This window comes from Xenopus laevis, chromosome 5S (genome assembly GCF_017654675.1).
Source record: "Xenopus laevis strain J_2021 chromosome 5S, Xenopus_laevis_v10.1, whole genome shotgun sequence".
NCBI lineage: Eukaryota > Metazoa > Chordata > Amphibia > Anura > Pipidae > Xenopus > Xenopus laevis.
In genome coordinates, this window is record NC_054380.1 from 137,062,318 (window position 1) to 137,134,406 (window position 72,089).

The 72,089-nt window shown below is 40.0% G+C and overlaps 1 protein-coding gene across 2 annotated transcripts; it reads right to left on the reverse strand.

Moving 5' to 3' along the window:
• Nucleotides 1-4,942: 4,942 nt before the first annotated feature.
• gata4.S (GATA binding protein 4 S homeolog) lies at nucleotides 4,943-41,688 on the reverse strand. Of its 2 annotated transcripts, XM_018264312.2 has the most exons (7): nucleotides 40,972-41,688; nucleotides 37,699-38,456; nucleotides 14,895-15,061; nucleotides 9,492-9,617; nucleotides 8,243-8,330; nucleotides 7,262-7,389; nucleotides 5,127-5,464 (listed from the first exon to the last, which is right to left on the reverse strand). In XM_018264312.2, exons 2-7 carry the CDS (start codon nucleotides 38,213-38,215, stop codon nucleotides 5,312-5,314), a joined length of 1,179 nt encoding a protein of 392 aa, XP_018119801.1. In that variant the 5' UTR covers nucleotides 38,216-38,456; nucleotides 40,972-41,688; the 3' UTR covers nucleotides 5,127-5,311.
• Nucleotides 41,689-72,089: the final 30,401 nt, after the last annotated feature.

The following is a 72,089-nucleotide window of genomic DNA, read 5'->3' on the forward strand; positions in this document are numbered from 1 at the left end:
CCTTCTAAAGCAGCTATGGGGGGGGGTCGGCGACTCTTTAACTGATTAAATTGGTACATTTAGGGGCCGATTCGCTAACTTCGAGTGAAGGATTCGAAGTAAAAAAAACTTTGAATTTTTGTGCTTCTCGATTATCGAATTGGCGTAAATTCGCCTGAGTAGAATGATTCGAATAGATCGAGCGAAAAAACGCTGCGACTATTCGCCATTCGATAGTCGAAGTACTGGATCGAGCGCAAAAACGCTGCGACTATTCGCCCATTCGATAGTCGAAGTACTGTCTCTTTTAAAAATACTTCGACTGCCTACTTCGCCACCTAAAACCTACAGAATTGCTTTAAAAGCCTATGGGAAAGTCCCATAGGCTTGTTTTCCAAGTTTTTGATCGAATAAAAAGGCATTCGATCGAATGAAAATCCTTCGAGCGAATATTCGATCGAGCGCCTATTCGCCTGGCGAATAATCGCCAATTCGACTATTCGCCATCACGTAAATTCGCCCGAATTGCCTATTCGATTCTATTCCCCAGTCGAATTTCGAGGGATTTAACCCCTTGAAATTCGACCCTTGATGAATTTGCCCCTTAGTTGATACATTTGTAATATTTGTCCCTGCTGAGCAGAATCCCTGAGTTTCATTACAGGCAGCTGTTAGAATTGATACAATAGTTCCTCATACTCCAGAGATGCTGCTGAGACGTATCATCTAAGACTGTGAATTTTTTTTTAATTTGAATATACTCACAATTCGACTAATATGGTTACAACCTGAAAATTTTAATTGTATTCGATTCGTATTTAATTCATACGAATCAAGTTTTTCTCATGAAAAAAACCTTGAATGTCAGGAACGCTATTCTCCATCATCCATCATGCTCAATGGACCTCTGCCATTGACTTGTAAATGAACTCTGCTGGTTTTAGGAGGCAAATATTCGAATTAGGACTGTTTCCATGGTCGAGTTGTGATAAATCTCGCATTCAAATTAAAATTCGAATAGGGGGATTAAAATTCAAATGTGTGAATTTTAACACTCAAAAATTCTAATTCACATTCGAATTTACTATTCAACCCTTGATACACCTGCCCCTAAATCATCTATCAACTAAATGCAGCAAATTGTAACAGTTCAGATGCTCCTGGATCACTGAGCTGCCAGACTAAAATATTAGAGACACCGACATTAAATTTTAAACTTCAATTGTGGGAAAACTATAAAAAAATAAAAGATGTAAAGCAATTGAAAAAAATCTTTGTTTATGGAGAACAATCTGAAAACAACTGAACTGAAAAAAAGTGTTTGGAAGGTTAACAACCCTTTTAAGATGTAAGGTTGTGGATTTGTGTACCTGTGATTGGAGAAACCACACTAACATATAGAATACATGCTGGCACCCCAAGTGATTATATATACTTCCCTCACACACCGGGCCGGTGCTCCTATCAGGAGAAAACTGCACAGGTCCGGGGTTATACCAGCGAGCACCACGGAGCGATCGCCTTCTTCTTTCTTCAAATTTGCTGAAAGGAGATAAGTATATACAATCACTTGGGGATGCTTAACTTTTGGCACCCCCAAGTAGATACAGCCTTTCCTTCTCCTTTAATCAGAATTTTGTCTCTTCTAGTCTAGAGAACGCAATTGTGCTCTCTGTAACTGCTCCGGAGCATGGAAAGGGAAGAGCCAGGTGTGAGGGGGGCGGCATCCGAAAGGCCACCTCAGGCAGCAAAGACCCAGAAGCTCTCCTGTCAAAGAGGTTTAATTTATCCAAGTTTGGTCTTTACTTTGACCATCTCCGTTGTCCCTGTGTCTTTCAAGTAACAGATTTGTTGGTATATTATGTAACTGGCTACAGAACTGTAACAATCACTTCACCAGCAACAGTAGAGTCATACCTTGTGCATCCACATATGCATTTTGCACTCCAATAGGATTTAGTTATTAACATTTCCTGTTCTCAGTAATTTGTGCATTTTATAATGCAGACATTTTTAGTTTCTTGCATAAAAGATCAGCCCATCAAGTTTTACTATTTGCCATCGCTGCATTTATTTTGGCTTTGTTTCATTCTACTCTTGTTTTGAAGCTATTAGGAAAGCTCCAACATAGAGTCCTGCAGCGGGTTGGCTACCCTTGGGTCGGGTTGCGGGCCTCATCTAAATTTCTTATCTTATGTAATATTGTCTATACAGTATTTTACTCCTTTTAAAGTTTTACAAAAATTGTTTCTATCCCCGCCCACTTTTCACGACATCACTTCCGGTTTGCAGCACTATCACTTCCTGTTTGATGGAGGTTGGCGGATTGCGGGTCGAGTTACGGGTCCGGGTCGGGTAGCGGATTAAAGTGGGTAAATTTGTTGCAGGTCCGGGTCTTAGAAATTAGTCCCACTCAGGACTCTGCTCCTATGGGGACCTTCCCCAAAGGCTAACATTGGCCTCGGTAGGTTTTAGGTGGCGAACTAGGGGGTAGAAGTTTTTTTTAAAGAGACAGTACTTCTACTATCGAATGGTCGAATAGTCGAACGATTTTAAGTTTGAATCCTTCGATTCGAAGTCGAAGTAGCCAAAAAAAACATTCGAAATTCAAACTATTTTTCCTCTATTCCTTCACTCAAAATAAGTAAATGGGCCCCCTTGTATTTTATTAAATCCCAATGCTGCTAAGGGTCCGAATAAAAAAAAGTACTATATCTCAAACTTTCTTTTATTTTTGCTTTACAATTTCAAAACAAGTTGGGAATATCCCGAACTTACTTTAATCATGGAGTTTCTAGCTAGTTATCTTCTCTAAAGACATTTCCATAAATCATATACATCAATGGTTATTAACATTGCACTTTGGAGAAAAAAAACCAAAACAATAAACAAAATATATATATATATATATATATATATATATATATATATATATATATACATATTTTTTACAGATTGTCATTAGCTGACACCCTTTCAAGAGCTTTTGCTTGCACCCCTTTTTAAAAAAGGCATTTGAAAGACAACAAATTTCCATCCAACTAGTGAGCAAGTATCCCGGTTACTATCCAGTGAGAACATTGGTTTTTTTACAGTTAATTCCTCTCCATGGAGAGTACAGTATGAATGAACATGAAAGCAACCATTCTTGCCTGGGCTAAGACACTCACCCAATCTGCTGAAACATTGGTGCGCCTTAGACAGTAGAAATAAATTCAATTTACAGGCTGAGGAAAAGCAGAATCTTTATTATCGCAACTGAAAATGTACGGAAATACTTAGCCAATTAAAATCTATAAAAGACATTTTTAAACCTTTTAAATAAGAGTCTTGATAACTTGCTATTTTTTTCCCGGAGTGATACACAAGATTAAATAAACAAAGGTCTGAGTTCAGGAAAATGGAATAAAAAAAATCGACATCTTTACTTATTACATGAATATACATGAATGGGATCCGTTATCCGCAAACCCGTAATCTGGAAACCTGTTATCCACAAAGCTCAGAATTACGGAAAGGCTGTTTCCCATAGACTCCATTATAATTAAATAATCCAAATTTTAAAAAAATATTTCTTTTTACTCTTTAATAATAAAACAGTCGCTTGTACTTGATCCCAACTAATATATAATTAATCCTTATTGGAGGCAAAACCAGCCTATTGGGTTTATTTAATGTTTATATGATTTTCTAGTAGACTTAAGGTATGAAGATCCAAATTACAGAAAGATCCGTTATCCAGAAATCCCCAGATCCCGAGCATTCTGGATAACAGGTCCCATACCTGTAACATTAAGTCATCAACCCAATATTTTCAATACGGTGTACATCTAGGGATATCTATCTATAGATAACTAGATAAATATATCCCTATATATTTCAAATTGTAAAGTATTACGCATTTGTGTATCACTATTATCACACAGCAACAGATCTTTTATCATAAACTCAGCATGACATTATATACACAATTCTTATGTACCTCACCGGGTTTATATATATATATTTATGTTATCTATATATATATATATATATATATATATATATATATATATATATATATATATATATATATATATATATATATATATACACACATATATAATGCATTTGGGCTCTGAGAACAATACCATGATCAATAAAAGGAAGGCTCACCAGGATTATGGAAAATACCAAAAGTCATAGGGGGTTATTTATTAAAATCCAAATGCCAAAATTTGAAAAATTTGAGATTTTATTTACTGTAAAATTCGAATGTTTAGTGAAAAAAAAAAACCCAGAGGATGAAAAAATCTGGCATCTCAGACCTGCTGAGGTTGTATATGAAGTCAATGGGAGAGGTCCCTATCCTGTTTGGAAGTTTCTGTGGTCTGCTCTACAATTAATCCGACTATTTCTGACTTTTCGGGCAAAAAATCCCAAAAAATTTGGGCTTTTCAGGAAAAATAAATCTAGCAGAAATAAAACAAGCGAATCGGGAAAAAACGCTTAGTGTTTTTTGCTCGATTTTATCGAGTTTGTCCCTGATCCGATTAAATTGTGCTTTTTCTATAATAAATAAGTTCCAATTGTGGATTCTAGTTTGGTCAGACTTTTTTTATTGAAATACTCAGAAAAATGTGGATTTTGATAAGCCTGTAGTGTAAATACTTCAACTGATGAAGATGCGAAGATTCTATCCAGGATGAGATATGCCTGTAATTAGTGAGGTAATGATCTAGTTACTGCGGCATCTTGCTCTGTTGTGTGAGATCAGAAAAAAAAACGTGGCAAAAAAATCTGTTTCTGGAGATATTTTAGAAAGGCCCTGCAAATGGTGCCTAAACAATAGCTATTTCCAACTCCGTGCCGTAAAGACGAATAAAACAAAATGGCCAAATTACAAAGTAAAATATTTGAATTGTACAACTTTTCAGACAGCGACTAGCAAGGTTCCAGCCTGGGGGATTCAATCAATGACATAGTGAAAGAATGGGAGTTAATCAGCATAACGCCGCAACATCAGGACTTTTGTAGAGGGTTTATCCACTGACAAGTTGGGTTTCCAAAGTTGTGTGAAGGACGAAGCTTCATTGCGTTGCCAAATTTCTATCCCAGCTACACGTCTTTCCATCTCTTCCATAATGGATATAGTTTTATGTATTCTATTACAGCAAAATCTTAAATTACTTCTTTTTTTTTTTAAAAAAAGTCTTTTTTATTACTTTTTTTTTTAAACGTTCGAGTCTTTGGTTTCTTTAATTACACATGTTCAACGATGAGTTGTATCATTGTAACCAACCATAAGTAATCAGTACAGTGAATGTCCGGAGGTCGGTGGTTGGCATGTGCTTTAAGCTAAGACCAGGTTGTTCCAGGAGTCATGTTTGGAGTTGGCTTGTGGAGATGGGTTGAATGTAGAGTGGTGATTCTGTGGCGAGAGTTTTAAGCTTGGCATTGGGTAATATGATGATCCATGGCTTGTGATTGTAGATAATGCAGATGCCTAGAATAAACACATAAAAATGTTTAATATTTGGTCCCCATCACTCAAACAGGACATTATTGTATTAGAGAGGGTACAGAGAAGGGCAACTAAGCTGGTAAAGGGAGAATCTTAGCTATGAGGAAAGACTGGCCAAATTGGGGATGTTCACGCTGGAGAAGAGGCGCTTAAGGGGTGATATGATAACTATGTATAAATATATAAGGGGATCATATAATAATCTCTCTAATGATTTATTTACCAGTAGGTCTTTCCAGCTGACAAAAGGTCACCCATTCCGATTAGAAGAAAAGAGGTTCCAGCTAAATATTGGGAAGGGGTTTGTTACAGTGAGAGCTGTGAAGATGTGGAATTGTCTCCCTGAATCAGTGGTACAGGCTGATACATTAGATAGGTATAAGGAAGGGTCGGATGCTTTATTCACCAGTAGCTCCTCCCAGCAGACAGGAGGGAGCCAATGAGATTAGAGGAGGGAAAGGGGTGTTACAGGGAGAGCTGGGAAGTGAATCAGTGATACAGGCTGATACATTAGATAGGTACAAGGAAGGGTCGGATGCTTTATTCACCAGTAGCTCCTCCCAGCAGACAGGAGGGAGCCAATGAGATTAGAGGAGAGAAAGGGGTGTTACAGGGAGAGCTGGGAAGTGAATCAGTGGTACAGGCTGATATATTAGATAGGTACAAGGAAGTGTCGGATGCTTTATTCACCAGTAGCTCCTCCCAGCAGACAGGAGGGAGCCAATGAGATTAGAGGAGGGAAAGGGGTGTTACAGGGAGAGCTGGGAAGTGAATCAGTGATACAGGCTGATACATTAGATAGGTACAAGGAAGGGTCGAATGCTTTATTCACCAGTAGCTCCACCCAGCAGACAGGAGGGAGCCAATGAGATTAGAGGCGGGAAAGGGGTGTTACAGGGAGAGCTGGGAAGTGAATCAGTGGTACAGGCTGATACATTAGATAGGTACAAGGAAGGGTCGGATGCTTTATTCACCAGTAGCTCCTCCCAGCAGACAGGAGGGAGCCAATGAGATTAGAGGAGGGAAAGGGGTGTTACAGGGAGAGCTGGGAAGTGAATCAGTGGTACAGGCTGATACATTAGATAGGTACAAGGAAGGGTCGGATGCTTTATTCACCAGTAGCTCCTCCCAGCAGACAGGAGGGAGCCAATGAGATTAGAGGAGGGAAAGGGGTGTTACAGGGAGAGCTGGGAAGTGAATCAGGGGTACAGGCTGATACATTAGATAGGTATAAGAAGGGGTTGGATGGTGTTTAGCAAGTGAGGGAATACAGGGATATGGGAGATAGCTCATAGTACAAGTTGACCAGAGACTGGTTCCATTGCATTTTTGGAGTCCGGAAGGATTTTTTCCCCTCTGAGGCAAATTGGAGAGTCATCAATTGGGTTTTTCGCCTTCCTCTGGATCAACTAGCAGTTAGGCAGGTTAAAATAGGGTTAAATTATGAATATGTGTTTTTTCAACCTGACTTACTATGTTACTATGTATGTAAAGTACAGTGTAAGGACCACAAACATTTGCACTGGGATCAAGTAGGTTAATTCTCCTTCATATTGATAGCATTAACCTGTCCTGAGCAGAGAATGTCTGCAATCCTGGCTATGAGGCTATTTAATGCTCCCATAGTAGGAGGGTCACCCATTGTAATGCCAGTCACACAGTTGTGTTATTTTGTCCAGACTGGCTCAACAATGTTGGCTCCCAACAGCCCCCCTACAGATTGCATGATATTACATTCACGAATGAGAGAATTTTAGCGGCATATTCTGTTTATAGTACCTGAGATAGCGAATTTGAGTGGTCATATGGAGGGGACAGTCCTGGCTCAATCTTTATTGGACGCATTTCCTCTCCCATGGAGTTTGTGGAGCTGGTGGAAGGAGTGAGGCTGTCACTGCCACTTTGGCCTGGGGAATAAAAAATGAGCATTAAGGCAAGTATTAAATACACACATTTTTTTCCAATAGTTAAAGGATAAGTAAACCTTAAAAATAAGTGAATGTAAAATTGATGAGGGGGCTATTCTAAGCACTTCTGCAATGTACATTCATTATTTATTTTCTTTTAATTCCAAGATATTAAGGGATACATGTACTGTTAATATGAATGAATTTTGTTACAACAGCGCCGCCTGCTGGTCAGTTTCCCACCAGTCTGACCAGCAAGTAGTCAAGGAAGTTGTCAGGAGAAAGAAAGAGGCTGATGTTCTTCTGCTTAGGAATAAAAGTAGAAACCTTTCTCACATCTTTCCTAAGCAGAAGAACATCAGAGCAGCCTTTTTCTTTCTCCTGACAACTTCCATGACTACTTGCTGGTCAGACTGGTGAGAACATTTTTAAGGTTTACTTATCCTTTAAATACTACCCCCACCCTATTAGCTGCTATAAAAAGCATTGAGTGTCTCACTCAGTTTTATGGCACGGCATGCTCAAAAAGAGCACACGAGACATTTGGAAATAGCGGTTAGGGATGGGCGAATTTGATCCATTTGTTTTTGCCAAAAATTTGCCGCCGGCGAAATGTCGCCGATGCCCATAAAGTATATAGGCGTCAAAAAAATCTTGTCACGCGGCAAAATTTTTTTGACACGCGTCTTTTTATTTTGAGCACGATACCATACAAGTCTATGGGCGTAATTTTTTCTGCGAAACAAGGCGAAAAAATTTGCCCATCCCTAATAGAGGTCACAAATGTGCGAATAAATCGACGTAGAACAACTAGCACTTCAATATAGTTAATTGCTGTGTTCATTTGTGATACCTGTTAGTGTTTTAGACTTGCTGAGGTTCTTGGGTTTGCGCTTTCGTGTCTGGATCCCTTCCTTTTTCATTGCTAGTGGCCGAGGGACCTGTAAAAGGAATCAAAAGAAAAGGTCACATTTGTTTTAATCAGATTTCCACTCTTTGCAATGAAGTCAGACAGAAATACTTATGTTCATGGAAATATATTAGATTTTCTACTTTAAAATTAGGTTCAAGGAAATATATTACTTTCTACTTAAAGGAGAAGGAAAGGTGCTCTTTACTTGGGGGTGTAAATATTAAATATGCATTTCCTTGTCCTTTTAAAAATGTATTTTTGCAGTGGAATAAGAAGAGAACAGAGTCACCCAGTTCTAACATGCAGATTGCCAGATATCAAATCATAACAAACAAGTCAGGTGATCCCAGTGGTGGCCAATAAAAGGGCAGCCAAATTTGGGAGTTTTAATCTTGAAAGCAGCAAGTAAGTTGCAAGTAAAACTTAGACCCTGTAGAAATGTGTAATGAAGCAATAGAATTCTTAATGAATCAGATGAAAGTTAAGTGTAGGACTGGCCAGATATGGGATTTAATTGGCCAGCTTAAATATATTGCAATATATGGACAAAGAATGTGTTGTTTAAAGGGTAAGGTATTTTTAGTTGCTTAAAGGATAAGGAAGCCTTAAAAATAAGTGAATGTAAAATGGATGAGGGGCTATTCTAAGCACTTCTGCAATGTACATTCATTATTTATTTCTCTTAATTCCAAGATATTAAGGGATACATGTACTGTTAATATGAATGAATTGTGTTACAACAGCGCCACCTGCTGGTCAGTTTCCCACCAGTCTGACCAGCAAGTAGTCAAGGAAGTTGTCAGGAGAAAGAAAGAGGCTGATGTTCTTCTGCTTAGGAATAAAACAATTAAAAATCTTTCTCAGATCTTTCCTAAGCAGAAGAACATCAGAGCAGCCTCTTTCTTTCTCCTGACAACTTCCTTGACTACTTGCTGGTCAGACTGGTGGGAAAATGACCAGCAGGTGGCGCTGTTGTAACAAAATTCATTCATATTAACAGTACATGTATCCCTTAATATCTTGCAATTAAAAGAAAATAAACAATGAATGTACATTGCAGAAGTGCTTAGAATAGCCCCCTCGTCAGTTCCATATCAAATCATAATTAATAAACAATTAATCTTGTGATTTTATCAGGATAGATGAGCAAATTTATTTGGCCTCTAGGAAGATAGAAGAGGTATCATACCCCGTGTAGCTTCATGTAAAGGCCACACGCATTGCATACAGGTTCCCCCTCAGCATTACGACGCCAGAGTGTAGTAGTGGTTGTATGACAGTTGGCACAGGATAGACCCACCCGGCGAGACGCAGACTGAAAGAGACAAGATATAAAGTGGTTATTAGGGATTTCCTTAGCTACTGCAGGTGAAATCATACTCACTCAGATAAACACAATTATTATTGCATAACTTTACAACTGAAATAAAGCAGACAGGGAATCTCATCACCAAGAAAAATTGCTGAATTCATACTTATCCCTTACAAACATCTAAATGACGGTGCCATATAATGTTGCAATGTAAAAAATTAACGGTGTTCTCTGCAACTGCGATGTGTTAGTTCGTCACTAGGTGGCAGTATGTATGTTAGGTTTCTGTAATCCCAGTACAGCTTCATTTTGGGGGTTATTTATTAAGGTCTGAAAACCTTTTTTTTAATATAAAATCCGAATTTTTCCCTGGCAAAACAAAACTTTAATTTTTATGAATTTATTAAACCTTGAGGGTGTTAAAAGTCCAAAAAAAAGTACTCCAACTCAGAACTGCCAAGTAGTGATGGGTCGAATTTCTCCCGTTTCGCTTTGTCAAAAAATTCACGAAATTGCAAAAAATTTGCAAATCTCAAAAATTGACGCCCGCGTAAGTTTTGACGGCATTAAAGTCAATGGGATTCCGAATAGTGTTGACGCATGGCAGTTCTGAGAATTTATTCGCCGGTGGCGAAACGTGGAAATTCACAGTGAATTCGATGGGAGAAGTCATGAAGATATCCTGATCTGCTATGGGCTTCGAGTAATAATCCAAATAGTTTTGGCTAACAATCGTATTTTTCAGGTGCCACATCCGAAAAATTTGTACGATTCAAATTTTTTCACGATTTTATGAAATTTTTTCCTGCACAGGAAATTCTCAGGAAAATGCATTGATAAAGGGGAAAAAATCTGTGCAATCTGTGAGTATTTTTCAGAAAATTTTCAGAAGTTTTCACATTTTAATAACTAATCCCCTTTATGTCTACCAGAGTTTTTCTAACTCATATCTTACATGTTTATTATCATAGAACCCAAACCTCATCCATGTTCAACATGGTTACAACATAGTCAGGCTGAAAAAGAGATGCCCCATGAAACTGAGTAAGCCGTTTATTGACCTGTTCATGGGGCACTCGGAAGGTCCCGCCTGATCAATAGATGGCGGAAAATTAGGAAGGTTTAAAAATCCCATAGGGTGATTGATGAGGGAGCTATTTTAATCACTTCTGCAATGTACATTCATTATTTATTTTCTTTTAATTCCAAGATATTAAGGGATACATGTACTGTTAAATACACACATTTTTTATCATTAGTTAAAGGATAAGTAAACCTTAAAAATAAGTGAATGTAAAATTGATGAGGGGCTATTCTAAGCACTTCTGCAATGTACATTCATTATTTATTTTCTTTTAATTCCAAGATATTAAGGGATACCTGTACTGTTAATATGAATGAATTTTGTTACAACAGCGCCACCTGCTGGTCATTTTCCCACCAGTCTGACCACCAAGTAGTCAAGGAAGTTGTCAGGAGGAAGAAAGAGGCTGCTGGGATACAGTATCCCAGCGTGAGAGCCAGAGGTGGACGCCTGCCTTTCTTTCAGGGATGAGCCTAGCCGCCCATATCCGAATATTCCCCTCCGTCCACGGGGGAAGTTACTGCCTGAGGGAAGAGCCAAGTTACTGTATGTACAAGTCACAGTCCAGTAGTGGGTAAGATCTCGTGTTCCCTGCAACCCCTCTCCTACTACACATAGTTCTTTTTGTCATAGTCCCCGTTGTAGGTGGGCATGCGGGGCGCGGAGTACTTGACTGGAAGGTTGCTGATTCCATCTTTCATGTCGACCGAGGAGCACAGTAGGGAGCCCCCAAGTAGGAGCAGGGCAGTGGCCCCCCATCCTACATACAATGCAGCCCCCATATCTCGCACAGCCATATCCTCCGAGAGCCTGGCCACCACGGTACCGATCAAATGCTCCTTGTATTTTAAAATCATGCAGGTTCCGAGCAGACACAGGGACAGAACCAGAGCCATGACAAACGCCATTGAGGTGCAGCCGCTTCACATGCTGTTAGTACAACACGAGAGATAGCCAGGGAGGAGAAATCCAACGTGCACAATGGATGGTCGCCCTGTCGCCTTAATCCAGCGTGCGCAATGGATGGTCGCCCTGTCACCTTTTCTGAACAGGAGCGGAAGTGGAGTTTCGGTAAGTTATTTCTTAATAAAGGCTTCGCAAAGTTCTATTTGTCTTGGTGTTTATTTTTTGATTTATACTAATGAATTTTTTTTTTTTTTTAAATTTTTTGGTCCTTTAACAATACATGTATCCCTTAATATCTTGGAATTAAAAGAAAATAAATAATGTATGTACATTACAGAAGTGCTTAAAGTAGCACCCTCATCAGTTTTACATTCACTTATTTTTAAGGTTTGCTTTTAATATAAGCTTTACCATACTGAAATAAGAAACTTTCTAAACACAATCAATTAAATATTCTGTACTGTTTTTGAAATAATCAAGTTAATGTTCACTATCCCTCTCTCAGCATCTGATTCTCGTCATTCTTTCTTCATGCAGCAGTTGGGTGTCAGATATTCATTGACAGTTAGATCCGATCAGACCGGAACTAGGGGTAGACAGAGCAGGCACGTGCCTGCAAAGCTTGGGGGTAGCCCGGCATGTACCTTTAACTGATGCCTACCCCAGTCATGTCTGGAGTCTCCTTGAGCGCATGTGCACACGCACCTACTTGAGTGAAGGGTGATGTGCGCTTGGTGGAGGGGGGCGACACGGCCAGTCAGGTTGCCTCGGGCGCTCGGCTGGTCTGGCCCAGCCCTGGATCCAATATATTGTATGGGGGGGCTTCTTTTGCCTAGAAGATGTATTAGAGCTCACTCTATTAAACTCACCAGCCATCATGTCTCTCTACATGCAGGATTTGTGCAAAACTCAGTTATTTTGTTCGATTTTGTTTGTACTGGAATCAGTTATTTGAGTGAGTTCTAATTCATCTGCTAGGAAAGGAAGTCAGATGTAATAGAGCTCACTCAAATAACTGATTCCAGTACAAACAAAATCTAACAAAATAACTGCCATTTGCACAAACCCTGCATGTAGAGAGACATGATGTCCGGTGAGTTTAATAGAGTGAGCTCTAATACATCTTCTAGGCAAAAGGAGCCCCCTTATAAGATATATTGGATCTAACTGTCAATGAATATCTGACACCCAACTGCTGCATGAAGAGAGAATGAAGAGAAACAGATGCTGAGAGAGGAATAGTGAAGATAAACTTGATTATTTCAAAAACCAACAAGAATTTTTGTTTTTATATAGAAAGTTTCTTATTGTAGATGATGAAGCTTATATTAAATTTTCATTTTTGGGATAGTTCTCCTTTAAATTTATATACAGCGAAAAATCCACTTAACATTCAGGCCCATCCACCTCCACCTAAGCAATATTGCTGCCTCCTGAAGAAGTCACCTCTAGTTTGTTTATGATGCTGAAGTTATTAGATCAAAGTGCACTGGAATGAATCTTTTTCCATGATGTCTCTAATAGAGGACAGTGTATCTAAAGTCCTCTGGATCCACCCAAGGCTTTACATGGCAGCAGCAAAGGTCTAGAAAATGCTGGCGGGTGCACTTCTGTGCTCTTTTTCTGATATAGTATTTATAGAGTATTGTAAATGACATCACTGATCAGAGGCAACTCCCTATGCCGAGCACATCTTAACATGACATTTAATTTAATGTTATAGAAAGTGGGCTAAGGCGATATTCCTTTATAAAAGCAAATATCTGACTGGTTGCCGTGAGTTACTAGACTCGGAGCAAACTTTGCACCTGTTATTATATTGCCCTCTGACTCTGACTTCTGACTAAATATGGAAGTATTAGTGGACCTCATAAATTAAACATAATATTCTTTAATAGCACTTGTCAGGGAGCTCATTTAGCCAAGACCTTTGTTACCAAAAAAAACTAGGGCAGGGGGTAAAAGAGGCAATGCCAGATTTACTAATGCATATTTTAAACCAGTTTGACTAATATACCCAGGGACATTTATGATTTCAGGGAAGGATTTCCAAACAATGGCCAGCCTCCTTAAAGGGATACTGTCATGGGAAAAAAAATTTTTTTTCAAAATGAATCAGTTAATAGTGCTGCTCCAGCAGAATTCTGCACTGAAATCCATTTCTCAAAAGAGCAAACAGATTTTTTTATATTTAATTTTGAAATCTGACATGGGGCTAGACATATTGTCAATTTCCCAGCTGCCCCAAGTCATGTGACTTGTGCTCTGATAAACTTCAATCACTCTTTACTGCTGTACTGCAAGTTGGAGTGATATAACCACCTCCCTTTCCCCCCCAGCAGCCAAACAAAAGAACAATGGGAAGGTAACCAGATAGCAGCTCCCTAACACAAGATAACAGCTGCCTGGTAGATCTAAGAACAACACTCAATAGTAAAAACCCATGTCCCACTGAGACACATTCAGTTACATTGAGAAGGAAAAACAGCAGCCTGCCAGAAAGCATTTCTCTCCTAAAGTGCAGGCACAAATCACATGACCAGGGGCAGCTGGGAAATTGACAAAATGTCTAGCCCCATTTCAGATTTCAAAATTGAATATAAAAAAATCTGTTTGCTCTTTTGAGAAATGGATTTCAGTGCAGAATTCTGCTGGAGTAGCACTATTAACTGATGCGTTTTGAAAAAAACATGTTTTCTAATGACAGGATCCCTTTAAAGGAGAAGGAAAGGCAACTTACATTGTGATGCCAAAGACGGCACCCCCAAGTGAAATTTGCCTTTCATTCTCCTTTAAAGGAGAAGGAAAGGCTAAAACTAAATAAGCTTTATCAGAAAGGTCTATATAAATACACCAGTAACCCCTCAAAGCAATGCTGCTCTGAGTCCTCTGTCAAAAGAAACACCACATTTCTTTCCTTCTATTGTGTACTCATGGGCTTCTGTATCAGACTTCCTGTTTTCAGCTTAAACCTCCAGGGCTAGGGCCTGAGCATGCTCAGTTTGCTCCTCTCTCCCTCCTCCCCTCCCTTCTATAATCTGAGCCCAAAGCTATGAGTGAGCAGGAAGAGACTCAGACAGGAAGTGATGTCACACCAAGCTAATGTGGCAGCTGCAATCCTAAACAAATAGAGAACTTCTAGAGTTTCTGTAAAGCATTGTAATTGTACAGAATAAATACAGCGTTGTAGCTTGCACTATTGTGGCTAATCTATTGGCAATAAACTGCCTCAGTAGCTTTCCTTCTCCTTAAAAGTAATCATAAACATACAAATAAGCAAAAAAAACTACCAGTCGCCTTTGGGGCTTGATCAGAGGACGGTTGATCCCATTCATCTTATGGTACAATCCGCAAGCATTGCATAGATAGTGGCCTGTTCCATCCCGCCTCCAAAGTGGGGTTGACATTGCTCCACAGTTGACACATTCTCGGCCCTCGGAAAAATCGTCAAAAAACTCTGTGGATCAGAGACACAAAATTAAGAGGGGGGCTCTCCAAATGCCTGAAAATAAACCTGCATTAAAATGTAAATGTATGGGAGTAACGCTGCTCATTGTACACAAATATTATTATATTGCTGGGACCCAAGTCATTGGTAGGCTACAGTAAGACATTAGTAATCAAGAACTATTAAAGGGGTTGTTCGCCTTTCAATTAACTGTTAGTATGATGCAAAGAGTGATATTCTGAGACAATTTGCAATCGGTTTTCATTTTTTATTATTTGTGGTTTTTCAGTTATTTCGGTTTTTATTCAGCAGCTCTCCAGTTTGTAATCTGGTTGCTGAAATCCGCAATATGTACAGCGCTACGCAATATGTTGTTGTTCTACAAATACATGTTTCGGGCTTCCGACTGGACTCCCAGATCGATATCAGGCAAAAAAATCGTCCTGATATCGATCAGTCAGGTTTGATTTTTCCTGTCATCGAGGACGGCATCGGCTAGTTAATGTGGTCCTACGACCCGTCGCTAGGGTTGCCACCTCACCCCTTTAAAAGCGAATGCATACGGAATCCACAGCCTGCAGGGCAAATTGTCACCAGGGACTGATTCGCCCAACCTTGCACAACTTCGACAGGTGCAAATGCGCTACGAATACGCAAATTCACTAAAATGCAAAGTTTTGTCCCAGGCGTCGAACAATGGCGACTTTTCACTAGCGTTACTTCAGCAGTGCAAGCATTTCATAGCGAAGATGCTCCAGCGTTCATTTGTGCCTCCCGAAGATTCGCTAGTGATCTTGCGCTTAGGTCAATTTGCATACGGCGGGTAATTTAAAGTTGTATGGACGTCTTTATTATAAATGTTGGTGCAAATGCTTGAAGTTACCACTTTTTATTACACAAGTCCAGGAAACCTTAAGACAAGAGAGTTAATATAATTCCCTACACATGAGCCCACTAAAAAATGAATGTTCCATAAGTTATGAAATGTCTGGAGAAAACCGGTTACCCAAAAACAGTTCAAGTCAGGACTTTTGCAGGCAATTCTGCTTTAAAAAAGGAAAAGTCGCCAACGTTTTTGGAACTTTGATGTGTTTTTGACTCACAGGATATGATGTCAGTGACAGAAGATTGAGGAAGATCTCGCTGCTTTATAGCACTTCGCTTGGTCTGAGGTGGTGAAGTCAACTCTGGCGAAAGAGGTAACGTTCAGTAAAATCCGCACTTTAGTGAATTTTTGGAGTAACGTCCGTTCGCCAGAGCGAAAAGTTTCCCGGCAAGAGTGCGAATGACCACCAGCGACGGTCTGTTTTGCTAGCGAATTGGCTCCTGCTCCTGTTAGTAAATTAGCGATGTCCCTGGGGGAGCTCGAATTGTCGCTAGCCTTAGCCACTTCGCTCCTTAGTAAATATGCCTCCATGTGTTCACTTTTAAAGGGTTGAGGTGGCAACCCTACCCGTCGGCAGCCATTTCCTTCATTATAATCTGATTGTTTGGCCCTAGGGCGCAATGATTGGAATAACCGGATATCTCCCTGCCTTTGGTGGGCATATTGGGTTAAGATCCGTTTATCTGGCAACCTCGCCAAACGAGTGCATTTTATCATATATGGCCACCTTAAAGGAGAAGAAATACCATTTTCTACTTGGGGGTACCAACAGTTACGCACCCCCAAGTGACTACTTTTACTTACCTGACACCCTGGGGTTCTTCAAGTGAGCACCACTGCTCGATCCCCTTCCTGCTTCTTCGCTTTTTACATTTCCCAGGGCAGACGCGTGTGCAGTAAATCGAAATAGCGGCTATTCCGTTAAAGTTCGACTTTTCACTCTGGATCTATCCGTGGTGCTCGATGGAAGAACTCCCAGGCCTGTGGTTTTCTGCTGATAGGAGCACTGACCCGGGGCATAAAAAGTCACTCGGGTGTGCGTAACTTTTGGCACCCCCAAGTAGAAAATGGTATTCAGCAACAGCGTACAGTGATTTGTTATGGATTATTGAGTAGTGAGTAAAGATGGCCATGAGAAAACAAAGTCAGCAGCTTATTGCCCAGTGTATGGGGCCCTTCCATGATTGATATCTGGCCAAAAATCAGTCAGCTGTTAACTGGGAGGGCTTAAAATTCCCATGAGATCGAGGGCAACATTTGGTTAATACCCTCTTTCCAACCACCTGCATTACCAGCGCTGTGATCCAAATGTTGGACCCTAGAGCTCACGATCAGATCAGCTCGATATCGCCTGCCTTAAGTCGAGCATATCCCCAAACAAGCAGATCTTTCCATGTATAGACACCTTTACTGTCAGCTCTTTACAAGCTTCTTATAAATACATGTTAATAATAATAATAAATTCTTATAATGCACGATTTGGAAAGAGCAATATATAAATACATTTCTTTTTTATTTGTAAATCCAACAGATTACGCTGTACACCGTGATGCTTATTCTGTGATGTATTTTAGAGTTGGGCCACACGAGGCACTGTTTCAATCGTGTTATTATTCCTCCATTTACATTTCATTCCGGCCTTGCAAAATAATCAGCATGGCAGTTGTTGCTCATTGTTAATTAATGTAAATAAACTGATAAATGTCCAGTAGCCGGTGACCCATGCCCATATGTTTTATTAAACATTTACTCAAAGAAAATCTTGCTTATAAAGCCAGTGGATTGTTACTTTTATGATGGGAGAATTGTGATAAGCTTTTTAAGTGTAAGTAATGGGAAGACAAACAGGCAATAAGTCCCAGCACCCCCTGGTAGAAATAAAGGACACAAGGATTTTACTCTCTTAGCCAATATTTTCTTTGTTAAGGCCTGTGGTTTGAACTTGTAGCTCCTGGATTTCTTTATGGCAGTCGGCTACTTAATTTGGCTTTAAATCCTGCCATTATGGGCTTCTTGACACTTCTCTGCCCTCTCCTTTATATACAAACAGACAGGAAAAGAAAAAAGCTTTTATATAGTCTGCAAATTACTTGACAATCCCCCCACCAGCTTTCAGAACAATACAAAGCGCACTGCTTGGCCTCAACACGGACAATTTCCCTTTTGCTTATATGAGCACTCAGTTTGACAGATTGGGATAAGAACAGGAAAGAGCAAGTCCTCATATTAGCAAGCCTTTGGTTTTTATGTTATTAAAGCTTTGCTAATGAAGGCGAATTGCCCTTTAAGCTGCAAGTCACAGTTTCCCCAAGAGACCTGCTGATCTTAAATTGTTAAATTTTTTTCCCTTGCTTATCTTAAATTGTTACAATTGTTTCCTTGCTTATCTTAAATTGTTACAAGTATTTCTTTGCACATCTTAAATTGTTACAATTGTTTCCTTGCTTATCTTAAATTGTTACAATTGTTTCCTTGCTTATCTTAAATTGTTACAAGTATTTCTTTGCACATCTTAAATTGTTACAATTGTTTCCTTGCTTATCTTAAATTGTTACAAGTATTTCTTTGCACATCTTAAATTGTTACAATTGTTTCTTTGCTCATCTTAAATTGTTACAATTGTTTCCTTGCTTATCTTAAATTGTTACAAGTATTTCTTTGCACATCTTAAATTGTTACAATTGTTTCTTTGCTCATCTTAAATTGGTACAATTGCTTCCTTGCTTATCTTAAATTGTTACAAGTATTTCTTTGCACATCTTAAATTGTTACAATTGTTTCTTTGCTTATCTTAAATTGTAACAATTGTTTCCTTGCTTATCTTAAATTGTTACAATTATTTCTTTGCGCATCTTAAATTGTTACAATTGTTTCTTTGCTTATCTTAAATTGTTACAAAAGTATCTAAGTGCAGCTGCTATGTATGCCAGAAGCCAACTAAGTTAGAAACTTGGTATCTTTTTCTGGCTGTTCAGTGCAGGAGATCAAACAGAAAGTCGGGACATTTCAGTAACAAACCAGGACTGTGGGTTGAGCCATCAAAATCTGGACTGTAAAAACGGGACAATTGGATGGTATGCATTGGCATCAGATCTACAGAGATTTCCCCCAACGCTTGCTATAAAGCTGATTATGTAACTAGGGTGCAGCATTCTTATGAAAGCCTATGTGACTGTTCAGTCATGGGGATGGGGAGCTGCTGTTTTTTTTGCAGAGGCCCAAAACTTCCCTAAATTATTAGGCTCAAGTCAAACAATACACAATCTTCACTGGCGGCTGCTCCCCTTATATTTTGTAGGCAAAACTAGATGTTACTGGGCCCCACAGAAAATGCTGCATTTAAGGGCTCTCAACATATCCAGAGATTGCTGTGTTTTACCAGTAAATGTTGAAATTGCTCATTATTTGGGTCTCAGGGGGCCCCCTATGCCTCTTGAGCCCCCCTGCAGCTGCAGGGTCTGCTTCCTCAATAGCTACGCCCAAGGCCACCCCAGCCGGGCACTTCGCCCCCATTGGCTGCGCGTGCGTCCGGTACTGCACACGCTCAGCCGATTTTTCAAATCTTGAAGGGGGAATAGAGCTCGCACAGAGGTAGTAGTTTACTAAATAAGCCCCTAAAAATCCAACCTAAAATCCGACTTTACAAAATAACTAGTGACGGGCAATTTCTCCCGTTTCGCCAAAAAATGTGCGAATTTCCCATAAAATTTGCAAAACAGCGAAAAATTCACCAACAGCGACGCCTAGAATTGTCGCGTCAATTGCTTACTGGGCATAACAGAACATTATTTTTCTTGGCTGAATCATTTACATACAGGTATGGGATCCATTATCCAGAAACACATGATACACACAGCTCAGAATTACGGAAAGGCCATTGACTCCATTTTAGCCAAATAATCCATAATCCATATTTTTAAAAATGATTTCCTTTTTCTGTGTAATAATAAAACAATCGCTTGTACTTGATCCCAACTAAGATATAATTAATCCTTATTGGAGGCAAAACCAGCCTATTGGGTTTATTTAATGTTTATATGATTTTCTAGTAGACAAAAGTGTGAAGATCCAAATTACGGATAGACCCATTATCTGGAAAATCCCAGGTCCTGAGCATTCTGGATAATAGACCCCATAACTGTACTGAAATTTTATATAGTATATCTTCAGTTAGATCAGTGTCACTTTAATAGAACTGTACATAGCTTAGGTTAGTATTCCTTGGTTAAGCCAAACAACTATTCATCATTTTTGGTCAATAATAAAGGTTAATGTTATATATTTTCATCAGATCACACAGGACAGTTAAAGGGATCCTGTCATCGGAAAACATGTTTTTTTCAAAACACATCAGTTAATAGAGCTACTCCAGCAGAATTCTGCACTGGAATCCATTTCTCAAAAGAGCAAACAGATTTTTTTATATTCAATTTTGGGGAGCTGTCCCATTGTTCTTTTGTTTGGCTGCTGGGGGGGGAAGGGAGGGGGTGATATCACTCCAACTTGCAGTACAGCAGTAAAGAGTGATTGAAGTTTATGAGAGCACAAGTCACATGACCAGTGGCAGCTGGGAAATTGACAAAATGTCTAGCCCCATGTCAGATTTCAAAATTGAATATAAAAAAATCTGTTTGCTCTTTTGAGAAATGGATTTCAGTGCAGAATTCTGCTGGAGCAGCACTATTAACTGATTCATTTTGAAAAAATGTTTTTTTCCCATGACAGTATCCCTTTAACTACACCTTTTATAATCACTTCCCATAAAAAACAATTTGCCTAAGGCAACAACTGTACTTTGTACACGACTCTGTGTTTGAAACGTGTGTGTTTAACCCAGGACAAGAGAAGTCTCAATGTTTTCCTGATGTAAAGCCCTATAAATTCTGTATTTGTTTGTGTGCCCTCATTATCTCACACAGTGACAATCTCTAACTAATTAATGATAATGTATCCCAATCAAACTCGCAATTACTATCTGATAAATCCAATTCACTTGGATTAACTGTAACAGATTATTTGCAGAATGAGACATTGCCTGTGTCTTTGCTCTAAAGCTGGTCATGGATGTAAAGATTTTTAAAAGATCTTTTCGTTATCGTGAGACCACGATTATCTCGAAACAATCGTTTGTCCATCAACTAAAAAGACCATTTCAAGTGATATTGCCAGGAAAACTTTAGGGTAGGGACACACTGGGCGATTTGGGGAGATTTAGTCGCCTGGCGACTAATCGCCGCGACTTTCCACGACCAATCTTCCCCGAATGCCTCCCCTCACTCTGCGCCTGGATAAAATGAAAAATTGCCTGCGCTAATCACACGCGGCGATTTGTTTTCCGAAGTCGCCCGAAGTTTCCTCGTGAGGCAACTTCGGGCGATTTCGGAAAACGAATCGCCGTGTGTGATTAGCGCCGGCGACTTTTCATTTTATCCAGGCGCAGAGTGAGGGGAGGCATTCAGAGAGAAAAGTCGCTGCGATTAGTCGCCAGGCGACTAAATCTCCCCAAATCGCCCAGTGTGTCCCTACCCTTAGGGGAGCTGCCTGCTTGGCCCTGCAAACATAGATACATTGCACTGGGACCGATACATTTTTTTCTAACCTGGCCGATCAATTTTCTTTTTTTTTTTTATAATTTTTCAGGTTACAAATAAAAAAGAACAAAGATCACTATACACAGCCATTAAAAGAAAATAGGAAAAACCAATCTCAATTTTGTGACAGATGTCGGATGAAAAATCGTAAAATGTACGATCATTCGATTCCCACTAACTTCACGATAATTTGACGGATTGGTCGGATTTCGCTAAAATCGCTAAGATCTTTGCGTCTATGGGGACCTTAAGGGCTAGGCCACACGGGAAGATTTCAGGGAGATTAGTTGCCTGGCGACTAATCGCTGCGTCTAATCTCCCCCAATGGCTTGCTGGTATCTTGCATCCGCTAGCCCAAAAGTCGCCTGCGCCTATTCACATGCGGCGACACGTTTTTCAAAGTTGCTTGAAATTGCCACGTGAAGCAATTTCAAGCGACTTTAAAAACGTATCGCATAGGTGCAGGCGACTTTAGCGCTAGCGGTGCGAGATACCAGCAAGCCATTCAGGGAGATTAGTCGCCTCAAAGATGCGGCGATTAGTCGCCAGGCGACCAATCTCCCTGAATCTTCCCATGTGGCCCTAGCCTTAGGGTAATGCCACACTGTGAGATTCGGGAGATTTAGACCCCCAGCAACTAATCGCCTTTACTTTGGGGTGACTAATCTCCCCGAACAGCTTCCCCCTGTCTTCCGCCTGCTAGAATGAAAAAACGCCTGTGGCATGACACTAGCGGCGATTCATTTTCTGAAGTCACCCGAAGTTTCCTCGTGAGGCAACTTCGGAAAACGAAGTTTTTTTATTATTTATTTTTATTATACATTCGTAGTTGCACCAGGCGCAACTTCGCCGCACTTCGCCAGGCGTAGTTTTGCCTGCGCTCCGCAAATTCACTAAAATCCGAAGTTGCGCACAGGGGTAGCGTAAGGTTGCGAAGTTGCGCTAGAGTTGATTTGCTAAGTGAAGCGAAGTTACGCTAGCGAAGGTTAATTTGCATACGGTGCCAAATTCAAATTTCAATGGAGGAATTCGTAGAATCACTACAAATGCCTGGGAAACCTTCAAAACATCAAATAAAATGTTTTTGCCCTACACATGTGCCCACTGTATAGTTAAGTTGCCATGAGTTAGGAAATGTAGGGGGGAAGGAGGGGAGCCCCAAAAATTTTTTTCGATCTTTTTCAGCCTATCACCCATAATATAGAAAAAATGCCAGCGTTTTTTGGGACTTAGAAAAAATTTGAACTTTTTTGGAAGCAATCCCTATCTACTCTATTGCGCTTCGCCTGGTCTGAGGTGGCGAAGGAAGTCTAGCGTAAAAGGTAGCGTTCAGTACACTACGCGCGTTAGTGAATTTGCGTAGTTACGTCCGTAGCGAAAATTCGCCTGGCGTAAGGGTGCGAAGTAACACTAGCGAATCTATGCCAGCGTTCGTTAGTGAATATGCGAAGTAACGAAAATGCCCAACGCTAGCGAATTGACGCTAGCATTCAGCGCTTCGGCGCTTAGTGAATTTGCCCCTTAATATCTTGGAATTAAAAGAAAATAAATAATGAATGTACATTGCAGAGGTGTTTTCTTTTTTTTTTTTTTTTTTTCCACTTGGTGTTAAGAATAGCCCCCTCATCCATTTTACATTCACTTATTTTTTAAGGTTTACTTATCCCTTAAAGAAATCTCATGCATTGTCATACAGAGTGGCAGATTGTGTCTTTTGTGTTAGCAGTTAAAGTGTTACATATGGACCTGGTCGTAGCAAATAGACTCTCTGTGGCCTAACATTTGTCCCATTTGTGTCTTGGTTGTAAGATAACAGATTACAAAGACCTATTTACCTTATCAGTATACACAGAGTGATAAATATACACACTAACTCCAGCACACACACAACTCCCCCTGACTCCTTCTCTGAAGTCGGATCTGTTTGCCTCGACAGTAATTAATTACCCACATACATAAAAGCTTCTGTCACAATTATCCCAGGAACATTAGCAAACCTTTAACAGTTGCCATGACTTTATGGAATTTTATATGTTCTAAATTCTGCATAAAATTTCCAGGGAAAAGCAAGTTTTCCTTTACAGATTAATGACGGGTGCGCCATTTTAATTTACGTCCCATTATTTCATATTGTAAATAGGCTTGCCCCTTGGCCGGTAAAAATCATGGTTGATCCCAATGTTATTAGTAGGGAAAAAAGATATATATTTATATATATATATATAGGCCGGTATATAGACCGGTATTTTTTTCCAGAAAAGTTGGCAACCCTAACTGTAAATAATTGCTGTATACGTATAATGTAACCAAAATCGACTATATTTCGGCAGTTTAATAACATCTGCATCCTGACACGTTTGCCTATGACTATGGGGCAGATTTACTAAGGAGCGAAGTGGCTAACGTTAGCGACAATTCACTAGCGTGAGCACCCGCGGGGACATCGCCACTTCACTAGCAGGTGGCAATTCGCTATCGAAACAGACCGTCGCACTCTATCGCCAGGCGACTTTTCGCTCTGGCAAAAAGACGTTACTCCTCAAATTCACTTAAAGTGCGGATTTTACTGAACGTTATCTATAATTCGCCAGAATTGACTTCACCACCTCAGACCGGGCGAAGTGCTAAAAAGCAGCGAGATCTTCCTCAATCTTCTGTCACTTACATCATATCCTGTGAGCCGAAAATGCATTAAAGTTCCAAAAACGTTGGCGACTTTTCCTTTTTTTAAGTGAATTTGGCTGCAAAAGTCCTAACTTACTTTTTTGGGTAGGCGGTTTTCTCCGGACATTTTATAACATATGGAACATTGTGTAGGGCATTATATTAACTCTCTTGTCTTTATTAAGGTTCCCTGGACTTGTGTAATAAAAAGTGTTCACTTCAAGCGTTTGCAACAACATTTATAATAAAGACGTCCATACAACTTTAAATTACCCGCCGTATGCAAATTGACCTAAGCGCAAGATCACTAGCGAATCTTCGGGAGGCACAAATGAACGCTGGAGCATCTTCGCTATGAAATGCTTGCACTGCTGAAGTAACGCTAGTGAAAAGTCGCCATTGTTCGACGCCTGGGACAAAACTTTGCATTTAAGTGAATTTGCGTATTCGTAGCGCATTTGCACCTGTCGAAGTTGTGCAAGGTTGGGCGAATCAGTCCCTGGTGACAATTTGCCCTGCAGGCTGTGGATTCCGTATGCATTCGCTTTTAAAGGGGTGAGGTGGCAACCCTAGCGACGGGTCGTAGGACCACATTAACTAGCCGATGCCGTCCTCGATGACAGGAAAAATCACATAAACAAACGCTAGCGCATCTTCGCTATGAAATGCTCGCACTGCCGAAGTAGCTGAAAAGTCGCCATCGTTCGAGGCCCAGAACAAAACTTCAGATTTTAGTGAATTAGCGTATTTGCAGCGTATTTGCGCCTCGCAAAGTGGTGCCATGGGTACTAAGCTGACGTTGCAGAAAATTCGCCCGTTAGTGAATCTGCCACTATGGATCTTTGGATACGAAATGCGCCAGGATGTTTTAAACAGCTGAAATTAAGTAAATTTTTAATCGAGTGCCAATGTTTTTTCTTCATTGCACTTCACCTCCAGCAATGGGTTCCGGGAGATGCAACCGGGGCCACTCAAATTACTTGGTGAGTGCATTCCCTTTTAAGATTAAGATTAAGCCCCAGACACCCCTGTCTGACACTGGGGGATAGTGCACAGATTTTTATGAAAACAAAATGATTTCAAATCCCAGAAATTACCGCTTAAAAAAGAACTAAAACCTGAAAATGTATATAGCTAAAAATGTCCTATTTTATATAGTGAACTTATTGCACGAGGCTAAAGTTTCAGCTTGTCAATAGCAGCAATGATCCAGGACTTCAAACTTGTCACAGGGGGTCACCATCTTGGAAAGTGTCTGTGACACTCACATGCTCAGTGGGCTCTGATTGGCTGTTGAGAAGCTAAGCTTAGGGCTCGTCACTAATTATCCAGCAGAAAATGAGCTTCCCTGGCTGTAATATAAGCTGATGCTACAGGTTTGCTGATTATTCAATTCTGATGCTAATTGCACTGGTTTCTGTGCTGCCATGTAGTAATTATGTGTATTAATTACTAATCAGCCTTATATTGTGACATTTCTATTCTATTGGGCACATTTACTAAGGGTCGAATTTCGAAGTGCTAAAACTTCGAAATTCGACCATCGAATTGAAAAAATTCGATAGTCAAAGTTTTTTTTTTGAATTTAGCTGTTTTCAATCGAATTAAAATCGATCGTAGCAATCGTTCGACTCGAACAATTCGAATGATTTAATCTATCGATCGATTTTCAAAAAAAAAACTTAGACTTTTAAAAACGTAGCCAAGTATTGGCTATAGATTCTAGGAGGTCCCCATAGGCTAACATAGCAATTCGGCAGGTTTAAGGTGGCGAAGTGTCGAATTCGAAGTTTTTTTTAAAGAGACCGTACTTCGAATGGTCGAATATTCAAAGTTTTTTCAGTTTGAATCAAATTTTGGCCTATTCGATGGTCGAAGTACCCAAAAATTACTTTGAAATTCGAATTTTTGAATTTGAAAAATTCGCTTGAAATTCACTTCAACCCTTAGTAAATGTGCCCCTATGTGTACTGTATATTGTGAGTGGGTCCCTAAGCTCAGTAAGTGACAGCAGCACAGAGCATGTGCAGTGACTCAGCAGAAAAGAAGATGGTGAGCTACTGGGGCATCTTTGGAGACACAGATCTTTACTGCTAAAGGGCTGTGGTTGCCTTGGGCTGGTACAGAAGCACAAAACATCATGTACAACATTTCTACTTACTTTTTTAGTTAGGCTTTAGTTCTCCTTTAACCATGGCACAAGGAGAAGCAGGAGTATACAATGTACACAATGTAAGAACTATCAATCTGATCTACAATGTAACAAATAGAGATCTTGTATACAGTATACCAAGGGACCTGCTCATATCTGGACTGGGGTTTATGCCTTCCTAATGGTGATTGGTGGGAATAAACATTCTAAAATACACTTTGCTCTATTCTCATGCTCTGATGAATATGTGGTGAACTGTGCTGAACTCTGATAAATAATAGAGTCTGGTCAATCTTTCTCAGATCCAAAGTTATTTCATTGTACATTGAGTGATTCCTGGAGGAGCTTATCAGGGAGATTATTCTTGCAGGTACTTACACTGTGACAGTTATAAGAGGCGATACTTTTAGCTTTCCCGGAGTAATGGAATAAGATGACGCCACACAACATTGGGAAAAGAAAAGCAATAAGCTGAGACTTTGCTACTCAATTGGTTGAACTGTTTATCTCAAATGACATATATTATTAGATAGGCAAAGCTTCAGATAAGGGGAGAATTTGAAAGAGCAGGAGCAGCCTGTGGACTGGTTCAAACTCCCACCTGTTTTGGACAAATCAATGAAAGTTTCTTGGCTTTGCTCTCTTTTTTTTTTTTTTTTTTTTTGAAACGTTGCAGAACGTGGGTGAACTTTGAAACTTCCGAGTGTATTTAGTGATTATAATTAACCTACAACTCGTTACTATCGATCTGCCCGGAATGAATGTTACAAAAGTTCTGCAGCGACTGGTGTTACCATATCCATGGAGATGAATGTCGGCTTGATTGAATGGACAGTTTTTAAATAAACTTTTCATGTATTTATTATTTTAGTGCATGATGGTGGGAGGGTGCATGTGAGTTTTACAAACTGTAGAGCAGAACAAACAAATTTAAGAGTAACGAGAGGTAAAGTTGCCCTTTCCTTGGCCGGTAGGACATGAGTTAAACTCCCCATAGACGTAACGATTCTTCTTGCCGAACGACCGATTTTAGGGAAGTGTGACCGATCCTTCTAAACAGGGGTGTAACTATAGAGGAAGCAGACCCTGCGGCTGCAGGGGGGCCCAGGAGGTATAGGGGCCCCACGAGGCCCTAATTCATATACAATTTCAATAAATATTGGAGAAACAAGTCAACCTCTAAACATTTTGGGGGCCTGAAAAATAATTTGCTGTGGGGCCCAGTAATATCTAGTTACGCCACTGCTTCTAAATTATCGTGCGGTTAGTGGGATTCGAACGATCGTACATCTTACGTTTTTTCGGCCGACATCTGTCAGGAAATTGATTGGCCAGGTCAAAAAATCTTTGTCGGTCCCAGTGCAATGTATCTATGTCTGCAGGGCCAAGCAGGCAGCTCCCCTTTGTTTTCCTGGCAAATTGGTCTTTTTAGTTGATGGTCATTTCGTACGATCGTTCCGAGATAATCGTGGTCTCACGATCAGGATCTGATCTTTTAAAAATCTCAACATCTATGGCCGGCTTTACTACTTTGGCATGAAAGATATAAACAAGGCACCAATACTTTGTTATGATCTGGTACCTTGCTGCACATTACAATTATGGTCTGTGGCACATGAGTTAGAAATAAATCTGGATATAGATGCAAAGATTACGAAACAACGGTTTGTACGATTTTTGGATCCTGTGTGGATTATCCCAGCATTCGTTCTTTAAGGGTCTGGCCACATGGGCAAATTCGGGGAGATTAGTCGCCAGGCAACAAATCTCCTCCTCCTCTTTGTGGCGATTAATCTCCCCGATCTGCCTTCCGCCCAGTGGCATAACTAGATATTACTGGGCCCCACAGCAAATAATTTTTCAGGCCCCCAATATGTCTAGAAGTTGACTATTTATTGAAATTGTATATGAATTAGGGCCTCATGGGGCCCTATACCTACTGGGCCCCCCTGCAGTCGCAGGGTCTGCTTCCTCTATAGTTACGCCCCTGCTTCCGCCGGCTAAAATGTAAAATGCCTGGGGGCAGGCCCAAGGAACGCTTCGTTTTCCGAAGCCTCACGAGGAAACTTTGGGCAACTTCGGAAAACGAAGCACTCCATGTGCCTGCCCTCAGGCGATTCTTATTTTAGCCGATGGAAGTCAGATCAAATTCGGGCATCGCAGTTCACAGTCGCCATCTTCAGCCGATTCGGTAATCTTGGGAATGAGACCGGCGCTCCAACTGTACATACGCCGCCACTCCGGTCTCATTCCGAAGATTACCAAATCGGCTGAAGATGGCGACCGTGAACTCCGCTGGACAGAATCTGCCCGCCCTGCGCGTACCTTTCCGCGGCAGGAGAATGATATGGGAGATGTCCATTCCTTAATTCTGAGCTTTATGGATAACAGGTTTCCAGATAATGGATCCCATACCTGTACTGAGATATTTTTCAAAGAAGCCAATGAGGCAGTTCCTGCAATCAGCAGATAAGTGTGAAGCATTGTTGTAATGCTATTTGCCAAACTATTATGTTTAAATGTGTCTTTTCAATGATACAACCAAAATGTTAGGGTTGTGGCACATGGGAAGATTTGTTGCCCATGATTTTTGGCTGCGGGCGACAAATCTCCCGAAATTGCCTCTCCATTGTCTGTAATTGAAATCCAACTTATCTCTAAATCACCTGAAGTTTCCTCCGGAGGTCCCTATTTCACATGTGCCTATTAATTATTATCAATTCAGGAAAAGGACTAATCATATTTACTGCCTACCCTTAGCAAATTCCATTTTATTGTGATGACTTTATGGTTAAAGTGTTCATAAAGAATGTACTAAAGGAACAGTCCTTGGATTTATATGGACGTGGCAGTTTCTATATCACTGAGCTGTTTGTTACTACATTATGTGGGAAATGTAAAGCCATAAAGAACATTCAGTACATGTCAGTGTCACAGCCGCTTATCACATACGTCACATTGTTTTCCTAAGAACTGTGAACTAATTTGCACTAAAAGTAACATAGTAAGTCAGGTTGAAAAAAGACACACGTCCATCAAGTTCAACCTTAAAGGGATACTGTCATGGGAAAAAAACAAATTTTTCAAAACACATCAGTTAATAGTGCTGCTCCAGCAGAATTCTGCACTGAAACCCATTTCTCAAAAGAGCAAACAGATTTTTTATATTCAATTTTGAAATCTGACATGGGGCTAGACATTTTGTCAATTTCCCAGCTGCCCCTGGTCATGTGACTTGTACCTGCACTTTAGAAGAGAAATGCTTTCTGGCAGGCTGCTGTTTTTCCTTCTCAATGTAACTGAATGTGTCTCAGTGGGACCTGGATTTTACTATTGAGTGTTGTTCTTAGATCTATCAGGCAGCTGTTATCTTGTGTTAGGGAGCTGCTATCTGGTTACCTTCCCATTGTTCTGTTGTTAGGCTGCTGGGGGGGAGGGAGGGGGGTGATATCACTCCAACTTGCAGTACAGCAGTAAAGAGTGATTGAAGTTTATCAGAGCACAAGTCACATGACTTGGGGCAGCTGGGAAATTGACAATATGTCTAGCCCCATGTCAGATTTCAAAATTGAATATAAAAAAATCTGTTTGCTCTTTTGAGAAATGGATTTCAGCGCAGAATTCTGCTGAAGCAGCACTATTAACTGATTCATTTTGAAAAAAATGATTTTTCCCATGAAAGTATCCCTTTAAGTTCAACCTTAAGTCTATATATAACCTGCCTAACTGTCAGTTGATCCAGAGGAAGGCAAAAAACCCTTCTGAACCTTTTCCAATTTGCCTCAGAGGGGGAAATAATTCCTTCCTGACTCCAAAATGACAATCAGACCAGTCTCTGGATCAAATTTTTATACACATCTTGTTACTGAGAGGATGGGTTTTCTGCTGTTTCCAAATAATACCATGTTTTGTATCCCATCAGCCTGTGTGCAGCGGAGCTGAAGCGGAGGTCAGTTTTTGGGCTGTGTGTGGCCACATACAGGCTGATCAGATTCAAATCAATGGAGCAGATCTGCTTCTCTCCGCCTGCAGAAATACATAGGCTGACAACAGCCAGAGCCAACACCCTGTGTGCCCATAGGCTACTGACTGTACCACTGACTGTCAGAACTTACATATTTAACTGTATTTACATAAGTAGCCGTGTGCTGTTGTTACCTTAGGGTAGAAGTACATGGGCGATCTAGGTCCGATCCGACGAAGATGCGACGAAGATAAGGTTAGTTATAGAAATGTCAGATGTAGTTGCAGCGTGCATCCAATGGCCGTGCCGTGTCGGGTGCATGCTGCGCCTTCATCCGACATTTCTATTTCTTACCTTATTTCCGGCACTTCCGACTTGATCGGGGTCGGATCGGACCTAGATCGCCCATGTAGTTCTACCCTTATACATACAAATACACGTGTGGCTCTATGCAGTTCCTCTCACTGCAATAAATTATATTTTACAAGGAGATCCCGTCTATTTCACACTATGGGGCCGATTCACTAACTTCGAGTGAAGGATTCCAAGTAAAAAAACTTCGAATTTCGAAGGTTTTTTTGGGCTACTTCGACCATCGAATGGGCTACTTCAAACTTCGACTACGACTTCGAATCGAAGGATTCGAACTAAAAATCGTTCGACTATTCGACCATTCGATAGTCGAAGTACTGTCTCTTTAAAAAAAACTTAGACCCCCTAGTTCGCCATCTAAAAGCTACCGAAGTCAATGTTAGTCTATGGGGAAGGTCCCCATAGGCTTGCCTAACTTTTTTTGATCAAAGGATATTCCTTCGATCGTTGGATTAAAAATCCTTCGAATCGTTCAATTCGAAGGATTTAATCGTTCGATCGAAGGAATAATCCTTCGATCATACAATCGCAGTATTTGCGCTAAATCCTTCGACTTCGATATTCGAAGTTGAAGGATTTTAATTCCTAGTCGAATATCGAGGGTTAATTAACCCTCGATATTTGACCCATAGTGAATCAGCCCCTATCTGTCAGGTCCGGACTGAGAATGAAAATAGTCCCTGGCATTTCAGGTACACAGAGGCCCAAACAGCCCCCACCAGCCCACTAAATACTGACTTTCTATGGCCCCTTATAGCAGCCCCTCTGGCATTTGCCAGAACCCACAGATTGCCAGTCCGGGCCTCCTATCTGTTGGGTGTCAATTTCTTATCAAGTTAATCAAAAATATTTCTTTCCATCACCACCAGGTTGACAACTAATTCTGACTATTGCAATGCATTTGCTTTCTCTATTTTGTTGGGTATATTTAAATACTGTTTTCTTTCATTCAAAAATGTTGATTTGAACATTAACATACTCCCCCCCCCCCTGAAAAGTTCCTTTTTGGTGCAAATTAAGGACAATATAACATAATTAAATGCAACTGGCATTGTTTGTGGATTCGAAACAATACTCAACAATTATCCAAAACACTTTAAACACCTTTGCATTTATATATATGTGTGGGGGCCTGACTTTGCAGTAAAAGAAAGAGAATAAATGATGTCAAATTATATTTTGTTAGAAGATCTAATTGTCTTGTCCCTCCTATAGAACAATAGATGATGTGTGGAATCACTTTCTCAGGGTACTAGTATTAAATAATAACACGTCTGATACTTGTAATTAGTCTATTACACATGTACATGATGTTGTACAGTCTGGTTCCTTTAGGGCAGAGACGCACAGGGAGATTCAGGGACAAATCGCCTCTTCTTCGGGCGACTAATCTCCCCGAACTGCCTTCCCGTCGGCTAGAATTGAAATCACCAGCAGGATGGCACTTGCAGCACTTCGTTTTCCGAAGTCGCCCAAAGTTTCCTCGTGAGGTAAGTTCGGGCGATTTACATTCTAGCCGTCGGGAGGCAGTTCGGGGAGGTTAGTCGCCCCAAGAAGAGATGATTTGTTGCCAGGCAACTAATCTCCCAGAATCTCTCTGTGAGTCTCTGCCCTCATAACTTGATGTTAATATAGAAAAGATATGTCTCAAAGATTGTGAGTCTGATGGTAAAATGATCATCAATAAAACTGTATCATAGAGAGACATATGTGTATTACCTGTACAATATTATTTACATTTTCTGCTTGTCCTAAAAATCCAATAAGCTGGTACCCATATGACTTTGTTTGTTCTTCCCCTGACAAGGCATCAGTTCCAACATTAAACATTACTCAGTGGTGTAACTCTCTACATAGCGTTACTGTGTATAACCCATCCCTTTGCATGTGTGGGTTGCGACTGTATATCCAGTATTGCAACTTTGTCTCAGCAGCCTGTTAATTTGAAATGAGTCCACTGTAAGTGCTAGAATGGCAGCCCGTGGGTTAAAAAGCACCCGAAATGCCCCTCTATGCCAGCGGCCCCCAACCTTTTTTGCCCCAGGGACCTGTTGCAAGCATGGATTTTTTTTTCAATATTATAGAATAGAACACAAACTAGTCACAGTGCATATATAATTTAATTATTACATATATATCTTCTATATGTAAGTTATATATGTAATAATATATATTATTATTATTACATAATAATATATGTAATATATATTACATATATTATTGCAATATATAACACCGGAGACGGAGAGGTATCCAAGGGCGGTATAAAGCCACCCTGGTACCTTTTGAGAGTCTAATTTCCGGTTTTTAAACTGGAAATTCAGCTTTGCTATTGAGAGAGAGCGCAATTGCGCTCTTCGCTTTAGTGTTCCTCAGGCGGCGCTTCATTTAGAAATAATGAATAAGAAAACATTTATTTTTCTTGGTTTAAAGGCACATTAAATCCACCCACAACTAGGGTTGTCACCTTTTCTTGAAAAATAATACCGGCCTTCCTATATTGTTATGCATTTTTCCTATTAATAACATTGGGATCAAGCTTAATTATTAGCGGCCAGGCCAGTAAAATCCCGGGCAGGAGGCAACTCTACCCACAACTGGTTCACTGATGCCACAATGTTGAATAGTCAGATTGGAAATGTCTACAACTGATATGTGTGGCAAAAACTGAGAGACCTAGGGGCAAATTCACTAAGATGCGAAGTTGCGCCAGGCGCAACTTCGCCGCACTTCGCCGCACTTCGTCGCACTTCGCCAGGCGTAGTTTCGCCAGGGCTCCGCAAATTCACTAAAATCCGAAGTTGCGCACAGGGGTAGCGTAAGGTTGCGAAGTTGCGCTAGCGTTGATTCGCTATATAAAGCGAAGTTGAGCTAGCGTAGGCTAATTTGCATACGGCGCGAAATTCAAATTTCAATGGAGGAACACGTATCTGCACTACAAATGCCAAGAAAACCTTCAAATCAGCAAATAAAAATTTTATTTTGCCCTACACATGTGCCCACTGTCTAGGTAAGTTGCCATGAGTCAGGAAATGTAGGTGGGAGGAAGGGGAGCCCCAAAAAAATTTCCATCTTTTTCAGCCTATCAGCCATCATGTAGAAAACACGCCAGCGTTTTTTGGGACTTAGAAAAAAAATTGACTTTTTTTTAAACAATCCCTATCTACTCTATTGCGCTTCGCCAGGTCTGAGGTGGCGAAGGAAGTCTAGCGTAAAAGATAGCGTTCACTACACTGCGCAAGTTAGTGAATTTGCGTAGTTTCGTCGCTAGCGAAGATTCGCCTGGCATAAGGTTGCGAAGTAACACTAGCGAAACTACGCCAGCGTTCGTTAGTGAATTTGCGCAGTAGCGAAAATGCCAAACGCTAGCGAATTAACGCTAGCGTTCGGTGCTTTGCGCTTTAGTGAATTTGCCCCTTAGAGCATGGGGCAAACTGTGTCTCTACACTTGTGCCCTTGGTATTTAGTAAAATGGGGAAGGTTCTGTTTCTTTCTACCCTGAGAAAGTTTAGGTTGAGAGAACATAATTTCTTGCTCCTTTTCTGCCTATGCAGTAATTCTAGTGTAAGTTGTGTTAGTGGGGAGTTTGCACAATGTGCACATTATTTTGGAACAGGTTCAGTAATACAGCCAGGCACAAACCACACTGATCCTTTCACTTTGCAGTAAAACAAATCTCTTATCACTGGGCATGAGAACATCAGTGTTTAATTATGTGTCCTTGAGCGGTTAGAATGGCACAGACATCTCTAGCTGAGGAAAAGCATTTTTTGTTTGAGTGGTTGGACATGTAAAGAGGGAAATACTACATGTATTGTACATTGACTTATAACTATTACATTCAGTGGCTTTATTATGGACACAGAACCCCTCAGTGACTTCTAATATCCTTATCATTTACAGTAGGGGGTACATTATCCCTTATAATACATGAGTGATACAAAAGAGTTCCCTGTATAACTCAGCCTGCAGTCTTGTGCCTTTATATGGTCACAGAACAACCCCTCAGTGACTTCTAATATCCTTATCATTTACAGTAGGGGGTACATTATCCCTTATAATACATGAGTGATACTCAGAGTTCCCTGTATAACTCAGCCTGCAGCCTTGTGCCTTTATATGGTCACAGAACAACCCCTCAGTGACTTCTAATATCCTTATCATTTACAGTAGGGGGTACATTATCCCTTATAATACATGAGAGATACTCAGAGTTCCTGTATAACTCAGCCTGCAGCCTTGTGCCTTTATATGGTCACAGAACAACCCCTCAGTGACTTCTAATATCCTTATCATTTACAGTAGGGGGTACATTATCCCTTATAATACATGAGTGATACTCAGAGTTCCCTGTATAACTCAGCCTGCAGCCTTGTGTCTTTATATGGTCACAGAACAACCCCTCAGTGACTTCTAATATCCTTATCATTTACAGTAGGGGGTACATTCTCCCTTATAATACATGAGTGAAACTCAGAGTTCCCTGTATAACTCTTAAAAGTGAACCACCCCTGTAAGACTGCAGTATTATTACTAGACACTATCAGGATAACATTCTCATGGTGTTTGGTAGATGTCTCTTTACTTTGAAGTAAAAAAAATGAATCTGGACCTGCAGAAAATAGGGCACATTACAAATGTTTAATTTACCAGGAGGTGACTTGATACCAGTGCAATTGACTCTGTCACCTCCTATTTGTTTCTAACAGGAGGAAAGCAATAAAGTAAACTTGCAAGGGACATTCTGATGCACTGATTTCTCTTATGTAAAACATGAAACATTCCCTGGGCTTGGATCTACCTTCAAGTTAACTTTTAGTATTTTATAGACTGGCCAGTTCTAAGCAACTTTGCTGTTTGGTCTTCATTATTTTTTTTTTATAGTTTTTTTAATCTATTTGCCTTTCTCTTCTGACTCTTTCCAGCTTTCCAGTGGGGGTCACTGACCCCATCTAAATACAAATGCTCTGTAAAGATACATTTTTATTGTTATTGCTACTTTTAAGTAGTCCTCTTTCTATTTAGGCCTCTCCTATTCGTATTCCAGTCTCTTATTCAAATCAAAGCATTGTTGCTAGGGGAATTTGGACCCTAGCAACCAGATGGCTGAAATTACAAACTGGAGAACTACTGAATAAAAAGCTAAATAACTCAATAACCAAAAATAATAAAAAATGAAAACGAATTGCAAATTGTGTCACTCTCTACATAATATTTTATATCTATTTATATATTATATTAAAAGGTGAAAAACAAATTTAATGACTTTACAGAGTTGCACTGTATTTTCTCAATTTATTATAATCTCCCTACATTGTCTTGTAATGCCCTAATGCCCCTCTGCTTTATCATCTCAAACCAGAAATTTTTTTTAGCGTTTTGTAGCGTTGATTTCTTAATCTAACCTCTTTGCGATTTAAAAAAATTGTATTTAGTTTACTAAAATTAGGCAGTCACAATATTCAATCGTGTGATATAATTTCAGAACATGTTATATCTGTCCGACGCTAATTTGCATCTTTACAGTTGATTTAATATCTTATGGTATATACTGTTCCTTTTAACAATATATATTTTTTTTACTTGTATATACAAATTGGAATAAGAAAATGAGTTGAAGCAAACACCCTGTAAGTTCAACCCATTAGGCTTTCTGGCAGGGATATAAAGCCTTGCCTGCAGAGCTTGCAATCAAATGACTGGTGTTTGAAAAAAAGTTTTAAAACTGGTTGATGTAGAATTTAACCCGAGGCTTATTTTATTAGTAAGGCGTTCAGTTTTGTTTATACAGACACTGGTTGTTATTCATCATTATTGTGACTTTAGGTTAAATTTTAGCTAAATTCTGTCCTCTACATTAAATCCCACGAACTTTAAAAAAGTCCAATTTGCTCTATGCTCAGCTCGATCCGGATAATTTAGTTCGTTACAATTAAACTGTAACTTTTGTAACAAGCGCACAGGAAACAATAAGGTGGAAGAATTTGTATTTTTGCGCATTGAACTGTTTGCGCAGCGCGCGAATAACAAAAAAAAGGTAAACGGAGAAACTTTTTAATAAGAAAAATTAATTCAGCTTCACAAAATTGCCGGGTATTAAATGTACTAACAAAAATCTCTTTCGCACTCAGTGTTATATGTATAATGTAGATGTATTCTTTTTTTGACATGGTCGGTAATTTATTCTGAGTTTATTGTCAGATGAATCTTGCAAACAACGTTTTTGCTTAGTGGGGCTGAAATGAATTGTTCTGAACGAATAGATTCGTAAAATATAATATATATATGTTGTATATCTATTTCTATAAGCAAACACTCTGGGGTCTTTCTTCAATCCGATTCCTTTTATTTCATAAAAATGGCAGTTGTGGGAGCACTCCAAGGCCAAATATAAAATATTTCATATATGAAATAAAAGGATTTAGATTGAAGCAAGACCCCAGAGTGCAATTTAATTATATACTGGCACCGGGCACGTTGGTTACTTTTTGAAGTGTGTGCAGAGGCCATTTTTCTTCTAATGTTTTATACATGTCTGTGGCCAGGAGGAGTCTGTGGCCATGAGATGGTGGATATCTGCTTAGGTGAAGCTTTTCTTTGTATGGAAAGTGGCCAAAGTGCCATGTGTTGCCAGCCACACAGAGTGACAGGTAAGTCCTACTATACTAGCTCTAATACATCTTCTAGGCAAAAGGAGCCCCCTATAAGATATATTGGATCTAACTGTCAATGAATATCTGACACCCAACTGCTGCATGAAGACAGAATGAAGAGAAACAGATGCTGAGAGAGGAATAGTGAAGATAAACCTGATTATCTCTTACTTCAGTATGAGGAAGCTTATATTACATTTTAAGATAGTTCCCCTTTAATTTAATTATATACCATAGATATAATAAATGATAATTCTCCAGAAAACAACATTGAGTTGGCACTTCCTCAAGGCTCTCCTATTTAACACAACATTTTGAGGAATAAGACTCATAGTGACAGATACATTAAGATTGGGTGACTTACCTATGTTTGGGTGCCTTGACGTCACTGCTCTGTTCTGGAGGTTGTGGAGCATGGAGCTGTCGAAGGGAGAAGCAGTCCAGGCAGCACCCATGTCTGGACTCATATAGGCTGGGTAAGGGCTTGCATAGGTGGCACACAGCCCCCTGCTGTACTGCTCTCTCCCATTAGCTGAGATGCCTAGGGGGCTACTGTAGGAGACCTCTCTGCTGGAGGGTGCTGTGATAGGGGGGCTGGAGGAGAAAGTGAATCTGGGAGACACTGGGGGATGAGAAGTTCCTGGGTTGTAGGCAGAAGATTCCACTCCGGCTTGTGCCCACATGTTGTGGCCAGAAACTGGGCTTCCTTGTTGAGATGAGCCGCTGGTTTGGAGGTAAGGTAGGCTGTGGATCATGGAGGAGACCCTGGTGGTGGGCACATAGACAGGTGAGGTAGCAGCAGTAGCACTGTGCATGAAGCTCCCAGTCCCCTCATAGCCAGAGGGACCATGGTTAGTGGCCATAGCTATACTCTGATACATCCTGATCCTGGCAACTCAATCCACAAAATCCACAGTCTGTGTGTGTGTGTATAGAATGTTCCTCAAGAGAAATAACACCACCAGGCAGATATCTCACGTTGTATCCCCAATCTCATGGAAGCCAGGCCTGAGATAAATCTAGAGACAATCAGCAAATCAGAAGGTCACATCCCTCATCTTCTCTTCCCAAGTTTACTGTGAGAAGCGCCCTCCTCTCCTCTGGGACATTTATAGGTCACACCTAGGAGTCAGACAGAGGAGAAGAATAATAAGGGAGAGGACACAAGGCACCCATCACCCCTGGGGTCTGGGGATGAAATAATGAGTTTAGAGAGACATCTCTAGAGGTGGCAGACTCTATTGTCCCAAGGAGGGCACAGACTATACCTGTCTCACAGCCTCCCCCTCACCTTTGTGTTGTTAATGATCTCAACACTTCACGTTTGATACCAAAGAATAACAAAAACAAATCACATCAGCCCCCAAAAGCTCTTTAGCCAAACAACATTTAATAACATTACCAGAATAAAAAGCCACCGATTTTCCATTCCACAAGACTGGGTGATAAAGCTCCCCTAAACAGGGGTATTATATCAAATATGTATTTTCCATACATTATAGTCATTCTGAATGCATGGGAATATAGAATTAATAATGCCAGGGCCCTGGTGTCATTTTCTTACACATCACCTCTCTTAGCATGTTTCTTTGAGTGCCATTGAGGTTTATAAGTAAGATACATAAAATGCGCATTTAATCTTTACTTGAATTTGCTACAAATGAATAACCGGTATTGATTGGATTTATTTCCTATAACCACATTAGTTTAGGAAGAATACAAGATGTAGCTTTTACCCACAGCCATTACTATGATATGTAATTAATGGGAGGTAATAAACACATAAGAAGCTGATATCTAACTAGAGAAACAAGGGACTCTGTGCGCAATCTGTGCGCAATTGCGCGACTGAAAGATCAGAGAAAATGTGCCAAACAATTAAACAATGGGAAGGAACCAGGGTAAATATTTGTGAGTTGTTTTGAAGTAGAAATAAATAAACGTGTGAGGTCTTGACTCTTGTCATGGTTCGTTGCTCAGGGAGTGACAGGTAGAAATGTGTGGCACGCTTTCAGTAGCCACATAAGCCATAAAAATAAATGCGATTTTACTATTCTCCTTTTTATTGAGAGTTTAGCGTAGCTCAGGCAGAATTGATAGAACCGATGAGGTCACAAATTCCTTGTTTATTTTAAAAGCAGCAGAATGTCCCTAAAAAGTAAAAGCAGCAGAATGTCCCTAAAAAGTTTAATAGGAATAGGATAGGAAGTTTTGAACAAGGCCCAGTTAAGATATTCAGGTCAAGAAAGTAACTCTGGCACCCCAGGATTTTATTTCTGGGTTTTAACTACATTGAAACCTCAATTGTACACACTCTGCTGTTATGTTTTCCCGAATTTTACACCACGTTTTTTTGCTCCCACCAATATATATAATGTGTAATACATTTTCCCTGATTTCCTCGGTTTTATAACACTTTTTCAGTCCCCTGGAAAACGAAAAATGGGGGTTCAGCTGTATATTGTACATTATTAAAATGGGTGTGTATATGTGGGATAACAGTCTCTAGATAAAGGATAATAAAAATGGATAATATGATTATACACACTACACTTTCCCAGTGGTTATTTGATGCCATAGAATCGTTTGCCCTTTTAACTAAAAAATCCCCAGCAATTTACAATTAACAGACAATTTCCACAGTTCGGAAGTCTTTGTAATAGAGATTATCAGGGCCCCCCTTTATTCCCCTCACCCCCCAAACATCTGTCTGTACAGCACTACAATAACATGCGCGTAAAATAACGCATGGAAAAGCTTCTATTATAATTACTAAAAATAATCATTTTCTATCATAGAACAAAACCAATGCGAAATTGACTAAAGCCTTTTACATAACTGTGATTTAAAAAGTTACTGTGAACTAATCTGTGTACTGAAACGTAGTAGTACAACACAAATAACGAACACGCACAGAAACAACACAAATAACAAATACGCACAGAAAAAACAAAAATAACATACGCACAGAAACAACACAAATAACAAATACGCACAGAAAATACAAATAACAAATACGCACAGAAACAACACAAATAACAAATATGCACAGAAACAACACAAATAACAAATACGCACAGAAACAACACAAATAACGAATACGCACAGAAACAACATAAATAACTAACCAATACGCATAATAATAGTGGTAAAATAGACTTATTGATCTTTTGATCTTTAGATTTAGAGTATAAGTATATTTATAGTTATTTTTAAAGATATAATTTGTGTTTAGCTGTAACAATCACTTTCAGTTTATCCTCACCCTGAATTGATGGGATATTGGTTTAGATTGTTCTAATCTGACAGGTACAACTCCCCCCCCCTCATTCTTAGTATCTGTCCCCTTCTTTCTCTCTGACAATCTAGGATGAAAGCCCAAAAAGAGATAATCTGAAGATAAAGTGAGATAAGAGAGGGGCAGAGACAAGTCTGGGCTACCCCACAGTCTGACCCATCTCAAGCCCCTCTCTCAAGTCAGAACCCAACAATCCCACTTTCAATGTGAATGAATCTCACGGAGACCCTCTCCCTCCCCAAAGAGAGAGACACATTCAATGCTCATACAATCCCTGCACAAGTCCATGTAATTCTAGTCAGTAAATGGACTAATCTGATATCAGAGAATCTGACCAACCTTCATGGGTAGGATACAGTCATCTGGGGATGATGTGGCTGCTGAATAAATCCTGTCCTGTTCAAAGGACCTGGATCACAAATCACATGAAGGGAGGCTCATGTCCTGTCTCATTCACTCTCTGCCTGTCTCATTCACTCTCTGCCTGTCTCATTCACTCTCTGCCTGTCTCATTTACTCTCTGCCTGCCTCATGCACTCTCTGCCTGTCTCATGCACTCTCTGCCTGTCTCATGCACTCTCTGCCTCTCTCATTCGCTCTCTGCCTGTCTCATTCACTCTCTGCCTGTCCCATTCACTCTCTGCCTGTCTCATGCACTCTCTGCCTGTCTCATTCACTCTCTGCCTGTCTCATGCACTCTCTGCCTGTCTCATTCACTCTCTGCCTGTCTCATTCACTCTGTGCCTGTCTCAGTCGTGCACTCTTTGCCTGTCTCATTCACTCTCTACCTGTCTTATTCACTCTCTGCCTGCCTCATGCACTCTCTACCTGTCTCATTCGCTCTCTGCCTGTCTCAGTCATGCACTCTCTGTCTGTCTCATGCATTCTCTGTCTGTCTCATGCATTCTCTGTCTGTCTCATGCATTCTCTGCCTGTCTCATTCACTCTCTGCCTCCTACTCACTGCCTTTTCCCTATCACGTGGGTCTAATATCTGTTGCACCATCAGCAGGCGCCAGACTTCATTCCTGTTTAAGAAAAAAAAAACAGCAGCCAAAGTCCAAGCTTCCCCAGTGGAAACTGAAATATGTATGTTATGTTATCCCTCCATATAGAGCCCATTCTGTGCCTCCTCTCATCCCTGCAGCCTGGTAGGGGGGAGGGTTTCTCTACACAAATCTTAGGCACACTGGGGGTTAAATGACCAGATTCAATGACTTGACAGAATGAAGCAAAAACCTATCATGTGATCTGCAATTAAAACCCCATTACCCCCAGTCATTCCCCCATGATGACTTTATAGTGAGCTGCCACCAGCCCCTGATTTCAAACAATTCATTTTAAACACCATTTGTCTCTCTCTATGGAGGAGAATAGTTTATTTACTTATTTACTTATTTTGCTGCAGAGCTGAGACATCATTAGGATTTCTATTGTATTAGTCCTTTTTTATATCAATCATCCGACTGTATACAATGTTTTCCCCAATGCATTTGCCTCTTGTGTCACGTTAAACCCTGCACTTCTAATAAGTAAAGACTAATTGGATAAGAAATCGAAATAAAATAAAACCATTACATTAGAATTTTCTTTCAGTAATTCACAAGTCCCTGAGTGCTCCAGTCTCTCATGTGGATATTCATTTCTTTTGGATGTACCTGGGCCATTTCCCCAATATTACGAGTGTATTATAATCTCACTCGTTTGTTGCTTTGTATATAATATATAAATGTCATAGAAGGGGACCGAAACGTTGGCCTGCTTTTATTAATATGTTCTAATAAAATATTGTTTTTAATAACAAGTCCCAGTGTGAATCTACATTTTGTATCTCTCTCTCTCTCTCTCTCTCTCTCTCTCTCTCTCTCTCTCTCTCATGTATCTCTCTCTCTCTCTCTCTCTCTCTCTCTATCATCTCTCTCTCTTTCTCTATCATCTATTATCTCTCTCTCTCTCTCTCTCTTTATCATCTATCTATCCATCTCTCTCTCTCTCTCTCTCTCTCTCTCTCTCTCTCTCTCTCTCTCTCTCTCTCTGTATCATCTCTCTCTCTCTCTCTCTCTCTCTCTCTCTCTCATGTATCTCTCTCTCTCTCTCTCTCTCTCTCTCTATCATCTCTCTCTCTTTCTCTATCATCTATTATCTCTCTCTCTCTCTCTCTCTTTATCATCTATCTATCCATCTCTCTCTCTCTCTCTCTCTCTCTCTCTCTCTCTCTCTCTCTCTCTCTCTCTCTCTCTCTCTCTGTATCATCTCTCTCTCTCTCTCTCTCTCTCTCTCTTTATCATCTATCTATCCATCTCTCTCTCTCTCTCTCTCTCTCTCTCTCTCTCTCTCTCTCTCTCTCTGTATCATCTCTCTCTCTCTCTCTCTCTCTCTCTCTCTGTCTATCTATCCTTTTATACTTTTATATACTTTTATATATTTGCAGTATTTGCATAAATCCTTTACTATCAAGACCAACATCCATAAAACATATTGTGGCACCAGTTATTTCCCAATCAGCTCCCTTTCTTGAATAAAAACCTATAATAGATAGGGCAGTGCAATCTGCAGGATAATATTCTATATAGCATGAAGGCAAAATGAAAATTGCACTTTATAATTTACTGTTTTCATTTTATTTTGACCATAACAAATCTCAAGATTTACCTTCGAGCCTCCCATTGAGGCAAAAGTTATTCGCAAAACAACTGCGATCAGTAAATTAAAACTGATTACAATTATTCATATATTACAAATAAAATTAAAAAATAAAATAAAAAATAATTAAAAAAAATACAATTAAATTGATTCATCTATTACAAATACGATCAGATATCAAGTGTCTGTGTGCACCTTCATACTGTTCACATAAATTATATTATAATTATACATTGTTTTTCATTATACGATTTATTAGCTTTATTATTCGTTCTGTTAGTGCCATTATTAGTTGTTAATGGGGGAGATCTTTACTTGTCAAATCCAATCCGTTGTTATTTATTAGACTATTTCATTGTAAAACTAAAAGCAGAACAATTGAATGCGCAGAGATCCTCCCTGGGTTAATTGTATTCAGCTCTGTAACAACAATAAGAAGCTGATCATTTAACCTCTCCAGCGCCGGACTTAATTATGTGTCATTGGATCATTGTTGTGCAGTTTGTGTTCTACTCACATTGTCACTAATGTCCAGATAAGATTAAAAGAAACACTTTCTGCCCCTGGGGGTTGTGTGTCGGTCAGTGTGTAGCTTTAAATTCCACACAATTGTGTTACTGTATATGGACACACTACAATAACATATTCTCATGTGTATATTTAATTAAAAAGGCACTTTATATATTTACACGCAGACTCAGCAACTAGAAAATGGAATTTAAGTTAAAAGTAAAGTCGAAATATTTTTAAATATGACAAGTGTTGTCTGATGTCTGTGTTTATTTATTGTGTGATAAATTCTTGATTCTAATATAATATATATATATATATATATACTGTCGGTTCAGTGGACGCACTCCTTCCGGATCTGTTTCAATCGATGTTGGTGCGTTGGTCAAAGTGTAATACAATTCAGTAAGCAGGACCCGCACTCGTTCAAATTCAGTGAAATAAAAGTGTCTTTATTCACAGGTTCATTTTCCAACGTTTCGGTCCTCACTGGGACCTTTTTCAAGGATGAAAAAGGTCCCAGTGAGGACCAAAACGTTGGAAAATGAACCTGTGAATAAAGACACTTTTATTTCACTGAATTTGAACGAGTGCGGGTCCTGCTTACTGAATTATATATATATATATATATATATATATATATATATATATAATATTATATATAATATAATAGTGACAATAAGCTTCCAGCCCTACAGTAATGACTTTAGAGGTTTTTCTAGGGGGAGATTTGGATTCCACTAAACAATTCCCAAAACAAGTTAAAACATACTAATTGCTTAGTCCATGCAGTGAATTTGTTTTCATGCTCCACATCTTTTTATTTTGCATCTTTCACTAATAAACATTCATTTTCTTTTATCATCCAAAATAGATTCTATAAGGCAAAAAGAAACGTGTGTTGATAAGGGAATTGCTGATAGTATTAATGGGACTGTTCCCCTTTAAATTAACTATTAGTATGACGTAGAGAGGGATTTCCAATTGGTTTTCATTTTTTATTATTTGGGGTTTTTGAGTTATTTAGTTTTTTATTCAGCAGCTCTCCATTTTGTTAATTTAGCCACCTGGTTGCTAGGGTCCAACTTTCCCTAGCAACCATGCACTGATTTGAATAAAAGACTAGAATATGATTAGGAGAGGGACTGAATAGAAAGATGAGTAATAAAAAGTAGCAATAACAATAAATGTGTAGCCTTACAGAGCATTTGTTTTTTAGATGGGTCAGTGACCCCCCATTTGGAAGCGGGAAAGAAGGCAAATAATTAAAAAAACTATAAAATAAATAAATAAATGAATAAATAAATAATGAGGATCAATTGAAAAGGTGCTTATAGTTGACCTTTAAGGTAAACCGCCACTTAGCCTGTTATTCTTTATTAAGAGCAAGTGGTTTAGGTAATTAAAGGAATACTGTCATGGGAAGACGTGTTTTTTCAAAACACATCAGTTAATAGTCCTACTCCAGCAGAATTCTGCACTGAAATCCAATTCTCAAAAGAGCAGATTTTTTAAATATTTAATTCTGAAATCTGACATGGGGCTAAACATTTTGTCAGTTTCCCAGCTGCCCCTGGTCATGTGACTTGTGCCGGCACTTGAGGATGGAACTACATTCTGGCAGGCTGTTATCTCTCCTATTTAATGTAACTGAATGTGTCTCAGTGGGACATGGGTTTTTACTATTGAGTGTTGTTCTTAGATCTACCAGGCAGCTGTTATCTTGTGTTAGGGAGCTGTTATCTGGTTACTTTCTCATTGTTCTGTTGTTAGGCTGCTGTGGGGGGAAGGGAGGGGGTGATATCAGTCCAACTTGCAGTACAGCAGTTATGAGTGACTGAAGTTTATCAGAGCACAAGTCACATGACTGGGGGCAGCTGGGAAACTGACAATATGTCTAGCCCCACTAAATATAAAAGAATCTGTTTGCTCTTTTGAGAAATGGATTTCAGTGCAGAATTCTGCTGCAGCAGCACTATTAACTGATGTGTTTTGAAAAAACATGTTTTCTCATGAGAGTATGCCTTTAATTTATATTCTTTTTGATGGGAATCTTATTGTCCATAAATGTTGTTTGTCCGCTGCTGTGATTGTGTAGTTGACCAACAGGTGTGTGTGTGTGTGTGGCTGCTCTTGTGAGTTTGTGGCTGTGTGTTTGCTCTATGGGAGTGTACCCTGGTGTGCCTTACAATTTGTACTCCCATAATATATATATATATATATATATATATATATATATATATATATATATATATATATATATATATATATATATATATATATATATATATATAGTCAACTACAAGAGGTCCTCTGCACTCAACCCATTATCAATATATTTAAGACAGAGACATTTTGTGCTACTGCTACTAAAAAATGCCTTACCCTTTAAACAACAATATATTTAAGCTGAACAACTACATCAAAGTCATCCCATATCTGGCCAGTCCTATGCTCAATTTTCATCTGATTCATTAAGAATTCTATTGCTTCATTATACATTTTACAAAGGGACTAAGTTTTACCTGCAACTTACTAGCTGCTTTATATATATATATATACTGAGTGTATGCTTGCAGTGGTTAACTATGTGTTACTGGGCCCCACAGCAAAATAATTTGAGGGGCCCCAAACTCTCCAGAGTTTGTCCTGTTTTACCAATTTATATTACAATTATTCATTATTAATGAGGGCCTCATGGAACCCCTATACCCCCTGGGTCCCCCTGCAGCCTCAGGGTCTGCTTCCTCTGTATTTCTGCCCCTGCATGTTGCATATTGGGTTGTTGGCATAACAGAATATGGATTTAGGCAAATTTTCAATTAGTCTTCTTTTTTTATAGTTTTTTTAAATGATTTGCTTTTTTTCTCTGACTTTTTCCAGCTTTCAAAAGGGGGTCATTGAACTCATCTAAAAATCAAACGCCAAAAAATTAAATAAATAAATAAATAAATACATAAATATCAAACTCCATAAATGTATTGTTATTGCTACTTTTTATTACTCATCTTTCTATTCAAGTCCCCCTCCTATGTGTACCCCCCTCTCTCATTTAAATCACTGCATGGTTGCTAGGGGCATTTAGAAACTGCAAACTGGAGAGCTGCTGAATAAAAAGCTAAATAACTCAAAAAACACAAATAAAAAATGAAAACCAATTGGAAATTGTCTCAGACTGTCCCTCTCTACGTCATACTAACAGTTAATTTAAAGGTGAACGACCCCTATAAGTTTGGAGTGATCTTAAAAGTGTGAATATATTATTTGTCCACAATCAGACTCTCCTATAGGCCACAGCTCTCTCCATATCAAACCACTAACGAACTAAAAAGAGAAACCGGGAGTCTTTTATATTCGTTTACAATTTGTTTTTGTTTAATTTTTCCTGATTTTTTAGGTGCAGATGTAACCGATGAATGTTGTTCGTTTAGTTCTCAGACGAATAAATAAGCAGCTGCCTGGCCTTTTTCTTTTACACTGTGTTTCAATCACAAAACAATTATCTGTAACACAACTCACATAATGTAACAATGCGCTTGTTTCCTATATCCCATTATAGAGTTTCGTTTTATTGTTACACGAACTTATACAATTGTCATAACTGTGACCTCTTTTCTTGTTGCAATTCGAACATTTCGTTTCAACACACTCCAAATTCGTTGAAAATGAATGTTGTACTTTTACATCTACTTTTAACATTATATATTATAAATACTATATTAAAAATAAATATATATAAATAATTTTAACATAAAAACGTACTGATAACAGCCCAAATAAACTTTACTCGATAAAACAGCTTTTTTTTTCTGTATCCGACAGTTTAATATTTTCCTTAAAATTGGAAATTCAGTTGTCTCGATTATTCGCACAAACACAATCGCCCGATTGCAAAGTGACAACGTTTCTATAATTATAATGTCACAATAGACACGTTTTACTTATTCATTACACGTGAGTAACACAACCTGTTTACACTTCATTATAACACAGGAATAATAATATAAAATGATATTAAAATAATATAATACTATAACACAGTCAATAATAATAATAATAGACTATTAGTACTTCGCATACAGACCATATATATAATTGTAGTTCGTAGCACATATGCACATATTATTGTATCATTATATGCAAAATTATATATATATATTTTTTATTAACATTTATCTATATAGCACATATATAACATTTCTATTATTAGCATGCACTATAGAGTCAAATTATTGATATTTACAGTATTTATGATGCAGACTCATTAACATTCAGACACAATTATTATTGACACACAAACATTACAACAATGTATACAACAATAATGAAGGTTAGTATTAGTATTATAAAGCAGTGGAATACATACTATATAGAATAAATACACTATATTAAAGAAACAGAAGTATGTCGCATACAGGGACAGAGGCGCAGTTGAAGCCCATAGAAATAGAATGAAATGGACATGACAAAACACAGTGATACATAGACTGTAACACACACAAGTGTATAATTAAAGTGACAGCGCACCGGATGTTAGTAGTAGTACATGAGGCGCAGACAGAGCGCTATCCCAGGCGCACAGACAGACAATTAGAACAGATAACAGAGAAGTGAATAATATTTCATACAGACTCTCTGCAGCAGTTGTTGGGGTGAAAGGTGCCAGTGATCAGATGGATGGGGGTGTCAGTGGCATATTAATGAGATAATAATGAATGAGATAATAATGAATGAGATAATAATGAATGAGATAATAATGAATGAGGTGCGGGTGACATTAGTAAATAGATGCTGAGGGGTTGAGCTTGGAGGAGCCGGGGTGTCTCTTATTCTCTGGCCGCTGTCAGACACTCAGGCGCTGGGGTCAGATCTTGGGAAGACCTCGCTCAGTTGCAACTTGCAGAGTTTGTCTGTGGATAAAATATAGAAGCAACACAGGCAGGAAAAGCCATTAAGACTCACAGCTGGGCCCGACCCAATTTAACTTGACTGACTTTCCTCTCTCTCCTTCTGTATGTGCTAGTCGTCGTCATCATCATCATCATCCCAGCAAACTCACTGCTATACCAGCTCTACACTTCACACTCACTGCTCTCTTCTCTATTGGACTCTCTCTTTTACTAAACTGCTTTATTTCCACTGTGTGTCGCCTCTTATCAACCTGACTTCTACCTGACACTGCCCCAAATCAATTGCACTGTAGTGTATGGTCTCTTAGCAAATTGGCTCACGTCTATAGTGTATGGTCATAGTCTGTACAGAGAGATCCCATAAAACTATGGCAGCATAGGTATTCCCTGTACTAAGCACAATTCAGCAGGAACAGTCCCCTAAGTTTGCTCATAGTCTGTACAGAGAGATCCCATAAAACTATGGCAGCATAGGTATTCCCTGTACTAAGCACAATTCAGCAGGAACAGTCCCCTTAGTTTGCTCATAGTCTGTACAGAGAGATCCCATAAAATATGGCAGCATAGGTATTCCCTGTACTAAGCACAATTCAGCAGGAACAGCCCCTAAGTTTGCTCATAGTCTGTACAGAGAGATCCCATAAAACTATGGCAGCATAGGTATTCCCTGTACTAAGCACAATTCAGCAGGAACAGTCCCTAAGTTTGCTCATAGTCTGTACAGAGAGATCCCATAAAACTATGGCAGCATAGGTATTCCCTGTACTAAGCACAATTCAGCAGGAACAGTCCCTAAGTTTGCTCATAGTCTGTACAGAGAGATATCTGCAGTGAGCAGAACTAATACTGTACACAAATGAATCCTGGCACTAGACCATTACATCTATGCACGGAACTTTAACTTAACAGTCACAAATATCGTTGCATAAAAAAATATATGAACTAAATGTTGGGGCAATTGTGGAAAACAGTCGGAATATGAAGGACAAATAAGGAGGATAACAGTGAATAACAGTAACACAACTGGAGACGTTGAGAAGAAGTAGAAAGTCTCACGGCCAGACCAGAAAACCACAAAGTTTAAATACAGATTTTGACGTAACACATGTTTAACTCTTGAGATTATCTTAGTCCTCAGTGGCTTTAGAATCAGATTTGGACTGATTACTGTATTATTTAAAGATTTCTCTACTGCATTGCTGGGCCTGCTTTACTGTAAAGCACAATTTTGTATCAATGACCTCTTGTATGTACTTACATATGTTTATTATTTATGTCTTTTCCTCTCCTCTTCTTTTCAAAGTCCCTCCCTTTCACTGCTTTTTAGCCTGTAATTAAGTGCACAATACAATGCACAAAGCAATTTCCCTTTTCCTTATACACAAACAAATATCTTTCCAGTATGGATAACCAGCAGTGCACCTGTACCTTCCACATTTATCCCCTGTGCACTGGGCAACTTAATGTTTCCCAACATTTCCCAGAACCTCAGTACAACTTTGGCTTTCTGGAGATTGGCTTGTTACCAGAAAATACTAGCTGGTTGTCAGGGTCGCTGACCCCAGCAACCAAAAACATATCACTTTTAAAGTGGTTGTTCACCTCTACATTAACTTTTAGTTTATTAAAATTAAATTTTTCTGAGTATTAAATTAAAAAAAGTCTGACCAAACTAGAATCTCCAATTTGACCTTTTTTATTAATAAAAATATCACCATTGAATTGGATCCGGCACAAACTCAATAAAAGCGAGCACAGATCACAATCGTATGTTTTTTTCAGAGTTTTCCCCGAATCTCTTAATTTCTTCGGGCTTCTTCCCGAAAAGCCAGAATTTTAAAGTCCGAAATAGTCGAATTTTCGGGCTAATGTCAGTGCAGACCACAAAAACGTCTAAATAGGATAGGGACTTCTCCTATTGACTTATATACAACCTCGGCAGGTTTCAAATGCCAGATTTTTAGATTCAGACTTTTTCCATCCTCAGGGTATATTACCTTTTGAAAAATTTTACTTTTTCCCCCCACTAGAAATATAATTTTTTATTTATTTTTAGACTTTAATAAATACAATGAACCCCATAGTGTGACACAGAGAGTGTCACAATTGGTTTTAATTTTTTATAATTTTTTATTAATTTTGGAGTTATTTAGCTTTTAATTCAGCAGCTCTCCAGTCTGCAGTTTCAGCAATCTTTTGCAGTCACATGGCCCTTTGCCTAACCTCTATGGCAAATTAGCCATTGCCTAAGCACTCCCATGATGTAAGCTAACATTCCAACACATAGTCATGTGTTGATCTGTGCCTAGTAAGCCTCGACTTCCCTATCCCATAATACCATAGGGAGCGAAAACTGACAAAGTTTTCTTCATTTCGATATCGGTCAAAATTAACCAATCAGAAGAGGACTCTCCAAACCAGGTCAAAGACTGCCTGTCATCAACATAGTCCTTTGCCTAGACCCTATGACAATTTGACATCACCGCTATCCCGTAACACCATAGGGAGAGAAAAACCCACCAAATCTCCTTCATTTCCATATCGGTCAAAGTTGACCAATCACAAGAGGACTTTCCAATCCAGGTCAAAGACTGCCTGTCAACAACATATCCCTTTGCCTAGACTCTATGACAATTTGATTTCGCCACTATCCTGTAATACCATAGGGAGAGAAAAACTGGAAAAGTCTTCTTCCTTTCCATATCGTTAAAGTTTACCAATCACAAGAGGACTTTCTAATCCAGATCAAAGACTGCCTGTCAACAACATTGCTCTTAGCCTAGGCTCTATGAGAACTTGACTTTGCCGCTATCCCGTAATACCATAGGGAGAGAACAACCCACCAAGTCTCCTTTATTTCCATATAAGTCAAAATTGACCAATCACAAGAGGACTTTCCAATCCATGTCAAAGACTGCCTGTCAAATAACATAGCCCTTTGCCTACTATAGATTCCTCCCTGCCATACAAAAGAATAGAAAGACCCACAGCCTTCTATGACAAGAGCTGTCAGTCACATGGACCTTTGCCTAGCCTCTATGGCAAATTAGCCATTGCCTAAGCACTCCCATGATACAAGCTAACATTCCAACAAATGGCCATGTGTTGACCTGTGAACCGGCAAAGTCTTCTTCATTTCCATATCGTTTAAAGTTGACCAATCACAAGAGGACTTTCCAACCCATGTCAAAGACTGAAACAACATCGCCTTTTGCCTGTCAACAACATAACCCTTTGCAAAGACTCTATGAAAATTTGACATCGCTGCTATCCCATAATACCATAGGGAGAGAAAAACCAACCAAGTGTTCTTCATTTCCATATCGGTCAAAGTTGACCAATCACAAGAGGACTTTCCAATCCAGGTCAAAGACTGCCTGTCAACAACATATCCCTTTGCCTAGGCTCTATGACAATTTGACTTTGCCGCTATCCCATTATATCATAGGGAGAGAACAACCCACCAAATCTCCTTCATTTCCATATCAGTCAAAGTTGACCAATCACAAGAGGACTTTCCAATCCAGGTCAAAGACTGCCTGTCAACAACATAGCCCTTCACCACGACTCTATGTACGTATAAGAGACTGGAATATGAATAGGAGAGGCCTGAATAGAAAGATGAGTAATAAAAAACAGCAATAACAATACATTTGTAGCCTTACAGAGCATTTGTTTTTTAGATGGGGTCAGTGACCCCCCATTTGGAAAGAATCAGAGCAAGAAGACAAATAATTTAAAAACCAGATAAAATGAAGAATTGAAAAGTTGCTTAGAATTAGCCATTCTATAACATACTAAAAGTTAAAGGAATACTGTCATGGAAAAACATGTTTTTTCGAAAAACACATCAGTTAATAATGCTACTCCAGCAGAATTCTGCTCTGAAATCCATTTCTCAAAAGAGCAAACAGATTTTTTTATATTCAATTTTGAAATCTGACATGGGGCTAGACATATTGTCAATTTCCCAGCTGCCTCAGAATTCTGCTGGAGTAGCACTATTAACTGATGCGTTTTTAAAAAAACATGTTTTCCGATGACAGGATCCCTTTAAATTCATTTGGTCTTTTTGAATTCGAATTTCAATGTTTTTTAAATTTGAAATTCGACCCTTCATAAATATGCCCCTAAGTGTATATGCAACCACGACAGGTCTGAGATGCCAGATTGTTCAGATTCAGACTTTTCCTTCCTCGGGGTTTAATAAATTCTGAAAAATTTGTGATTTTTTAAAAGTCTGATTTTATATAAAAAAAAATAATAATTTTTGTGATTTTTGCATTCGGAGTTTAGTAAATAATCCCCTTAGGGGATATTTTTTTAAATAAAGTCTGACTAAACTAGAATCCCTGATTTGATCTTATTTATTATTAAAAAAAAGCTTGATTTAATCGGATTGGGGAAAAACATGATAAAATCGAGCAAAGACCCAAATCGTACGAGTTTTTTCCAAATCATATGATTTTTTTGGGCATTTTCCAGAAAAGTCAAAATTTTTCGGATTTTTGCCCGAAAAACCTGAAATGGTCAGATTTTCGGGCTAATTCCAGCGCAGACCGCAGAAACTTCCAAATAGGATAGGGACTTCTCCCATTGACTTCCAGTATATACAACCGTGGCAAGTCTGAAATGTCAAATTTTCGGATTCAGACTTTTTGCATCCTCGGGGTATAATACATGTAGGGGCAGATTTATCAAGGGTCAAACTTTGAAGTGATAAATACTTCGAAATTCGACCCTCGTATTAAAATACTTCGACTTCGAAGTCGATGGATTTTTCACCGAATTTGGCCATCGAACGATCAAAGTTAAAAATGTTTGATCGAATGATAACATCGTTCAAATCAAACGGTTCGAATGATTTTAGCGTACGATCGAACAATTTTACTTCGATGTGTAAAGACTTAGAAAAATGGTCTAGAAGGTCCCATAGGCTAACATAGAACTTTGGCGAAGTATTGAAGTTGAAGTTTTTTTTAAAGAGACATTGAATATTCGAATATTCAAACTATTTTATTTCGAATCGAATTCGAAGTAAATTCGAAGTCGTAGTATCCTATTCGATGGACGAAGTATCCAAAAAATTACTTTGAATTTCGAATTTTTTTACTTCGAAAATTCCCTCGAATTCACTTCAACTCTTGATAAATCTGCCCCTAAATCTCATAAATTTCGAGTTTTTTTTTCCACTACAAATTTGGATTTTATAGTAAAAAAATTTTTTCTTTTCGAGTTTTAAGCATTCGTACTTTAATAAATAACGCCCTAAATAATGTGTTGGTGTTTCCAGGAGACAAGGGGTGATTTGATTCCTCCCAGGACCCGTAATTAAAGTGCACATTCCTGACTTGTGACAATGACAAGATGTGAAATTGAGCAGCACAGGGATCAGTCTGTGAGACACGAGGCAGATGTGACACATATTGATATTGATTCTCGTTTGCTTTACACAACATGTTCTATTATACCCACGGGGCTCACCCACTGGAAACTACAAGAAATGCAAAAAAGTGTGGTCTTGTTTTCAGTTACTGATAGTGATGGGCGAATTTGCGCCGTTTCGCTTCGCCGAAAAATTTGTGAAACGACGAAAAAAGTTTTTGATGCCGGCGCCCGTTTTTGACGCCGGCGCCCGTTTTTGACGCCGGCGCCCGTTTTTGACGCCGGCGCCCGTTTTTGCGAATTTTTGCCGCGAATTTTCGCGGGTGTTTGCAAATTTATTCGCTGGCGGCGAAACGCGTAAATTCGCCGCGAATTCGCGCCTGGCGAATAAATTCGCCCATCACTAGTTACTGATTGTCCTGCCAACTATATAATCAATCAATCAATCAAGGCTACTAGTATAGGAAGGTTATTTGTTCTGGGCTTTCAACCTCAAACCTTGGAAAAGTGGAGAATTATTGGTGTGATCTTTTATTTAGCAAATGTACAACCCCAGATTGGGCAGTAATAAAGAAACACAGAACTGGGGATGAGGGTTGGGGTTGGGGTTGGGTTAGGGTGGAGAAGTAACCCTGGCATAGGAACAAGGCTCTTTAAAGGAGAACTAAAGCCTAACTAAAGAAGTAGATAGAAATGTTGTACATTATGTTTTGTGCTTCTGTACCAGCCCAAGGCAACCACAGCCCTTTAGCAGTAAAGATCTGTGTCTCCAAAGATGCCCCAGTAGCTCCCCATCTTCTTTTCTGCTTATTCACTGCACATGCTCTGTGTAGCCATGGGGGCAGCCATTCAAGCACAGGATACACAGTAGATAATAGATAAGTACTACTATAGTTTATATAAACAAGCTGCTGTGTAGCCATGGGGGCAGCCATTCAAGCACATGATACACAGTAGATAACAGATAAGTACTACTATAGTTTATATAAACAAGCTGCCGTGTAGCCATGGGGGCAGCCATTCAAGCACAGGATACACAGTAGATAACAGATAGGTACTAGTATAGTTTATATAAACAAGCTGCTGTGTAGCCATGGGGGCAGCCATTCAAGCACAGGATACACAGTAGATAACAGATAAGTACTACTATAGTTTATATAAACAAGCTGCTGTGTAGCCATGGGGCAGCCATTCAAGCACAGGATACACAGTGGATAACAGATAAGTACTACTATAGTTTATATAAACAAGCTGCTGTGTAGCCATGGGGGCAGCCATTCAAGCACAGGATACACAGTGGATAACAGATAAGTACTACTATAGTAGTCATGCCATTAGGTGCCAATTTGTCACAATCGCTTTCTCAACAACTGAGCAACTTATAGGGGATTCAAAAGCGAGAGGTTTGGTGACTGATGAAATGAGACTAAAATGAATAACTCATCCTCTATGACAGCTGGGTCTTGTATTTTGTTGAGGTCTGTTGATGGCATCAAAGCGTGACATCTCAGACTGACACCAAAAAGCATATATAAGAGCTGGTGATCACTGGTGACAAGTGGTTGCCAACAAGGCAATGATCTCTGCCAGTGGTGCAAATGCTACACGGCCATTAGCCTTAAAGGGGCAGATTTCAGCAGCCGATTTGGCTCCTTCAGTCCTAGTCAGCAGCTTATCTGTCTGTGTATGGGCCAGTCCGATGAGCAAAGGCAACTAATAGCTGGCCCTGAAATCAGACAGATATTGATCAGACAGGTTTAAAACTATTGCTGAGGCAACGACTGCATCGTCTGGTTGATGTTTCCCCCATTGTTGTGATCCCCTTCTTTGGCCCTGTCATCTACTTCAAGGTGACACATATATATTGAAGTGGACAATAGGGCCAAACTGTTTTTATATACATTGAAGTCTGGACTTGGATTCAAAATAGGTCCTGGAATTTCACGTACACAGAGGCCCAAACAGCCCACTAATTAGTGATTGTCTATGGCATCTTACAGCAGCCCCTCTGGCATTTGCCAGAATCCACAGTTTGCCAGTCCAGGCCTGTATATACTGTATATATATATATATATTGGTGTATGTAGAATGTGTGTGTTCTCTCAGAATTCTACACAATTGTAATCACATTCAACTTGATCCCATTAATTCCCATGTCTTGCCTGTTCATGCAACGTAATCCTTTCTTTACAAAACACTTTATCTCGTTGCTTGTCGGCTGTTGTACTTCACTTCAGATTTCCTTCATGTTCTTGTGGGGATATAATGTGAGGCAAAGCAGTTGCATTAAGCATATTGCATCTAATCTCTTATCTCCACCGGAGGCCTCCGACACCCACCAAGGGACCCTTTAACAGTCCCACATCTAATGGCGGAGACTATTTTTGGGTTTTCCCAATTTGTAAGGCAAGAAATGCTGATCGTAATAGAAAGTGCTTTATTGAATGTGCAGTAAACTTTGGCTCACCTTGTCGTCATTCACAGAGAAAAAGCAGATGATGGTCCCCGGGGGATGGACGGCTGATACCTGCGTATAGACGGCTGTTTTGGAATGACTGACTCTGCTCGTCTGGATAGAATTATGAATTACATTACACTGAAATCACTATATGTTGTCTCCAAGTAACTAGCTTGCCCTAAGTTTCTTCATCTCTTAAGGTGGCCATACACGGGCAGATAAAGCTGCCGATATTGGTCGTTTGGACCGATTTGACAGCTTATCTGCCCGTGTATGGGGGCTTCCGACGGGTCTTCCCGATCAATATCTGGCCACAATATCGATCGGGAAGGTTGGATTTTTACCCGACCGACCCGTCGGAGCCGCTTGGCACATCGTAATTCGATCGTTCGGCCATACGGCCGAACGTTCGAATTACCCCCGATATAGCCACGCAGTTTAGTGGCATATCGGGGAAAGATCCGCTCGTTTGGCGATGTCGCCAAACGAGCAGATCTTGGAGTCTATGGCCAGCTTTAGAGTAAAACTCAAACTTAAAAGGTTGCTCCTGCTATTCCTGGTCTTTCACATTACTCTTTCTGCTCCCTTTCTTCTACTTTTTTCTCTCCAGGCACCCAGTAAACAATTGTGTCTTTTGCAATGCTGAAACCACAAGAAGAGTCAGTAAAACCTTCACAAAAAACACAGAAGAAGTAAAATAATTATAAAACACAGACACTTTCCCTGAAATATAACGTTTGTTGGTTTGCTTTGATGAGTTCATGAAGGAGTCACTGGGTGAAATAACTATATGTTGTTATTAGGGATGTACCGAATCCATTGGATTCAGCCGAACTCCCCAATTCTTCATGAAAGATTTGCCCGAATACCGAACCGAATCCTAATTTGCATATGGAAATTAGGGGTGGGAAGAGCAAAAATTTTTTACTTCTTTGTTTGCATATGCTCAGGGCAGCCATCAGGGGGGGACAGGGGGGAGAGTTGTAGGGGGCCCCAAGGGTAAGGGGGGCCCGGCCACACCACACTTAGCTGGGCCCCCCATCTTTCTGAGAGCTGCTGACTTTGGGAAGGCATGGACGTTTAAGGGGGGCTGCCCACCAATTTAGGCCACCAATTTTTTTCTCATGTGGGGTCCTAGCCACCAATATTTTTTAATGGGGGGGCCCTGGCCATAAATGTTTTTTTTTTATGGGGGGCCCTGACCACCAATATCTTTTTATTTTTTATGAACATGTGGGAACCCTAGCCACCAATATTTTTTTTGTTTTTTTACTGTGTGGTGGGGGGGGCGGACCTGTGGGGTGGGGAGGTGGGCGCCCAGGAAATTTTGTCGTATGGGGCCCTGCGATTTCTGATGGCGGTCCTGCATATGCTATTAGGATTCAGATTTGGTTTGGGCTGGACTAATCCAAATCCTGCTACAAAAAGCCCTGCTGAATCCCGAACCGAATCCTGGATTCGGTACATCCCTAATTTTTATCTGTGATCCACATATCAAATGTGCTGGGAAGCCACAAAAGCTTGAAAAAAGCTCCTGGTGGGTGGGCAATAGACAGGATTGGTTAATTGTAGCTCTATGTGGATTTGCCGCCTGTAGGAGGCTCTGTTTGGCAGTAAACGTGTGTCTTTATGCCTTAAAGAACATGCTTTAAAATCCACATCAGAAGAGGTGCAGAGGAACACGTTACTCACAAGCCACTGGTTGAGGATCACTGCTATAGGGGATATAGGGTTAGAACAATATTAACTAACAGGACTCCAGGTATGGGCAGTGGCATAACTAGAGTTCACTGGACTCTCCTGCAAAAAAATCTTCAGAGGGGCCTGGCACACTCCAATCCCTATCCCTCCGCCCACTTCCCTTCTTGTCCCGGCCTCTGCCACACCCACATCCAGCCTTTGCCCCACCCACATCTGCACAACCGACTACCCTCTTCCTTGCCACAGGTAAGAGAGCGGCTGGGGAGGAGGTTTTTTTATTAGCTATAGAAGAAGCAGACCCTTACTCTGCCCCCCCTGGGCCCCTCCTCTATAGTTATGCCACTGGGTTTGGGGCAGATTTTGGTCTTCTGGATGGTTTCTTCTCACTAAACTCATTTTCTACCAGTTGGGTTGACCCATGTTTTAAGAAGAAAATACTGCCGTAACTAGATGTTACTGGGCCCCACAGCAAAGTAATTTTAGGGCCCCCCAAATATGCAGAGGTTGTCCTTTTTTTACCAATAAATGTTGAAATTGTTCATTAATAAGGGCCTTAAGGGGCCCCTATACCTCTTGGGTCTGCTTCTTCTGTAGTTTTTTTTTAAAATTAACTGTAAATATAATGAAGACTCTGGTATTATCAGGCAACTTGCAGCTGATCTTCCTTTTTTTTTGTTATTCTTTCCTAATTATATGCCTTTTTATTCTGCCTTTCATTAACTGGAAATTGAATTATCAGTCTGGTCTTCTGTCAGCAAGAAAGCCAATTCAGTCTGGAGCTTATATATTTATTGTTTTTTATTTTCCTATTTGAGCCATATTGTATTCTTCATTGTCTTATTCTATTGCCAACATCACCCTAAAGTTCCCATTTATTGTGCTCAACAACCTTGACACATGCAGTTCAGTGGGTTTAGCCGTGTCCTTATTAGAAACCGAGGGAAATACCCAGAGGTTGTGGATGGAAATCACTGATACCTGGGGGTTAAAACTTGCAGGTCACAAGGAATCGTTTCCACTGATATTTGTTCCCCTCGTGTAACTGACTGTAGAAACAATAGAGCTGTGGAGGTTTTGTGTAAACTCTGGAGTTCCCAGCTGATCATATTATTGTAAAGCTATTTTTTTTTAATATAGAGTTTTCCCAAAAGCAAACAGCTGCCTCCAAACATTAGCAATGTTGAATTTCTTTGAATTTTCAATTGAAACTATAATATTTTATTTTGTGTTCTAAACATTTTATTGAATTTATGGAGTTATGTATAGATGAGTTTGAAAAAGATCCATGTCCCAGATGATTAACCAAATAATCCTTCCCTAATAAGTAGCTGATACAGAGGAAAGTGACAAACATCCAATCAAGGGTTTTGGCAAATGCCAGAGGGGCTGCTGTAAGATGCCATACAAAGTCATTATTTAATGGGCTGGTGGGGGTTTGTTTGGGCTTTTATGTACTTAGAATGCCAGGGCTTATTTTCACTTCCAGGGCAGCACTACACACCAGTGTGAATTATCATGGTATGAGTGGTTCCTTTTAATACATCTGTCTCCTTTTCCATGAAGAATTAATTTACATTTTACACTAAGTTCAGGAGTCCCACAATTCCAGACACTTCATCTTCTTCTCACTCATTACTTGTCTTCTAGTTTGTGTGTGTGATTCAATGTGTACCTTACAGGCACATAAAGGCTCTGCCCAAAATAATTTACAATCAATAAGGAAAAAGGAGACATATTGTGATTATATAGGCAAGATCAATGGACCAATGAGCGTGGACTTTGGCAGCAAATAGTGTAACTGAAGCTATGTTCTGCTAGCTAAGGGCTAATTCCCGTAAATGTGTTTTAAGAGCTCATATAAAGGCAGAGATATTGGGAGAAATTCAGATAAAACGAGGGACAGACTTCGAGAGAAGGGGTGCAGCTCTAGAAAAATCTTGAAGGTGACTTCGAAGAGGTGAGTGAGCGAGGAATATGTCAGACGCTGTTTGTAATTAATCAGATGTTTTGCGAATTTTTCACAGTTTTGCATTTTTTTGCATAGTTTCACGCACCACTAGTCAGTAGAGGAGCATAACAAATGGTTAGGTAAGTACCTGGAGATAAGGTGAAAGATTTAGGGTGGAGCAGATTTGTGGATTGCTTTGGGTCAGGGACAAAGAAAGGTAGCGGGTGCCAGTGCAGAGAGTGACTGAGATGTGTCTGTCTTGCAGCAGCATTAATTATGGACTGGAGTGGGAAGATCAATTAGCAGAGAGTATTAAGGGGCATGATGATCATTATGACATATCTTCCATCAAATTATTCCGACTTTATTAGCTTTTACAGAATATAAATGGCCAAACATGGACCAATTCTAATTTTACCCAACTAAACGGACCACATTAGGAGTGTGCAATATACTGTAGCTGCAAATCTCAATGACAATATTGCACTAATCTGTAACTCTGATGATTATTCAGTCTACGATTTTTTCTAGGTCCACATTGATTTCGGAACAGAATCTCCCTCGGGGGACTACATACGACTTATAGTCTTCAAGCTGGAAATTCCTCCAAGAAGAGCTCTATCATAGAAAGCATTGGAAGATGATATTTTAACTGAAATTGCCTTTGTAAACGTGACTAAATATTGGTAAATGTATTTATACTGTTGAGATCTAATGGGGTTTGATGGAGACAATTCACATGGCATTTCAGTGAAAAGGATACAGAAATCCAACAGCTCAAGCATATCATCGCCGCAACTTATGGGAGATTGGCCACTCAATATTCCCATGTAAAAACATAAAGACAGTTCTATAACCCAACCGCTGAAAAGTGAGAGCCGCATATGGATTGTCAAGGTGCTCATCCAGTGTTGGACTGGGCCAGCGGGACAGTTGGAAAAAACCAGAGGGGCCTTGGCCCTCATGGGCCCCGCTGGCATAGACACAGTCCTTGCAGCAGCCCCGGTGGCCATCAGTCCCCCAGTCCAACGCTGTGCTCATCCATAAAAGTAGCATCAATAAAACAGCAGGACATGAAGTCGCACCTGAGTGTGGCACACCTGTGCAATTCTCACCTGAAAAAGTGGAGGGTTATAATTCTGAAAATAAAAATCACCACCGTTACTAAATTGTATGTTTGGGTTTTCCCTTGTAGTGTTGTATAGAGACAGTTATTACAGGGTTAGTCACAGGTTGCAGCAGAAATGTAAAGTTTGTCATCAGCGGCTCCTTTGGGGGTTGCCAGACCTTCTCCAGCAGGAGATAAGACTATTTATAAATAACACTTCATGCGTAGAGCTCATGACATGGGAAATGGCGTCTCAAATACAGCAGGTGATATTACTTGTCCAAATACTGGATTAGAAACATATTCAAGGTCAACATACAGTAGGCTCAAAAAAGGCCCAACAGTAACAGTGATTCCAACAGGCTTGGCAAAATGCAGGAGTAGTAACCATAACCGCCCCGGGTTGTTCAACCTACTGAGCCAAATAAATATATTTCTTCTCAATAGTGTGTGAGCTTCTTCTTAACAGAGTTGGCAGCCTGTTGGTCCCTGTGTGGATCCAAAACAATGTCCTCCTGAAGCTTTAGTTGGTCACAGACATGCGGATTTTACCCCTGTATCCAATGAATGGACGTCACAAGCTTCAGATTAAATAAAGTTATAGTTAAAATCATTCAGATTAAATAAAGCAGTAAAAGAACAAATCAGACAATATTATGTCTGACAAATAGAAGTGACTCGTGGATATGGTCAGAGGCAATACATACAGAGATATTATCATTAGGCGACAGAAATCTTCTAACCTGTTCCATCGATTAAACGACTGATAACCATGGTACGAAAAATATCCGGACGATCCATTCACGGTCCGAAAATTGTATGAAAATTTATTTTGTATGACTTTTTCTTTGTGTCTATGACAGGGCCGCCATTAGAAATCACGGGGCCCCGTACAACAAACTTTTCAAATAAAAAAAAAAAACATTGGGCCAGGCCCCCCATAAAAGTTTTTTTTTTTTTTTTAACATTGGCGCCAGGGCCCACCATAAAAGTTAAAAAAACATTGGAGGTCAAGAGAATATTTAAAAAAAAAAAAAATATAGAGTATTAAAATAATACATTGGTGACTAGGGGTTTAAATTTTTTTTAAAAAAACACACCTTGGTGCTCAGTAGAACTGAACTCGTGGCTTCAGGACTTTCATGACTTTAGTCTTTTCGATGCTTCGGGACTTCAGGTTCGTCTCTTTTCGTGACTTCAGGTCTTTTCGCGGCTTCAAGTTTGGCTCTTTTCGTGACTTTGCCTCTTTTCGCGGCTTTGAGACTTCAAGTTTGGCTCTTTTCATGACGTTGGGTCTTTTCGCGGCTTTGGGACTTCAAGTTTGTCTCTTTCTGTGACTTTGGGTCTTTTTGCGGCTTTGTGCCATTGGGTAATCATAAATAGAAAATTGCCATTTTAAAAAATAAGGGCCGCCCCCTGGGATCGTAGGATTCACTGTGCACACAAACATACCAACAAACCATACATGTTAGGTCACATGAGCCAATTAACAGACAGAGTTGTGTCTTTTGCTTCCTCACTTCTTCCTGTTGCAGTTAGAGTTAAAGTATTTCTGGTCAGGTGATCTCTGAGGCAGCACAGAGACCATCACGAAATGGTGGTTCAAAGCAAAAGATGTAATAGGGCAATATTTACTTAAATATATATTCCAGTTTGGTAAGATTCTTTAATATGCCACTTAATATGATATGAACTATCTGTTGCTTAAGTGTTCATTTTGGGGGCATAGTTTTCCTTTAATAAATAAATACTTCAATTTATCTGCTCTACACATGTGTAGCATCATTCATTTGGCACCAACGATCGTCCCTAATACAACTTTTCCCCAATCCCATGGAACAAAAGTTGGGACTCTTGCCTAATTGTTGGTGGCCTTCAAACCATTACTACCAAGTCCCACACCCCTATCATTTCAATGAGAAGTGCCGTGGTTCTCCCCTTTGCAAGTGGCAATTAGTGATGGGCGAACTTATTCGCCAGGCGCGAAGTCGCGACGAATTTGCGCGATTCGCCGCCAGCGAATAAATTTGGGAAACGCCCGCGAAAATTCGCGGAAAAGTTTTTTTTTACGAAAAAACGGGCGCAGCCGTCAAAAAAGCGGGCGCCGGCATCAAAAACGGGCGCCGGCGTCAAAAACGAGATGCCGGCGCCGTTTCGCGAATTTTTCGCCGTTTCGCGAATTTCTAGTGGTAATGAGACGTAGTGTCAGATTCTATAATTAAGTGAGTGGGAATAAGGGGGGCATAACTACAGAGGAAGCAGACCCTGCAACAGCAGGGGGCCCAGGAGGTATAGGGGGTCCCATTATTTCCATGAGGTCCTAATTATGAGCAATTTCAACATTTAATGGTAAAACAGGACAACCTCTAGATATGTTAGGGGCACTAAAATTAATTTGCTGTGCGACCCAGTAACATCTAATTACACCTCTGGGAAAAGTTCCAAGGCAGTTTGATCTCCATTACTATCGAGTCAGAATATTATGTGTATCATAGTCCTTAGAAATAACCGCCTGTTGGACACTGAACTCAGCTCCTATCTGCCACTTGGGAGAATTCCACTTGTGCCAGGAGTTTATTTACCTTAACAATATCAAATCACTTTCACACCTCTTCTATTATTAGTCGGGTATTGATATCCGGCACATGTTTTGGTTTATCAGAAGAAAAAATTGATTTAATATTGACTTCCTAGTGCCAATTTCCTTGAACTCGTTCTAGATGTTGAATATTCAGGTTTTTTTTGTATATCCAGTCAATGTATTTCAATGAGAACCAAATCTTTCCGACACCCTCAGTTTTTATCTTGTCGAATGAAGACTTAGCATGTTGGATGGCAAATGTTTCATGTAGTTTACGCATCAGATTTTTCTATTAGTCGCATTATATTTTAACCTATGCGACTATATCTGACTTGTAGGATGTGATCCAACTCCATACTACAAAATCTCCTGTGTAGCCCTAAAGGGACTGTAACGCAATGCAGTGTTGGACTGGAATGCCATGGGCCCACCAGAAAACCTTACACTGTGAGTCCACAAGAAAACCTTTGACCGTGGGCCCAACAGAAAACAGTAAAACGTGTGCCTAACAGAAAACCATAGACAATGGGCCTACCAAAAAACCTTACACCGTGGGCCCACCAGAAAACCTTAGGCCGTGTTCCCACCAGAAAACTTTAGACAGTGGGCCCAACAGAAAACCTTAGACCGTGGGCCCAACAGAAAACCTTATAACGTGGTCCCACCAGAAAATCTTAGAACATGGGCCCACCAGAAAACCTTAGACCATGGTCCCACCAGAAAACCTTAGACCGTGGGCCCAACTAGTCATCTGTTTAAATGCAAGCATCTTATTATTGATTGCCATCGGTTACTGCTCCTGGGCAAACCTAGTGCTTTATATTACATATAGGGGCTAGTCTTATCTACCTACTATATTCTTCCATTATTAAGCATGTTTTCCCCATAAAGAAATAGGTAATGATCATAAAATGGGACAAATGGTTAGAAGCAAGAGGGTCCACTGACACCTGGGCCCACCAGGAGATTTCCTGGTATCCCTATGGGCTAGTCCAACACTGGTCAACTGAGTCGCTTAATGCCTCTATATGGTAATATTCCAGGTTTACCCATTGCTCACATAGTGTCAGAATGCTTAGACTCGTCTCTATTGATTTCAATGTGCCAATTGCCTGGACCTGCAGACGTGACTGTCAGTTTAAATCACTAACTTCTACATTTCAGTACCCACCTGGCAGTGCACCCACAGGTCTAGGTTATTTGCTGTATAAATCAATATGGAGCGAATCTGCTGAGCTATTTATTGCTGGTCGGAAAAAACAACTACAACCGTGTCATGTACTATAGATCTTGGTCACCGAGGGCCCCATGCCATAAAACTGAGCCCATATTCTACCTCTGTCTGAAAAATAATTAGCATCTGCCAAATAGGAACCACTACTTTACAATCTAACCCCCTATGTAATAAAAGGCACTACGTTTGCCATGGGGCAGTAACCCATAGCAACCAATAAAATGCTAGCTGCTGATAAGTTGCTATAAGTTACTGCTTCTGGTCAAATTAACACTTTTAATTACATAATCCCATAAATCAATTAAATATTTTCTCCTCCAAAAATTGGGCTTAAATTCCCCACTGTACTGGCGTTGTCAGCTGGTTCATACTCAGTAGGTCAATGGAGAGGTGGCAAGGGGTGATTTTCAGCTGGTTCCATGTTCAATAAACCTAAGGGAAGTGTAGCTAAATAAAATAGTTTTCAACAATGTCATTATTATTGGCATATTTAATGAGAACCTATCGGAGCATTATGTTGCTCTGTGTTATATGAAGTAGGTTATTAGTATTTGTGTATTTGCACAGGGCAAGATACAGAAAAGGATATTGGAATATTTAGATATATTGACATTGTGTAATGCATTATTGTCCTATTTCTGTGTCTTGTTTGTTCAGCTCATGTCTTACCACTATTCCTAGGTTATGCATATAAAGGGTGTATATTTGGGTCTCCCAAGAACTGTGACATTAGGAAATATATGTCAGGGAGTGATCAGCCATTATAAGCTGTGTGACTTATTGTTTGTCCTCTTGTTACTTTGCATTTCAATCAGCTTGTTTGAATACCTGTATTGATCCAGCCCGGTACACTGGTGCGTCTGCCATTAAAAAATAAAACACAACCTTTTGTGTGGTTCCTCCTCAACACGGACAAAGTGGGCCGTTATTGGACGCAACTCACGGGAACAAAGAGAAACACCCGTAGAAGTATTAATGGTGCTTTGGAGTAGGGATGCACCGAATCCACTATTTGGGATTCGACCGAATCCCCAAATCCACGGTGAAAGATTCGGACAAACACCCAACCGAATCTGAATCCGAAAACCTTGCATATGCAAATTAGGGGCAGGAAAGGAAAAAGTGGAAAAAATTCTTCTTTTGTGACGAAAAGTCACGTGATTTCCCTACCCACCCCTAATTTACATATGCAAATTAGGATTCTCATTCGGTTCGGCAAGGCGCAAGGATTCAGCCGAATCCTGCTGAAAAAGGCTGAATCCTGGATACAGTGCATTCCTACTTTGGACATACCTCCCAACTGTCCCTTTTTCAGAGGGACAGTCCCTCTTTTGACAGCTCAACCCGCAGTCCCTCATTTGTACTGGAAAGTCCCTCTTTTCTCTGCACTGAACAGCCAGAAAAAGAAACAAAGTTTCTCACTTAATTGGCTTTTAGCAGAGAGCCCAGAACAGCTAACAGGTGCAAATCGGATACTTTGTAACAATTTTGAGGCACAAAAAAACGGTTTAGATAAGGAGAAATATTTTCAAACTTCCATAACCTGCCAAATTTTGTAAAATTAACATGTTAATTAGGGGGTGTGGCCATAGAAAGGGGCGTTGTCAAAAAAATGTGCTGCGCTACGTGCAGAAAAAAAAAGTGTCCCTCTTTTTACTTCCAAAATGTTGGGAGGTATGCTTTAGAGATCATTTATTAATGTCCACAAACCTTCTAAACCAAGTTGACGTATCAAATGATCATTTCTCATAGTCTCATTAACCAGATTTATTCTAAAATTTCCATCGTTTCTCAAAGTTTCAATGATTTATGAGTAACTGGAAGCCGATAAAAGTGTTTCTCCAGTGGCTGGATCTGAATGCAACAATGGTCAGCATTAAACAAACTTCTCAACAGGCACAAATACTGTGTTGCATTCAGGTCGGGACTGAGAATCAAAATAGGCCCTACCATTTAGGGTACACAGAGGCACAAATAGCCCCCACCAGCCCACTAAATACTGACTTTCTATGGCCCCTTATAGCAGCCCCTCTGGCATTTGCCAGAACCCACAGATGGCCAGTCCAGGCCTGGTTGCATTGATGTACAGGGCCCTGATTCAGCAGATGGCTCTGGATACTCTTCAACACTACGGGGCCGGGGTTATTTATTAAAGTCTGATTTTTTTTTTGGTTGGAGTTTTAGCGCATAGACAGACAGATTTGTATTTCGGCCGCCCCTAGGCAGCGTGGTCCAAGCGCCGTCCTCCTGCAACTTCCGCAAGTGCAAATTTCGGAGCACTGGTGCTCCTCAGCAAGTGGCCAGATGGCATGCTGCCCCTAAAAGTTTGCCGCCCTAGGCCCCAAATCTGGGCCTGGAGACAGGCGAGAAGATTGGCTGAGATTAGTCACCCAGCTATATTCTCCTCTTCTTCCGTCAACTAATCTCCCCGAACTGCCTCCCCACCAACGTTTTTCATAGTCACAGAAAACTTAGAGTGACTTTGTAAAACTAAACGGTCCGAGTGCCATCCCACCGACGATTTAGATTCTAACTGGCAGGGAGGCAGTTCCGGGAGATTAGTCGCTGGGCAACTACCGTAATCTCCTCGAATCTTCTCGTCTGTCTCTGCCCTTAAAGGTCAAAACCCCATTTTGTTGTAGAAATAAATTTAAACCCCGATGGTGTTTAAAGGCCGAATAAAAGATTACTCCATCTCAGACCTTCCGAGTTCATGTAGAAGTCAATGGCAGATGTCCCATTTACAATTTGAGGATATCATGATCTGCGCTGGGTTTTGTACAATAATCGGAAGAATTCATGGTTTTCAGGTGATAATCCGGAAAAGTCTCAGGTTTCGGGCATCAAATCTGAAAAATGGCAGTTTTCAGTGACAAATCCAAAAGATTAGTACGAATTAGATTTTTCTACAATTTTATCGTCTTTTCCCTCACAAGAAATTTTCGTGAAAATGTATTGATAAATAGGGGATTTGGTCGGAGTGGTTTTCAGAAAATAAAATTTCTAATATTGATAAATAATCCCTACATGTAACCCTCTATTGGTCAAGAAAAAGGAAAATAGCCCAGTAATTGTGGGGGCTTTTCTTTTTTTGGGGCAGTGGGAGAAATTTCTTTGTTGATGGATGTTTTTCCTTCACAAGAATAGCTGCCAAATCGCACAAAAAACGGTGTCTTTAAATGGCAACAGAAGTTTATTTAATACAATGTGATCCAGGCTTAGCAAAGCTTCACAAATCTTGGCTTTCTGTTTTAGATTCCATTTGGAGTCCTCTTGGGTAATAAGAATAATGAAAGCAAATGTAACATGTTTTTGGACTGTCCAGGCCAATGGGGTTAATCACCAGCTAGTATACAAGAGCATGGGTTACACTGGACTCTATTGAAGATGCGGTGTAGTGCAACTACAACTCTCCAGGCTACTGTGCTTTAACCAAAAAAAAATGGGCGCAAGGAGGTTCTTGCAAATCAAACAGAACTTTATTTGTCAAAGACAAATGATCCACAGGTTACTTACATCAGTAAAGAGGCATTTGCAGAATATATAGGCACACGTGTCAGACAGTATATCAGTGGCAGATGCAGGTGCATTCCCTGAGGATGTAGTCAAGGCAGTACAGCACCTCCAGGCAGAAATAACTCACACGTGTCTGGATCCCAGTGGGTGGGTCAGGGAGGAGAACCCATAGTCTGACACCCTATCCACTGTGTCCCTTCACTGTAGGCAAATCTTACAGCCTAGGAAACTACTCCCTGCTACACCTCCTTGATGGAGCACAAAGCTGCTCTTTCTCTCTTCTCTCACTGTCTTACTCTCCTAAAGAGTCTATAACAATTATATTCCTGCCACTCAATAGCCTTATTCACGGGGGCCCTGCTCCCAGATTTCCACACTAGGTCCCTCTAGGGCACATAACTTTACTGGGCCTTGTTGTACCCAGGCTCCCTGGAACATCCAGCTGGATCAGCAACCAGAAGCCATAGAGGAAGCTCCACCCCTTCTCACTCACTATACCAAAGTGTGACAGGAAGTGGTCACAACACCGCATTGGCTAGTCCTATTGTTGTGATCCCAAGGGCCCAAAGGTCGGATTCGCCCAGTACTGCCCTGACTTTGGTGGGCATATCAGATGAAATATCCACTTATTTGGCAACCTCGCCAAACGAGTGGATCTTATAGTGTATGACCACCTTTACTTGTGGACTGGCACAAATGTCTATTCCCACTTTAAAGTGCCCTAAATGCTTTAGCACATAATATTAACCCAATCTTTGCTTTCCAACATGCACAGCCATGGATATTTCCAGATACCATGGTATTTCTCATTATAAAAATACTTGTAGGTTATTAATATGTATTGTCGAAGACTACAGTAGATCAGGTGAAGCTTTGTTGATTGGCGGTTCCCAAGCTGTGGGCCTGATCCTGTTGGGGGATTGGCGCAAAGTCAAGGAGGGCTAAACTGAAGGTTAAGATGGACAGACATTTAAAGATGTTTGGCAAGGTCTTCTTGGGATTATGGCTAAATGGCTGATACACCAGTGTTTTCCTTTATCTGTAACCTTTGTTTGTCCTAAGGGTAAAGGCACACGGCAGATTCTGGGAGATTAGCGGCCCAGACGACAAATCATCTCTTTTTCGGGTGACAATCTCCCCGGACTGCCTTCCCCTACCTTCCCGCCAGCTATAATGAAAAATCGCCAGCGGTGTGGCACTCACGGCGCTTCATTTTACAAAGTCGCCCTTAGTTGCCTCACGAGGAAACTTCAGCCAACTTTGGAAAACGAAGCGCCGCGAGTGACATACCGCTGGCGATTTTTCATTATAGCCGGTGGGAAGGTAGGGGAAGGCAGTTCGGGGAGATTGTCACCCCAAAGAAGAGGCAAAGAAGAGGCAAATCTGCCCGTGTGCCCTTACCTAAGAGGCGACATTTCCAGATTCTGGGCTTCTAAGTTGTACTTGAACTGAAAAAGTCAATAAAAACAGAATCTTGGATATAAGTATATGATGGTGATGACATAATGGGGAATCTGCTAAGTATGAGAGACCATTTAAGGCATAAGAATTACTCTGTATTGAAGAAAGACAGCTGTTGCTTATTTATATAGCATTTATTATCATTCATTTCAGTCCCTAGTCCAATGGAGCTTACAATCATACACACTACAGACTCATGTCCATGCCTGGACCATGACTGAATCCACAGCTCCATTGATGCAAGGCAAGGAAACCATTCAACTGCTTATTCCTCAAGATTTCTAAATATATATCCAGGCAACTTGCAGTAATAGCAGGTGGAATGAGAATATCCAATTATTGCATAAGTAAATGTATTACAGTAATGGACAATGTTCTGTTGCATGCGTTATGTTTTTCCTTTGTACCTGAGGAACAGAGGTGAAAAATTGTGTAGTTGCTGTAATACTTATTCATAGGCAATAAACTAAATGGTGTGAGTTGCTGTTATATATTCCAGAACTTGTCATATAATCACACCTGACATGCAGAACCCATACTTGGTGCAGGAGCGAGTGTGTGCAAAACCAACAAAGATCTTCCCATACTCCAATATACTATAATCTCTCCTAAATGGCTTCAAAGGTCATTTCACGAACACCAGGATAACGTCAAGCAATGTGCACGGCCTCTCCAATCACTACCATAACATCATAAGATCTGGAATGCAAATTACTAACTAGATTCCCATCTCCATCATCAGCCAATCATCTATATACTCATGCTTCTTGAAGAACTCTCCATTTTGAAACAGTAACAAAAACCTCCTTAGCAGCATTTCCATAAGCAATGAAATTCATTTAAAAATTCTGATTGGACCATTTCCTTATTATATAATCAATTATTATTTCTTGTTTTGTCCGTAATGCTGCCCATAAAAGTTGTCAGTTTCAGCATAGGTCTGATCAGCATACATAGTAACACAGTAAGTCAGGTTGAAAAAAGACACAGGTCCATCAAGTTCAACCTTTTAACTTTTTTAACCTGCCTAACTGCCAGTTGATCCAGAGGAAGGCAAAAAAAACCCATATGAAGCCTCTCAAATTTGCCTCAGAGGGGAATAAATTCCTTCTTGACTCTAAAATGACAATTGGACTAGTCCCTGTATCAACTTCTACTATGAGCTATCTCCCATAACTCTGTATACATGGTAAGATCCTCTTGTTTAGTGAGGTTCAGATCTTTAGCCACCAATGCAGTGAACCAAATTGTGTTCCTTGGACCTATGATCAGATCATAGTAAGTGGCCTACAGAGACCTGTCTGAAGAGAACTGCATCAACGTACTTTCCAAGAACCCTATACATGGGCCGATAACCTTCTGACTTGGAATGGATGGGCCAAACATGCAGCTGTTACCATAGAATTGTCTACAACAGTGATCCCCAACGAGTGCTCCCCTTGGATATTGCTCTCAGTGGCCTCAAAGCAGATACTTATTTTTGAATTTCAATCTTGGAGGCAAATTTGGTTGCATAAAAACCAGGTGTACTGCCAAAAAGAGCCAGTAGGCTGCCAGTCCACATAGGGGCTACCATATAGCCAATCACAGCCCTTATTTGGCACCCCAGGGACTTTTTTGATACTTGTGTTGCTCCCTGACTCTTTTTTACATTTGAATGTGGCTCACGGGTAAAAAAGGTTGAGGACCCCTGGTTTACAATGTCATTGTATGCTGTAACCTTTAGGTTTGCTTTCAATGGAACCTATCCCAAAGCATCAAAAATAACCCCAGAATAGTAATCCTCTTCCAGCAGACTTTACTAGCATTGGGAATGTAGTGTTTTCCTTACACTACCAAACTCATACTTTTCCTTCAGACTGCCAGATGGTGAAATGCCATTTAGCATGCCAGAGGTTGCATTGTTTTCACTTCTCCAGAATCCAATTGCAGAGACCTTTAAACCATTCTATCTGATGCTTGGCATTCTGCATGGTGATGATAGGTTTGTTTGCCTCTGGTCA

Bases quoted from the DNA above. Each gene is read 5' to 3' on its own strand.
- gata4.S (XM_018264312.2), bottom strand. From the start codon at position 38,215: ATGTATCAGAGTATAGCTATGGCCACTAACCATGGTCCCTCTGGCTAT. The intron at 9,618-14,894 runs GTAGTTTTTTTT...TGTCTCTTTCAG, and splicing joins TCAAGCCCCAAAGGCGACTG to TCTGCGTCTCGCCGGGTGGG. The intron at 7,390-8,242 runs GTATCACAAATG...TTTATTCCCCAG, and splicing joins CAAGTCTAAAACACTAACAG to GCCAAAGTGGCAGTGACAGC.